Here is a 57,688-nt window from a genome sequence, read left to right on the forward strand (position 1 = left end):
CTGAGGCTGTGGATGGCATTGCGTTCTGCACGACTTAGGTTATGAGGCAAGCGATATTGTTTTTCCACAATTTCTGCCTGTGCACGTCGGCGGAAGCATTCAATGTACAAGCTGTCAGGAACAGTATCCCTGATGATGCCACAGCACAACTGGTTGCTGAGCTCTGTGCCTTTATCCTCAGACACAACTATTTCAAATTTGATGACAATATATATCTCCAGATCAGTGGCACCGCTATGGGCACCCGCATGGCCCCACAATATGCCAATATTTTTATGGCTGACCTGGAACAACGCTTCCTCAGCTCCCGTCCACTCACGCCCCTTCTCTACCTACGCTACATTGATGACATCTTCATCATCTGGACCCATGGGAAAGAGACTCTGGAAAAATTCCACCACGATTTCAACAGCTTCCACCCCACCATCAACCTCAGCCTGGACAAATCTACACGGGAGGTCCACTTCCTAGACACTACGGTGCAAATAATTGATGGACACATTAACACCACCCTATACCGAAAACCTACCGACCGCTATGCCTACCTTCATGCCTCCAGCTTCCATCCCGGGCACACCACAAGATCCATTGTCTACAGCCAAGCACTGAGGTACAACCGCATCTGCTCTAACCCCACAGACAGAGACCAACACCTACAAAATCTCCACCAAGCATTCTCAAAACTACAGTACCCGCACGAGGAAATAAGGAGACAGATCAACAGAGCCAGACGTGTACCCAGAAGCCTCCTACTGCAAGACAAACCCAAGAAAGAAACCAACAGGACTCCACTGGCCATCACATACAGTCCCCAGCTAAAACCCTCCAGCGCATCATCAGGATCTACAACCCATCCTGGAGAATGATCCCACACTTTCACAGGCCTTGGGTGGCAGGCCAGTCCTCGCCCACAGACAACCTGCCAACCTGAAGCATATTCTCACCAGTAACTGCACACCGCACCATAGTAACTCTAGCTCAGGAACCAACCCATGCAACAAACCTCGATGCCAACTCTGCCCACATATCTACACCAGCAACACCATCACAGGACCTAACCAGATCAGCCACACCATCACCGGTTCATTCACCTGCACGTCCACCAATGTAATATATGCCATCATATGCCAGCAATGCCCTCTGCTATGTACATCGGCCAAACTGGACAGTCTCTAAGGAAAAGGATAAATGGACACAAATCAGATATTAGGAATGGCAATATACAAAACCTGTAGGAGAACACTTCAACCTCCCTGGCCACACAATAGCAGATCTTAAGGTGGCCATCCTGCAGCAAAAAAACTTCAGGACCAGACTTCAAAGAGAAACTGCTGAGCTCCAGTTCATCTGCAAATTTGACACCATCAGCTCAGGATTAAACAAAGGCTGTGAATGGCTTGCCAATTACAGAACCAGTTTCTCCTCCCTTGGTTTTCACACCTCAACTGCTAGAACAGGGCCTCATCCTCCCTGATTGAACTAACCTCATTATCTCTAGCTTGCTTCTTGCTTGCATATATAAACCTGCCCCTGGAAATTTCCACCACTTGCATCCGAAGAAGTGGGTATTCACCCACGAAAGCTCATGCTGCAAAACGTCTGTTAGTCTATAAGGTGCCACAGGATTCTTTGTTGCTCTATTAATAGAGAATCTCTGTGTACTAGTGAGGATGAGAGGATGGAAAATGGCAGGGTCTGATCACAAACAGTCAAATAAAAAAGAGTCCCATTCAATTACATCGTGTAATTGCAGACAGCTAAAAGGAGACAAGTTTTTAAAGTGCTTATATACCAGTGCTAGAAATCGAAACAATAAAATGGGTGAACTACAGTGCCTCGTATTAAATGAGGATGTTGATATAATAGGCATCACAGAAACTTGGTGGAATGAGGATAATCAATGGAACACAGTAATACCAGGGTACAAAATATATCGGCAGGACAGAACAGGTTGTGCTGGTGGGGGGGAGTGGCATTATATGTGAAAGAAAGCGTAGAATCAAATGAAGTAAACATCGTAAATGAATCAAACTGTACCATAGAATTTTTGTGGATAGTAATCCCATGCTCTAATAATAAGAATATAGCGGTAGGGGTATATTACCGATGACCTGACCAGGATGGTGATAGTGACTGTGAAATGCTCAAGGAGATTAGAGAGGCTATTAAAATAAAAATCTCAATAATAATAATAATGGGGGATTTCAATATCCCCATATTGACTGGGTACATGTCACCTGAGGATGGGATGTAGTGATAAAGTTTCTTCACAACTAAAATGACTGCTTCTTGCAGCAGCTGGTCCTGGAACACAATAGCAGATCTTAAGGTGGCCATCCTGCAGCAAAAAAACTTCAGGACCAGACTTCAAAGAGAAACTGCTGAGCTTCATTAACGATCTGGAGGATGGTGTGGACTGCACCCTTAGCAAGTTTGCAGATGACACTAAACTGGGAGGAGTGGTTGATACGCTGGAGGGTAGGGATAGGATACAGAGGGACCTAGACAAATTAGAGGATTGGGCCAAAAGAAATATGATGAGGTTTAACAAGGACAAGTGCAGAGTCCTGCACTTAAGACGGAAGAATCCCATGCACTGCTACAGACTAGGGACCGAATGGCTGGGCAGCAGTTCTGCAGAAAAGGACCTAGGGGTTACGGTGGACGAAAAGCTGAATATGAGTCAACAGTGTGCCCTTGTTGCCAAGAAGGCTAATGGCATTTTGGGTTGTATAAGTAGGGGCATTTCCAGCAGATCGAGGGATCATTCCCCTCTACTCAGCACTGGTGAGGCCTCATTTGGAGTACTGTGTCCAGTTTTGGGCCCCACACTACAAGAAGGATGTGGATAAATTGGAGAGAGACCAGCGGAGGGCAACAAAAATGATTAGGGGGCTGGAGCACATGATTTATGAGGAGAGGCTGAGGGAACTGAGATTGTTTAGTCTGCAGAAGAGAAGAATGAGGGGGGATTTGATAGCTGCTTTCAACTACCTGAAGGGGGTTCCAAGAGGATGGATCTAGACTGTTCTCAGTGGTAGAAGATGACAGAACAAGGAGTAATGGTCTCAAGTTGCAGAGGGGGAGGTTTAGGTTGGACATTAGGAAAAACTTTTTCACTAGTAGGCTGGTGAAGCACTGGAATGGGTTACCTAGGGAGGTGGTGGAATGTCCTTCCTTAGAGGTTTTTAAGGTCAGGCTTGACAAAGCCCTGGCTGGGATGATTTAGTTGGGTTTGGTCCTGCTTTGAGCAGGGGGTTGGACTAGATGACCTCCTGAGGTCCCTTCCAACCCTGAGATTCTATGATTCTATGATTCAGCTCATCTGCAAATTTGACACCATCAGCTCAGGATTAAACAAGGACTGTGAATGGCTTGCCAACTACAGAACCAGTTTCTCCTCCCTTGGTTTTCACACCTCAACTGCTAGAAGAGGGCCTCATCCTCCCTGATTGAACTAACCTCATTATCTCTAGCTTGCTTCTTGCTTGCATATATATACCTGCCCCTGGAAATTTCCATTACTTGCATCCGACGAAGTGGGTATTCACCCACGAAAGCTCATGATTCAAAACGTCTGTTAGTCTATAAGGTGCCACAGGATTCTTTGCTGCTTTTACAGATCCAGACTAACACGGCTACCCCTCTGATATCTGGAAAACTGTCTTCCCCCCAAAAAACCTTGCCCTTCCTGGGCAGCCTTGAAAGACTCCTCCACCAATTTCCTGGTGAACACTGATCCAAACCCCTTGGATCTTAAAACAAGGAAGAATTACTCATTCCCTCTCCCTTTTTCCCCCCACCAATCCCTGGTGAGTCCAGATCCAATCCCCTTAGATCTAAAAAACAGGGAAAAAATTAATCAGGTTCTTAAAAAGAAAGCTTTTAATTAAAGAAAAGAAAGGTAAAAGAAAAAAACCTCTGAGAGACAGCATACAAGCTGATCTCACAGACAACAGATTTAAAACACAGGATGTTCCCCTGGGCAAAAACCTTAGTACACACAAGAATACCCAATTTTGATTATTCCCCTAATTCCAAGACAAGTGTAGCCCTGAGGATTAATCTGTTGGTCTGTATAAAATGTCTTTTTGATAAAAGTGTGTAGGCTGCATAGATTAATAGAATTATTTACAATAAGCTGTAATGCAAGATACCTAGAAACTTCTAGGCCAGACATCCTGGCCAAATTCCTCTGTGACGCTGAAAGCAACCTTTAAGACCCTTACTCAGAAAAGTAATAATAGGATACAAACCTACGCAAATTGTCTAGGGACCTTTTGAATGTCTGCTAACCTTTCACCTAAATAGGGTGAAAAGTGGGGTTTTTCTGCCCACAAATTTCACACATACACCGCAGGTGCGTACATATTTGTCATCCATACACAAATAAAAGGTCAGCCTATGAAAACAGGTACCCTCATCTTTCCATGGGGGAAAGACAAATTTGGGCATAGGAGGAAGGATTTCTCCCTATAAAAAGGGTAACAATCCACCATTAAGCAGGCGATACACCCATCTTTCTATCTTTCATCGCCTCACCCTGTCTCCCCCATGAAGGCTGTCAATTACTGATATGTCCTAGTGTTCTGTCCTTTCACAGCTGTAAGTATGAACAAATTCTTATTTCTGCTTTATCTTTTAAAAGCATCTAGTTTATAGAGGTAAACTTATACTCAGTCTTTTTATTATTTCCTTTTAAAATAGTGTGAAACCACACCCAAGTGTCTATTGCACAGAGTAAATTTGTCATAGGTATATTTCATATAGAACTGTGATATTTGTAACTTTGTAATCTCAAACTGCTTTTAACATTTTATATTTACTTATTGCTTCATTGATTTTAAATAAAAAGTCTTAATTGACTATTTCTGTCTCAGTGTAATTTCCTGTCAAATACCCCAATCTCCTTGTATAAATTCTGTGAAGCCTGATTCAAGACGAACTTTATCTTCTGATCACACATATTGGCGAGCCATACCCATATTATTAATATCTATTAATTATTATTAATATTATTAATTAATTAGAAAATTAATTATTAAATAAAACTAAATTAAGTGGATAAGTTCCACTGTCCCTACTAACCCTCCCCAAATCAGGCTACACAAGTTATAAAAGAAAATAAACATAAACCTATTTATTTCCTTCCTTCTTACTCACTACTCTGATAAGAGGCTGATTCCTTGATCTTTTCCACTCCATTTCTCTGGTCAGGTGTCAGCTAGGCTAGGTGAACTTCTTAACCCTTTACAGGTAAAAGAGGCATTAACCCTTAACTATTTGTTTATGACACCCCCCCAGGGATCTGTACTAGGATCATTCCTATTCAACATATTCATACATGATCTGGAAAAAGGAGTAGAGAGTTAGGTGGCAAAATCTGCAGATGATACAAAACTACACAACATCGTTAAGTCCAAACCAGACTGCAAAGAGTTACAAAGGGATCTCACGAAACTGGGTGACTGGGCAACAAAATGGCAGATGAAATTCAGTGTTGATAAATGCAATTTAATGCACATTAGAAAACAATCCCAACTATACATATAAAATGTTGGGGTCTGGTTACCACTCAAAAAAGAGATCTTGGAGTCATCGTGGATAGTTCTCTGAAAACATCCACGTAATGTGCAGCAGCAGTCAAAAAAGCTAACAGAATGTTGTGAATCATTAAGAAATGGATAGATAAGAAGTCAGGAAATAACATATTGCCTCTATATAAATCCATTGTACACCCACATATGGAATACTGCGTGCAGATGTGGTCACCCCATCTAAAATAAAATAAAATATGGAATTGGAAAAGGTTCAAAAAAGGTTCAAAAATAATGACGGGTATGGAGTAGGTTCTGGGTGAGGAGAGATTAAAAAGACAGTCTTTTCAGATGGAAAAAGCTATGATTAAGGTTGAAAATGTTAGAGCGCTATAAAGTCATGACTGGTGTGGAAAAAGTAAATAAGGAAGTGTTATTTACTCTGTCACATAACACAAGAATTAGGGGTCACCCAATTAAATTAATAGGCAGCAGGTTTAAAACAAACAAAAGGAAGTATTTCTTCAGACAACACACAGTCAACCCGTGGAACTCCATCAATGGCTATTAGCCAGGTTGAGCAGGGATGGTGTCCCTAGCCTCTGTTTGCCAGAATCTGGGACTGGGCCACAGGGGATGCATCATTTGTGGATTCCCTGTTCTGTTCATTCCCTCTGGGGCACCTGTCAGAAGAGAGAATACTGGGCTAGATGGACCTTTGGTCTGACAGTAGGGCTGTTCTCATGTTATATATTGTGGCAGAGCTCTGACCTTGCTCCTGTAGGTCCTGCGCTTCTAGGCGGTTTATGCTAGCCTCAGTGGCTCACTGTGACCCTCCACATAGCCCTTCTCTCTCTAGGGCCAGGGTTAAAGTCTACTGAGCCCTTTTCATCATAGGCTGCAAGGAGGTTGGTGAGAGAACTCCCACAGTCTCTGTTCAGCCTCCTGTCCTGACAGGGACCTGACTTCCCCTTCCAGGAGCTGTTCCTGTAGTGGTGGGTTGGGGGGAACCTGGCCCCGCCCTCTACTCCTGGTTCCGGCCCAGGGACCCTAATGGTAGCAGTTGTTGGCAGCCAACCTTTCACTGCCAGAGTTGCTACATTTCCCTGGGCCACTTCCCCACAGCTCTCCTGCTTTTCCCTTCTTCACCCTTACCTTAGGGCTCCTTTAACGATGGTTTGAGGGTGTCTTCAGTAACCAGCCCTTCAGCCGCACTTCCTCTCCTCTGGCTCCCTGGCTCCCCTGCCTGACTGGAGTGAGCCCTTTTTATAGTAACAGCAGGGCCTTAATTAGAGTCAGGTGGTCACAGTAACTGAATGGCCTCACCTGACTCTTTACAGGTTAATTAGAGTCAGGTGTTCTCATTAGCCTGGAGCAGCCCCTGCTCTGTTCAGTCAGGAAACAGAAAACTGTTAGTCCAGTGGCCAGTATATCTGCCTTCTGCTATTCTGCTGTACCCACCTGGCCTGGGTCTATCACAATATGTTCTTATATCCCTCATGACAAATCGCTGACCTGTCCTATTTAGAGTAGCAGCCATGTTAGTCTTATGCTCAAATAAATTTGTTAGTCTCTAAGGTGCCACAAGTACTCCTGTTCTTTTTGAGCTGTCCTATGCAACTTGCTCTAGTGGACAGGGGTTCACACATCCATGCTGATCCTCCTGTACCTCTTTGCACTGTTTGACACTGTTAACAATGAGATACTGCTGTCACACCTCAGGAGCAGGAGGAGTCCAGAGGGATTCACTAAAATGGTCTGAATCTTTCCTGGAGGGATGCACCCAATTAGTGAGGATGGAAAACTGCACCTCCAGCAATAGACCCATCCCTGGTTGATTCCCACAAGGATCAATTCTCTCTATGGGGGTTTTCAACATCTCCATGCAGCCTCTATCAGAACTTCTCCCACAACATGGACTCAAACACCAGCAATGTGCAGGTGGCACCGAGCTCCTCCCTCTCCTTCCCACTTGACCACACCACTATTGCCAAGATGGCCTTGTTCTTGGATGGAACAGCTGGCTAAAGACAGAGGTGATGCTCGTGCGCAGAACTAAATATTTTGAAGAGTTGGCAGCTACGATGCAGCCTTCTTTGGCTGAAGGTTCACACCCACACCCGGACAATTAGGTCCATAGTCTAGAGGGCTCTTGAATGCCGTGCTGACGCTGAGCTCTCTGATAGCAGCGTCTGTGAGCTGTGCTTTCTACCATCTTTGGTTGACTGGGAGACTCCGTCCCACCCTGGTGGATGATGAGCTGGCTTTAGTTACATAGACCTTAGTCACTCCTGTCTAGACTATAGAATGGAATACACCTGGGCAGGATATCTTCAGTGCTTACGAAACTCCAAATGGTACCAAAGGCTGCAGAGTCTCCTCAGCAGCACAGATTACTGCGAGCACATCAGATCTGTTCTCTACGCTCCACACTGGTTTCCCAGAGAATGTCAAGTTCAAGCTCTTGCTCCTTACCTTCAATGTACCCAAAGGCCTTGGGACTGACAGACCCTAAGTTCAAGCAACTGCACTTCTCTGGCACAATGGGACTCTCGACAGCAGGGGTAAAGCTTGTCAGTGCAGGAGACAGAACTTTCTCGGGAGGGTGGGGGGAAGGGAGGAGGGCGGTGCAACTCTGCCCCAGGACCTCAGTGAACTCAGCCACTTCATGAGGAAATGGTTATGGAGTGACGTGATTGCATTCTATCAGCACTTATAAATGGAAACAGACATTTGATAAAGTGGGCTTTTAAAACTAGAAGGTAAAGGTCTAACAAGAGTCAGTGGCTGGGCATTGAACCTAGACAAATTGAAATGAGAGACAAAGTGGAATTTTTCAACACTGAGGATAATTGACCATTGAAACAATTCAGCAAGTATTGTGCTGTGTCTCCATCACTGGCCACGTTTCAATCAAGATGAAATGTTTTTTTCTCAAATATCTGCTCTAGTTCAAACAGGAATTAATCTAGGGCAGTCCTATGGCCTGTGCAATCCAGGAGGTCAGAGCAGGGTCCCTCCTGGCCATATAATCTACACATTTATCTGGAGTCCCCTGCAAGGACAATATTTGTGTGAGCCTCTGTCTGGGTCCTTGTCACACCCTGGGTGCCACATTTTGGGTCTGGGCAGGTTGAAAGGAACACAGGAAATTCAAAGTTCAACGATACCTGCTACTCAATGTTACTGGTAGAAAATGGACCAGACTCCCTGTCATTCGTTGTGTATCCCTACGTCTCTCTACATAACACTCCCAGCGTTCTTCAGGGCACGAACCAACCCGTTGTGTGTCTGCTGCTTTGTAGCTATCATTCCAGGTGCACTGAATTTGGGCTGAACTCCTGCTCTGACCCCACCGGCCTGAGCACTGTTGCAGGTTGGGCTCATTAGCTCCAGCTCAGTTAGGAATTCATTAAAGGATTCACCTTCGTTTTCTCTTCTAAGGTGAAACTTTCACCTTTCAAATGTTTTGCTCTTTTGCGCTACACAATGTGCTTCACATTTCTGTAAAGTGTGTAATAACCTGCTCCCTCTGCCCCACTGGGGCTATGTCTACACTACACACCTCACAGCAGCACAAATGTACTGCTGCAGCTGCTCCCTGCAAGATCTGCTGTGTAGCCACTCTACGCTGACAGGATAGAGCTCCCCGCCATCATAATTAAACCACCCCTACTTTGCGGCAGGAGCTGTGTCGGCTGGAGAGTATCTCCTGCCAACGTGGGGCTGTCCACACCGGCGCTGTTGTTGGTGAAACTTTTGTCGGTCAGGGATGTGTTTTTTATTGACAAAAAGGTTACTGTAGATAAAGCCCAAGTTCCATGCTAATAAAGCCACCCCCTGATCAAGTCCTGACATGTTTAAAAGGATTGCTATTGTCTTCTGGTCTCCTTTCTCACCAAACCCAGCTGCTTGCATAGATATATCTCAAAACTCTGCCTAAATCTCTTCCCGGAGTCTGCTGAACTACCCAAGAATTTCAACTCCTTGGGGGTTTCAGTTGTTCCATCTCCAGAATGGATCCTTTGTTGTTCCCCACAGCCCTGTTATCTCTGCCTTCTCCTCTGGTCTCCTCTCCGGTACCAGGGGTTGTTTGGGAATTCATGAAAAGGAGCCACAGTCTGCACTCAAAGAAGGGAGGTGTGATTAGAACTAAAGCAGAGTCACAAAAGGTAACGGAGAGCCACCCACTCCCAGCTGTGTGTCTGCTGCATCCGCCACCCAAAGGCCTATTCTCGCTAGCCCCAATCTAGTTCCCCCGAACATGTGCTCTTCTCTTGAATGCCCTGGACATACTTCTAACAGTCTGTGACATTATTGACGTTAACTGGGACCATATAAATCATAGTTGCAAGCAAAGTCCTGTAGTGGCACCAAGTCTTGTATAAAGTGGGTGAAAAAAGGTGTCTAAGACAAGGTTATGGTTTGCTGGCTATAATTATGCTGTCTGTGTGCATGTATCATTTTTGTATTTAAAGTTATAAATATTGGCTCTATACTGTCTGTAGTTCAAACTTGTGCTATGCTTCTGGGTGATACCCCAGACAAGTTGGTGTCAGCTCTGCCTAGCCTGCTTGATGGCCCATTAAGGGCCATCAGCTAACAACTGACCCATTGAGAGAAGGCAGATACGCCTTATGACACAGCAAGTTATGCAGGGACCTTCCTATGGAAAGAACTCTAAGGTTTTTCATACCATGTGCTGGAGAGCTTGTCTTTGGGACAAAGAAAGCAGAGACCACATGGCAAGAGACTATAAAAAGCTGTCGCAGCTCTTCCATCTTGTCTTCAATCCTGCTTTTGACCTCTGGCGGGACTTTGCTACAAACTGAAGCTCTAAACAAAGGACTGAAAGACCCATCCCAGCTGGGGATGTTCCAGAAACTTGATTTCAACCTGCAGTTTATTCCATCACTGCTGCAAGTCTGAACCAAGAACTTTGCCATTACTGTATGTAATTGATTCCATTTAACCAATTCTAACTTTCATCTCTATCTTTTTCCTTTTATGAATAAACCTTTAGATTTTAGATTCTAAAGGCTTGGCAACAGCGTGATTTGTGGGTAAGATCTGATTTGTATATTGACCTGGGTCCGGGGCTTGGTCCTTTGGCATCAGGAGAAACTTTTTTTGTTTTACTGGGGTGTTGGTTTTCATAACCATTTGTCCCCATAACAAGTGGCACTGGTGGTGATACTGGGAAACTGCAGTGTCTGAGGGAATTGCTTGTGTGATTTATGGTTAACCAGTGGGGTAAAACCAAAGTCATCTCTGGCTGGCTGGTTTGGTTTGCCTTAGAGGTGGAAAATCCCCAGCCTTGGGGAATTCTGATTTGGGGTCCATAGGAATGGACTTGTCCAACAGGTACATTCCTAGGGGTTAAAGCAAAGAAACAGTGAAAGTATATGGCAATAAAGATTGTCCGCTTTATGTCTTAAGGCAGGCACTGGTCCCTGGGAAGGGAGGTGGAAGGATGCCATATCTTATACTGACATGTGCCAACTTTTCATAAACTCACAGCTGCATCTGTGGGAAGAACGTTCCCTACAGAAGAGACTGACACAATAGGAACAAGGATCCTTTGTTCAATCTGAAACAGTGGATGAAACATAATTATTGTTATTGCTTCAACATCTGGCATTTCTACAGACCAAGCATACCTTAGTAAAGGCATGTTATCTTGTTTACCCCTCTTTCTCTTAGCTAATCACTGTTTGCTAGGCCTCTGGTCTCCTGACCAAACTCTGGACTTTGGGTCTGGAAAAGAGCTGGCACAATCCATATACCAGGTTGTTGTAGAAAATGCACATGGATTTTAACCCGTCAGTGACCAATGTCAAGTGCCCCAGAGGGACTGAACCTAACAGACAATGATCAAGTGATCTCTCTCCTGCCATCCATCTCCACCCTCTGACAAACAGAGGCTAGGGACACAATTCCTTACCCACCCTGGCTAATAGCCATGAATGGACTTAACCTCCATGAATGTATCTGTTTCCTAGAGACTGTAAAAGCAGCAAAGAGTCCTGTGGCACCTTATAAAATAACAGACGTTTTGGAGCATGAGCTTTCGTGGGTGAATACCCACTTTGTCGGATGCATGTAGTGGAAATCTCCAGGGGCAGGTATATATATGCAAGCAAGAAGCCGGCTACAGATAACGAGGTTAGTTCAATCAGGGAGGATCAGAACCTCTTCTAGCAGCTGAGGTGTGAAAACCAAGGGAGGAGAAACTGGTTCTGTAGTTGGCTAGCAATTCACAGTCTTCGTTTAATGCTGAGCTGATGGTGTCAAATTTGCAGATAAACTGAAACTCAGCAGTTTCTCTTTGGAGTCTGGTCCTGAAGTTTTTTTGCTGCAGAGCTCCCTTGTGCCAGGCGCTGCACAGATACAGCGAGAGAGACAGGCGCTGCCCCAGCTGGGATCAGGCCCTGCTGTGCCAGGCGCTGCACAGGTGGGGTTGCCAACGTTCTACTTTCACAAAACCGAACACCCTTGCCCTGCCCCCTGCCCTGCCCCTTCTCCGAGACCCCCGCCCCCTCTCACTCCATCCCCCCTCCCTCCGTCGCTCACTCTCCCCACCCTCGCTCACTCGCTCATTTCACTGGGCTGGCTCTGGAGGTTGGGGTGTGGGAGGGGGTGAGGGCACTGGCTGGGAGTGCCGGCTCTGGGGTGGGGCCAGAAATGAGGAATTCAGGGTGAGGCAGTGGGTTGGGGTGTGGGGGGGTGAGGACTTCAGCTGGGAGTGCAGGCTTTGGGGTGAGAATGGGTATGAGGGGTTTGGGGAGCAGGAGGGGGTCAGGGTGAAGGATCTAGTCAGCACTTACTTCAGACAGCTCCCGAAAGCAGTGGCATGTTCTCCCTCTGACTCCTACCCAGAGGCACGGCCAGGGGGCTCTGCACGCTGCCCTGTCTGCAGACGCCGCCCCCGCAGCTCCCATTGGCTGGGAACCATGTCCAATGGGAGCTGTGAAGCTGGCGCTTGGGGTGGAGGCAGCATGCGGAGCCTCCTGGCTGCCCCTATGCGTAGGAACTGGAAGGGGGACATACCGTTACTTCTGGGTGCTGTGTGAAGCCACGGCAGGCAGGAAACCTGCCTTAGCCCCATTGTGCTGCCAAGTAGACTTTTAATGGCCTGGTCAGCAGTGCTGACTGGAGCCACCATGGTCCCTTTTCAACAAGGCCTTCCTGTCAAAAACTGGACACCTGGCAACAATACTGCCAGCCACTAGACCTGCCCTCCCCCGTGCTGTTGTGTTGGGCCCCAGATCATTCCTGCGGATTGCACACAAAATAGAGGTTTATTAGCCACCTGCAAGACCCAACCCTAACTTTCGTCCACGGCCAGGAGGCGGCTCTCCTATTCGGAGGCGGCACTGTTGAGTGACGGGGACAGCTTCCTCCGCCGGGCCTGCATCCTCTCCCGCAGGGCACACAGGTTCTCTCGACGCAGTTCTGGTGTTCTGTCGTGTACGTGGCGAAGGTGGGCGTGAGCAAGATGCTGGTGGAACCAGCACACCTGGCCTGTGCTCTTGCCAGGACATGACCCTGGCTGCAGAAGCTCAGTTTCCAGCCCGGCCCGGTGCCCACGGCGCTCCAGGTTAGACACTCCGACTGTCTCGGATGAGTCCTCGGTGGCATTTCCTCCCACGCCATTGGCTGGTGTGGCCACCCCATGTGACCTGGCCTTGCCTGGCCTCCTGTGTGTGACCTGCCGATACTGAACTCCCTCTCCCACCAGGGATTCCCCTTCTCTGGACCTTGTTCTTCTGCCGGTGGGCCTCCCTCTGCTGCCGGATCTCCACTCTCTGCTGCGGGGCTGGATCCCCTCACTGTCCGGTCCTCTGGCCCTGCCGCTGCACCGCGGGCCTTCCACCCAGCTCCTGGAGAGACCCCGAGGGCGAGAAGGGCTGAGTCCCCGACCCCTCTGCTCTCTGAGCTTTGTTCTGGAGGACTCCCTGGGAGACGGCTGGTTGGAGCCCAGGGCTGCTGAGCCAGACTGTGAGACTCCTTTGCCTCCTTCTCCCTTGTGACTGCCGGTTGTTCTGGTGTCCCTGGCGGTGGGGCAGGCTGGGGGTGGTGACCATGTGGCAGAAGGTCCCGCTGGCACAGCCGGAGTCCCACTGGGGTCATGCAACTTCCCCTCCCTGCATTTGGTCATTTTCAGGGTCACCTGTTCTTGGTATCCACCATACTCTGCTGAGGGCCCTGTTTCCTCTGGAGAAGGTTCTTCTCTCCTGGTCATGCTGTCCCCTCGCCTGGCTTTGGGGGAGGCTGCCCCAGATCCCTGGGGAGCCCCATTCCCTGGCAGCCCCCTGGTCCGAGTGGCTGTGGCTGGCTCCTTTCTCCCAGCACCGTACATCTCCTCTGCGCTGGAACACAGCTGGCATCTCCTGACCTCTGCCTGCACGTGGACGTTGGCGTTGAAGGTCACGCTCTTGGGGGATGGGGCGAGTTTCTGAGGGGGTGGCGGGGCTCCGTGTGGTGCAGCCATTGACCTGTCGACCTGCCCTCTCTTCTCCACCGATGTTCTGGAGGTGACGCGTTTGAGGAAGCCCAGCATGATTCCCCTGAAGGTGGAGCCCTTCCCCTGGCAGGGGACGGATGGTGACTCAGCTCCTCTCCCTGGAGGTGCACGGGGCGGCTGTTCAGCCCTGGGCGGTGCCTCAGTCAGCACTAGGGCCTCTGTCTGCCTCATGTTGCTTCCAGCCTTGGGGCCTGTCCCCTCCGCCGGCATCTTTTTCATGCCGCGTCGCCCCTCGGTGTCCCTCCTCTCCTTCCACCCCAGGCTGCCTCCCCCCTCCATGTCCCAGGCTGCCATGGCCTCGCTGTCCCAGTCCCCGACCATCTCCTCAGCGCCAGCGGGACCTTCGTACGGGGGGGCGCCAGCTGCACGGCCCAGATCCTGAGACCGCTGGTAGGATGCACCTTGCTCCCTTCTGCAGACATCACCTGACGTCTCCCTGTCCCTCGGGCACACGTGAGTCTCTAGCTGAGTCCTCGCCACGTCTGACTTCCCAGCCCCCTCGGCAGGACAGGGCTGGGGGCTGAGTCCCTCATCACCGGCAATGAAGAGGCCATGGCATGTCTCACAAAGGTACTGGTTTGCCTGGCTCTGGGACTCTCTGATCAGTCTCTGGCCAAAGGAGCCAGCTCTCGGGAATCCCGGCTCTCCTGTGCCCGCGGGGCGGGCTCTTTCTCCCAGGGCTTCCTGACGGGGCCCTCCCAGCTGGCTTCTCCGGCCCCTCCTGCGCTGCAGCCGGATGTTCATTTCCCGCCTGTGTTCCTGGGCAGTGGCTCTCAGCTGCTCAGCTGCCATGTCGGCATAGATGGCCTGGGAGCGTATGACGCAGGGCGGCAGGATGAAGGAGCCCAGGGCCTTCTGTGCCAAGTGGATGTCCAGCCGGTGTGCTGTGGCTCGCGGAGAAGCAAGATGCACCCGTGCCAGCGAGGGCCCCTTGGGCGCTGGGCGAGAGGCTGCGCGAGAGCTTTCTCCCTCAGACCAGTCAGAGGCCCTGGACTCACTGCCCTCCAGAGACGACAGAGAGGAGGCAGGCAGTTCATCTTTTGCCATGCTGGGAGTGCCCTGCCCCTGCCATCTGGGCTCAGCATGCAGAGGGCTTGGAGCTGCCGCGTCTCCTAGGAGAGTTGCTGACCCCCTTGCATGGATACGCTGCGTCTGCCACCCAGGAGAGCTGGCCCCTGGAGAGCGGGCGCTGTCCCACCCCTCTAGCTTGCAGCATGGGCAGTCCAAGCATGTGCAATGGCCCATTTCCAGGTGGCCCACGATTTCCAGAGACAGAGGCTGCTTCCCCCCTGGGCCATGGCGGCTGCGGCTCCGGGCTATTCTCCTGAAGCTGGATTCCAGCTCCTGCAAGATCCTCTTCTCATTCCAAACAGCTGTCTCCACAGACGAGCTCCGGGAGCGCCTGCCAGTCCCCACCATCCGTGGAGCTCCTTCGCCATCGTGGGTCCTCCAATGCCCAGGACTTTCCTCAGAGCTCTGCTCTCTCTGCTGTGGGTAAGACTCATGGGCCACGCGGCGCAAGGCTCGTCCCTGGGACTCCTGGGCCCTGTGGGAAATTCCCAGCACCTTCTTCCTGGGAAAGTCCAGGGTGGATTTCAGCTCTTCCTTGTCCTCCGGGAAGTGGCGTGGGGAGCTGGGGGGCCCTTCCCCATTGCTCGTCTGGGAGGTCTCCTGGCTTCTCCTGCTGCTGCTCCCCAGGGTGTGTTGGGTCACTGCCTCAGGGCAGCTGGCTTTGCCCTCCTTTACCTCCATTTCAAGCCAGTGCTGGGACCGGTGGGTGAGGGGCTCCCCAGGGCATGGCTGGAGCTCTTCCGATTGCCCCGTGGAGAGGGCTGTAGGACCTTGGGGGGGTGTAGGGGAGACATGGAGCAGGGGCTGGGTTTGGCCTCTGGGCTCTGCTCCTGGTGGGGCAGGCGGAAGGAACATCCTTAAGGACTCCAGGATCCTCTTGGGCAGGCCCCATCTCCGCTCCAGGGCCAGTTTCCTGACGTGTGACTCCAGGCGCTCCCTGGTTTCCGTGTGCAGGAAGAGCAGGCTGCCCGTGGTGATGCTTTCGCTGGCTGGGGCCTGGGCCCGCCTCGGGGGGCCCCTCCCAGGCGGTGGGGGTGTGAACGCGCCCAGGGATCTCAGCACCACCCAAGGTAAGCCCCACTCGTGCTGGAGCTTCTTTCTCAGGATGTGGCTCTCCAGATGGTCCCTGACCTTGGCTGTGACCAGAGGCGGCCCCGTGACCAGAGGCAGCTCCTTGTAGCCGTTCCTCTCCTTCTCCTCAGCCCCCATGCGTCCAGCCAGGCCCATCTGCATCCGGACCCTCCCCGCTGCGCTCCCCAGCGGCACAGCTGGAGCCTTCGGCATCATCCTCCGCAGAGACGCCGCCTGCAGCGTGGGCAGCCCCCAGAAATGCACCAGCTGCTTGTGTCTCACGTTCATGTCCAGTGTATTCACAGCCGTGGGCGGCAGGCAGAGCAGGGAGCCGGCCCTGGGCTTGGGGGGCTTCTGGCCTGCGCAGATCAGCCCAGGGAGGCGGATCCTCTCCCCCTCCCTGGCCACTCTCTGGGATCTCTTCACCAGGGCCGGCCTCACCCCCAGCCTGATCTCTAGGCACTTCCTCGCAAGGTGCCGCTGGAGCTCATCCCTCCACTCAGCAGCAAGGCCATGGGTTCTGCTGTCTCCTGCCAAGCGGCTCCCTGCGGGGATGTCTGGCTGGCTGGGCCTCAGCCGTCTTTGCCCGACGCCCCTTTCTCCACCGGCCCCAGGAAGCTGCGGCCCAGCCGGCGGGGCAAAAGCAGCAAACAGCCGCAAGGACTCCTGGATCCTCCGGGGAAGGCCCCACCTCCGCTGCAGCGTCATCTTCCGGAGGTGATGCTCCAGGCGGCCTCTTGTGTCCTCGTCCATGAGTGAAGGCTCCTGCCCCAGGACAAGGACGTGCAGCTCGGCGCGCTGGCGGGCTGCGGTCGGCCCCGGCAGTGGGGGCTCCGGCACAAAGGCTCTGAGCGACCGTTCGATGAGTGCGGGGAAGCCCCATTCATGCTGCAGCCTCTTCTTCCTGACATGCAGCTCCAGGGCCTCTCTGGCCTCCGGGCCCAGGAACAGAGCCTCCCGTGCCCAGAACTCGACTTCCGTCTCACGGGGTGGAACCGGCCCAGGGGGCGCCCTGGGAACCATCCGGCTGAGGGACTGGGTGTAGAGAGTGCCCAGGCCCCACAGGGCTGTGAGATGTTTGTGCTGCACATTCAGCTCGAGGTGGCAGACATCCTCCGGGTGCACGAAGGGCAGCAGGGGGTTCCTGGCTTTGGGGGCCCTGTCCCCAGCAGGGATCAGCTTGGGGAGCGGCAGCCGGGACATGAGATGCAGCCTTTGCCAAGAGCGTCTCACTGCAGCGGGGACGGCCCCCAGCCGGATCTCCAGACATTTCTTTGCCACGTGGATCTGCAGCCGCTCCTGAGCGTCACGTCCCAGGCTGAGCCGCGGGTGGGGAGCAGCAACCACTCTCCTGGCTTTCCCCACGCCCCGCTCCAGGTGCACGGTGCTCTTGTGCCAGGGCAGCAGGAAAGGCCCCTCTGCATCCTTTTCTGTACGGCTGCGAGGCCTGAACTCTGCAGGGGCTGAAGCAGGCTGGAGCAGCCGCACCGACTCCTGGATCCTCCTGGGCAGCCCCCAGCGCCGGTGCATGAGTCTCTTGCAGAGGCTGAGCTCCAGCTCTCGTCGGCTGCCCTCACTGAGGAAGGACAGCTCAGGCTGGAGAATGGCCACGTCCCTGTCGGCCGGCGGAGGGGCCTTGGGCTGGCCGGGGCGGGGGGCAGCCGCCATCAGGCCCCGCATGGATTTCTGGATGATCAGAGGCAGCCCCCACTCGTGCTGCAGCCTCTTCTTCCTCACGTGCAGCTCCAGGGACTCTCTGGCCTCCGGGCCCAGGAACAGAGCCTCCCGTGCCCAGAACTCGACTTCCGCCTCACGGGGTGGAACCGGCCCAGCGGGCGCCCTGGGAACCATCCGGCTGAGGGACTGGGTGTAGAGAGTGCCCAGACCCCACAGGGCTGTGAGATGTTTGTGCTGCACATTCAGCTCAAGGTGGCAGACGTCCTCCGGGTGCACGAAGGGCAGCAGGGGTCTCCTGGCTTTGGGGGCCCTGTCCCCAGCAGGGATCAGCTTGGGGAGGGGCAGCCAGGACACGAGATGCAGCCTTTGCCAAGAGCGTCTCACTGCAGCGGGGACGGCCCCCAGCCGGATCTCCACACATTTCTTTGCCACGTGGATCTGCAGCCGCTCCTGAGCGTCACGTCCCAGGCTGAGCCGCGGGTGGGGAGCAGCGACCACTCTCCTGGCTTTCCCCACACCCCGCTCCAGGTGCACTGTGCTCTTGTGCCAGGGCAGCAGAAAAGGCCCCTCTGCATCCTTTTCTGTACGGCTGCGAGGCCTGAACTCTGCAGGGGCTGAGGCAGGCTGGAGCAGCCGCACCGACTCCTGGATCCTCCTGGGCAGCCCCCAGCGCCGGTGCATGAGTCTCTTGCGGAGGCTGAGCTCCAGCTCTCGTCTGCTGCCCTCACTGAGGAAGGACAGCTCGGGCTGGAGAATGGCCACGTCCCTGTCGGCCGACGGAGGGGCCTTGGGCTGGCCGTGGCCGGGAGGAGCTGCCATCAGGCCCCGCATGGATTTCTGGACGATGAGAGGCAGCCCCCACTCGTGCTGCAGCCTCTTCTTGCTGACATGCAGCTCCAGCTCCTCCCGGGCTCCCGGTGGGAGGAAGGGCAGCTCCTGCTCCGTGAACTCGGTCCCAGCTGCGCGGGAGCAGGCGGGCGGTGGGGCAGGCGAGGGGCCTGCGTGGAACAGCTTGGCCAGGGACTGTCGGTAGAGCGTGGGCAGCCCCCACCTGAAGCTCAGGTGCTTGTGGAGAAGGTTGAGCTCCAGGTGATCCGAGGCCGCCTGCTCCAGGAAGAGCAGCTCCCGGGGCCGCAGCTCCAGGGATCTCTGGCCCGGCCGAATCAGCTGGGGCAAGGGGAGCTTTCCCACCCGGCGGGCGGCTTCTTGTGACTGTTGGGCCCTGCGGGGGATCAGGCCCAGACGGATCTCTATGTTTTTCCTGGTCACATGTCTCTCCAGCAGCTGGTGGCACGTGTCTCGGCTGAGCTGCTGGAGCCATGCAGTTCCCAGGGGCCCGGCTAAGGAGACAGCCACCTCTGTGGCGCCCACGGGTGCCGCCCTGGAGGGTGATTCTCTTGGAGCCCTTCTCGCTGACAGCCCCCTGAGTGGCCGGCTGGCCCTTCTGCCTTGCGTGTCTGGATGTGTCCCCGGAGCTGCGGTTGTGGGGGGCATGAAGCCCCGCAGGGACTCCTGCACCCTCCTGGGGAGCCCCCACCTCCTCTCGGCCACCCTGCGCCGGATGTGGGCTTCCAGCTCCCTCTTGGTGGCCAGAGGGATGGGAGGGGCCCCGCTGCTGACACGGAGCTCCATGGCTGCCGGCCGGTCGCTCCCCTTGGGCCTGGGGCGCGTGGGCGGGGGTGGCATGAAACACCTCAGCGATCGCCGCACCAGGCCCGGCAGGCCCCATTCATGCTGCAGCCGCTTCTTCAGGACATGCCTCTCCAGCAGCTCCCGGCCCTCGGGGGCCACGAAGGGAGTCTCCAGGGGGCAGAACTCGATGGCCACACCCAGGGGCAGCAGGGGGGCGGGTGGCACGGGCGGGCAGGGCACCATCTTGGCCAGGGACTCCGCGTACAGGGTGGGGAGAGCCCAGAGGTACTGGATGTGCTTGTGCCTCACGTTGAGCTCCACGCTGCCCGCCTTGCAGCTGAGCAGGGGGCAGAGCTGGTGGCGGGCCAGGGGGGCCTTGCAGCCTGGGGAGATCAGTTTAGGTAGGAGCAGGTCTCTGTGCCCCAGGGCAGCCATTTTCTGAGAGCTCCTCAGCACGGCGGGCAGCGCGCCTAGTCTGATTTCCAAGCCTTTCCTGGCAATGTGCCCCTGCAGCTCCCGGGTGTCTCTGCAGCAGTGCGAGCCGGGCGTGGATTTGGACGCTGTGGCGGGGCCCTGGGAGGCCTGGGCTGGGGCTCTAGCTCTGAGGCCGGGCGTCTGGGCTGCCCTCGTCACTGGGCCTGGCCCCCTTGGAGCCCATCTCCCAGACGGCAGGGGGCCGAGCTGGGGGTGTGGAGGTGTGGCTGGCATCAGCAGTCTCAGGGACTCCTGGATCCTCCTGGGCAGCCCCCATCTCTTTAGATGCACCATCCTTTGCAGATGCCGCTCCAGCTCAGTCCTGGAGCTGACGTTCAGGAAGGGCAGGGCCAGTGGCATCGTCACCACCCTGCCTGCCCCCGAGGGTTTGTGTGCGATGGGTTTCGGTGCTGGGGGCATGAAGATCTTCAAAGCGCTCTGCAGGGTGCAGGGCAGCCCCAGGGTGTGCTGCAGCCTCTTTACCTGGACGTGCCGCTCGAGACTCGCCCTGACATCACTCTGGAGGAAGGGGGTCTCTGCTTCGGCCAATTCGAGCCTGCCGGGCACACGCAGGGCTCCAGGGCTGACCCGCGCCGGGGGTCTCCCAGCCAGAGACATCGGAGCTTCCCCCGTGGCCCTGGGTGCCGTGCTTTCTTGGTCTCGCTGTCGTTTGGCCTCCCGCCCTGACATCCTGGTCCCGCCTGGGGACTTGGCCAGAAACGGCACCCAATCGGGGCGATGCACCTGCTTCTGGGGAGCGGCCTGAGGGCTCCTTGCTCTGCCTCTGTGCAGGAAACTCCCGACCCAGCCATGTTCCGCTTGGCTTGGAGGGAAGGGCTCGTGCTGGGCAGGAGCGGGGCTGGGGTACTCCTCATGCCTGGAAAGAAATGGCTCATGCTGGCTCGATCCAGTTCTCAGCTCCCAAGCGAGTAGGGGCGGCTCATGCTGTAGAGAAGAGGAGCTCTGGGCCTGCTCTTGCCCGCGAAGGAGAGTCTCATCCCAGAGAGAGGAGCAGAAGAGACATTCGTCCTGCTCCGTGGAGGAGCCTTTGACTTGCTGTGGGCGGGACAGCCTCTCCTCATCCTCCCTCGGCGGGCGGCGCTCCGTTTTCCGGCTGCCTGCCTGGCGCTCGGGAGGGGAGCGGGACTTGCTGGGTGGGAAGGGGCCCTGCGCTGGTGGGAGGACCTGGTCGCCTATAGATGTCCTAGAGCGGCACCACTGCAGCACATCCAGGCCTCTACCGAGCAGGTTTCTCCCTTTGGAGCGGGAGGCGGGAGCAGGAGGTGACCCTGGCCCAGCAGGGACCCACGCGCTGGCCCTGTCGGCGTATACCAGCCGCTCGGCTTGCCGGGCCGCCTCGTCGCACACGGCACAGTCTGAGTTGTCACATAGTAGCTGGCGGATGGAGCGGCGCCTGGCGGCTCGGTGAGCGCGGCGTGGGGGGTCCCACCACAGCCGGTCACGCGGCTGCTTCACCCGCTGCTTCTTTGCACCTAAAACAGAACAGCAGAGAGGGCTTCTGAGGAGAGATGGGGCCTGAACGTAGCGGGGGCCATGGGCACCTGAACCGTGACCCCACCCACCTGTACCGCCCCAACCCCGAATCCCCATTCCTGCACTGCTCCTAACCCCGAGGCCCTGCCCCATGCCAATCCTTCTCCCAGCGCCCCGCCCGCCTGTGACCCATTCCCCCCGAGGCCTCGCCCCCACACCAAGCCCCGCTCCTCCGCCACTGCTTCCCTCCAAGACCCTGCCCCTCGCTTGCTCTTTCTTCTCCGCACACCCTGCCTCCTGTTGCTCGCCCTTACAGCCAGACAAAAGTCAGAGGGCATGGCCCCCCCGGCCCCCTCATTCTAGTGCCCTGGCCCCAGACCACTCTGCGCTGCTGCTCCAGAACCAGGCATGCTGAGCTTGTGAGAGCCCGGAGCCCGATGAAACACTCCGCCAGCACCACGCCGGGCCCCCTCTCAAACACTGCCAGTGCTGTGAACCTGGCCACGGTGAAGTCTCAGCGCCATGAACCCAGCCCGGGCATCGTGCCAGGGCCGTGAATCTGGCCGGTGCACTATCCCAGTACCAGAAACCCGGATGGCACATGGCCCTGGTGCAAATAACCCAGCCGGTGCCCCATCCTGCAGAAATGGGTCTCGCCAGTGTGCAGGATCCCAGGAAATCTCTCTGGCAAATGTCAGGGGCTGGCGGCACCTAGCAGCCTTGGCCTTGCAAGCCCTGGTACGATGCACAGCAACGGAGTGCCAGGGGGCTACACCCCTATCCAAGACAGAGCAGACGGGGTGAAATAAAGACAAGATCTGCTGGGCAGTGGGCAGTGCCTCCTGCTGGCAAAGCTGCCCTGTTCTGGGAAGGGCAGGTAGCTCCCCCCGATGCTCACCATTAGCCTGCGCAAAGCCCTGGAGGACATGGGGACAACCTGCCAGAGGGGACAGACAATCGGGTGTTTGCCTTCATCGCGGCAAAGCCCCCAGACAATGGTTCGTTAGCAGCATGTCAGCTTATCCCGGCTCCAGTCAGCACCTTGGCTCCTGCTCCCATCCCCAGGGGCAGGCCAAGCCTGGGGGGCCTCGTGTGGGACCCCTGGGCCAGGGTGGAGGCTTGGGAGAAGCCCTGGGATTCTGAGCCAGGGAGCCGTCAGGGAGCGTGAGGCAGGGCCTTACCTTCTCCCTCGTCCTCCGTCCCCCTCCGCCGGAGCCTGCTGACCAGAAGAGCCTGCGGGAGCCAAGGAAGCGGCAGAGTTACGTGGTTCCCAGACTGAGGCCGTGCAGTGCCAGCCTCCCGCCCAGCCCAGCCCGGTGCCAGGGGTGCCCACGCTTCCCTCCACCTCCTGCAGCTGGAGAACTCCAGGCTCCTTCAGCCATGCCCCAGGGTCCCCACCCAAGTGTCACTGGAACAATCCTGGGTCCCCCACCCCCTGACATCGGGGCATCGTCACACCAGAGTGGGTGATTTCTGCCCCCAGTGTTATGAGTCAAATAGGGACCAGGCCCTTGGGTGTCGCAATGTGCTCTGGCTTCCTCTTCTCTCCCCGTCTCCCATGGTTCCCACCTGCGAGCCCAGCTCCCCAACTGATCTGGGACCCAAGGCAGGATCCCCAACTGACCACACCCAAAGATCTGTCCTGGATTCCCCCTTTCTCCCCCCACCTCTTGCCTGCCCTCTCCCTGGCCGGCTGGGAGGCCAGGGACCCGGGAAAGCTTGTGGCTTTGGGAGGGAGCTGGGAGGGTTTGTTGGTCAGCTTCCCCCAGCGGAGGGAAATAACTGGCCAGAGCCGGCTTAGTGCCATGGGTGCCGGGAAGCCTGGGACCACGAGGGAGAGCCCTGGCATTTCTAGCACTAGCTGGTGGTCGGGGCAGTAAGGAACAACCAATGAATGGAGCCACGAGCTCTGTCTGTGGCCCTGTCTCTCGCTGCAGATGTGCCCCACCAGCCCAAAGGGGCCTGGTCAGAACAGGGGGCCTCAGGCGCTCCTACCCACCCACCCTCCCTTCCATGGAGCTGTGTCCAGGCAAGCTCTGCTGAGAGCGCAGGACGGCTTGGGGGTGGGGGGAGGGTCCTCCTACCATCCTGCTTCTCCAGGAGAAGCTGTGCTGTGTCGCCATGGCCACCCAGATGACCAGGACCAGAAGGAGGCAGGTGTACAACACCCAGGAGCTGTCAAAGCAGGCACAGAACCAGCTCTGCATGATACCCACTCCCGCGTCAAACATGCTGGGAAGGACGGTCTGGACACGCACTGGGCGTGGAGACACTACACTCCCTGCTACTGCTGTGGCTGGATCTCTCCTGAGGGGCTGTTTGTTCCAGTGACGCATCATAAAGGGCCAGGACCAGGCGGGTCCTGACATCACAAAGGGACTGCAAGCATCAGAGGTGGGCAAGACCCTGGCTCCCTGCAGCCCCTCCCCAGCACCCCATGTAGGTACTTAGAGACTGTACCTTAGAGACTGTATCCTTCTGGAATGGCATTCACCAGCATAACCCCTTGGAGAATGGCATTAAATTGGAGTAACACCACAGTGAATCAGGCAGGCGCTGTGAGGCTGTGGATGGGACTGGTCCCCAGACCGGGTGTCTGTCTGTCAACATCCACCGGCCAATGTCAGAGGACGTGATACTGAGCTAGATGGACCTTTGGTCTGACCCAATATGGCCGTTCTTATGTGCCACCATCTTCCACCCTGGCACTGTTCAATTCAGAGACAGGGAGAGGAGAATTTTCAGAAGAAAAGCTGATAAGCAATTCTCTGCTCAGTATGACTAAGGATATCTCCATTTACTGTACACATTCACACAACATTGCCCATGCTTGCATTTTATCAGGAGATTCGCTACATTTGATGCAAAGCCTCAACTGCTGGAGTCACGTGATTATATGAGACTCTCAGCTTCCATGACAACAATAAATAAGTTTCTGGAATTCATGGTTGTTCAGAAGAGAAAAAATGTGACCCAAGTGCATCCTAAAGATTGAAAACTCAGAAGGTGAATAAACAGAATCCAAATTTATTATTTTTTTTAATCATGGTTTTGGAACCAATCTCTCGATTTTTATGGGACCCGACTCAAGACTTTTGCCCTCTGGAGGGTCATAACACTGAAATTATATAGTACAAACTGTTCTGTTTGCAACGCATTTGTGACCTTTTGATAGCCCTCTTATTTTTCATGTAGAGTTTAAATAAATAAAAGTAAACTGAGTTGTGGAGTTTTATTTTTGATAAATCTGGGAATTAGAGTGACAGCCATTCCTGTGTTATTATTAGAGCTGATCCAAATTTTCAAAAGAAATATTTTTGCTGAATTTGCTGGCTGGTCCAAGACAACACAGCACGTCAGTAGCAGAGCCTAGACCCAGCTCGCTTGACACCACATGTCTGCTGATGCACAGCCTACCTTGTGTAGCATGTGTGTGTGCGTCTGTGAGAGAGCGACAGGCAGACAGTGCACGCAGGTACCCCTTCATGGGCTACAAGTCTGCCTGACACAACCTGCCAGGTGTCGCCGTTGTCTTTGGCAGTACGCTGTACTCTGGTCGGAGCAGGCAATATAAAACTCAGCGTAACATTTCTCGTCAGGTTTAGGTCACAATCGTCCACTTTTTCTGGGTACTAGACCTGCATGTGGGGGCATCATTAAACCGAGGATATTTTTAAGGTACACGCAGGCCCCCATGGGGGTGGGGTGGGGACAGGGCCTTGGGGAGAAGGAGCAATGTGGGGTGGGGAGTTCGGGGAGAAGGGACAGGATGGAGGCACAGCCTCGGGGAGAAGGGGCTGCGTGGGGGCAAGGGAATGGGGAGATGAAGTGGGATGGGGCAGGGCCTTGAGAATACAGGGTTATGTGGGGGCAGGGAATTGGGGAGATGGGGTGGCATGGGGGCAGGGGCTCAGGGAGAAGGAGCAGGGTGGGGGCAGGGCCTCAGGGAAAAGGGGCCGGGTGGGAGCAAGGCCTCGGGGAAAAGAGGCGGGATGGGGGCAGGTACTTGGGGCTTAGGGTGGTGTGGGGACAGGGCCATGGGGAGAAGGGGTTACGTGGGGGCAGGGGCTCGGGGAGAAGGGGTGGGGTGGGGGCAGGGCCTCAGGGAGAAGTGTGCCAGGCTCAGATATAATGACATGGGCCTATATCTTCAAAGGGTGTCTAGGAAACTAAGATTTAGACCTCGGTCCTTGTGCCAATGGGCTGGCAATGTAATTTCCAGCCTGGCACATGGCAGGGGGCAGGGGCAAACAGTGGTGCATAGGAGATGGATAAAGAAGGACCAAGGTTACAGCCAGCTGGTTATTTACTGAGGTCCCCACTTCAGCAAAGTGCCTTGACTTCAGTGGAACTCGAAGAGCTTCAGTTGCTTAGCTGTAGTGAGCCCAGTGTGTGTGGGGGGGGTGGGGGCAGGGATGGGGGGCTGGACTGGAAAAAATGCACCAGCTTCCTTGGGATATCAGGACAGGGCAGGGAAGATACAACCACACGGGGGTCTGTTCTCTAGTACTGTCCAGTGAGAACTGGGGCTCCCATGGGCTCCACTTAAGGGGACCTAAGGAGAATGATTCATGGATTCCAAGTCCAAGTCCATCGTGATCATCTAGTTTGACTCTCTGTAAGCACAGGCCAGAGACCAGCCCCACAATAGTTCCTAGAGCAGAGCTTTTAGAAAAAACAGCCAATCGTGATTCAAAAATTGCCAAGTGATGGAGAATCCACCAACAGCCTGGGTAAATCTCTTAGGCAAGGATTTATTGAAGGAGATACTCTATATCAGGGGTGTCCAAACTACGGCCCGCGGGCCAACTGCGGCCCGCGGGTCAGTTTTTATTGGCCCGCAGCAAATTCTGAAAATATAATTGAATATGGCCCGCACATGGCGCTTGAGCTCAACTCTGTTGCACTTCTCAGTTTCAACACTAGATGGAGCCAGTCACAGAAAAGGTGCTTCTCCACTAAACAAAATTAAGCAAAGAAAAATAGTTACCACGAGTCACCAGAAATGGCAGCACCGAAGAAACACAAGATAGCAAGTGAGTGTAGAACAGGGGTGGGCAAACTATGGCCTGCAGGCCACATCCAACCCGCGGGACCGTCCTGCTGAGCCCCCGAGCTTCTAGCCCGAGACGCCCCGGCCCTCCCACACTGTTCCCCTCGCCCACAGCCTCAGCTCGCTCGCTCCACTGCCGGAGCCGGCACAAGGCTCTGCTGTGAGCTCCTTGGGCAGTGCAGCTGCAGAGCCCGGCCTGACCCAGTGCTCTGAGCTGCGCGGTGGAGGTGGTGGCATGTCCCGGCTCCAGCCGGGTGGCGCGGCTGTAACACTGCCAGCCACTGGTGCTCCAGGCAGCACGGTAAGGAGGCAGGGAGCAGGGTGGGTTGGATAGAGGGCAAGAGAGTCCGGGTGGTGGTCAGGGGCGGGGTGTGGATAGGGGTTGGGGGAACAGGGGTTGAATGGGGCAGGGGTCCCGGGGGTAGTCAGGAAGGAGGGGGTTGGGTGGGGTGGCAGGGGCAGTGAGGGGCAGGGGTTCTGGGGGCAGTCGGGGACAGGGAGAAGGGGTGTGGATGGGGCAGGGGTCCCGGGAGGGCCGTCAGGAATGAGAGGAGGGGTTGGATGGGGCGGCAGGGGCCCAGGGGCAGTCAGGGGACAGGGAGCAGGTGTGTGTGGATGGGGCAGGGGTCCCAGAGGGACCATCAGGGAATGGGGCAGTTGGATGGGGCAGGAGTCCTGGCCGGGGGGGGGGGTGGTAGATAGGAGGTGGGGGCTGGGCCATGACCCCCTCCCCTAACCGGCCCTCCATACAATTTACGAAACCCGATGCGGCCCTCAGGCCAAAAAGTTTGCCCGCCCCTGCTCTATATCCTAGACAAGAGAAGAGGAGAGACGGTGATAAGTGCAGGTAGGACTGAAGAGAACCAGACAAAAGAAAGTCCCATTCAATTACATCCTATGAAGGCAGACATCTAAATATCGACAAAGTCTCTAAGTGCTTGTGTACAAATGCTAGAAGTCTAAATACTAAAATGGGTGAACTTGAATGTCTGGTATTAAATGAGGACATTGATATAACAGGCCTCACGGAAACGTGATGGACTGATGATAATGAATGGGACAGGGGAATACCTGGGCACAAAATGTAGAGGAATGACCGTGTAGGCCATGCTGGTGGGGGAGTGGCACTGTGTGTGAAAGAAAGTGACAGTTAAATATAGTAAAAATCTTAAAGGAATCAAACTGAACCATAGACTATGGATAGAAATTCCATGCTTGGATAAGACTATAGCAGTAGGAATATTACTGACCAGCTGACCAGGATGGCGACAGTGACTGTGAAATGCTCTGGGACATTAGAGAGGTTACAATAACAAAAAATCCCAATACTAATAGGGGATTGCAACTATCCCTGTATTGATTGGATACATGTCACCTCAGGACAGGATGCAGACAGAAAATTTCTAGGCACCACTAATGACTGCTTCCTAGAGCAGCTAGTCTTGGAATCCACCAGGCGATAGGAAATTCTTGATTTAGTCCTAAGTGGAGCACACGGTCTGGTCCAAGAGGTGAATATATCTACAGCACTTGGTAATAGTGACTGTAATGTAATTAAATTTAACATCCTTGTAGGGAGGGAAATACCAACAAAGCTCACCACGGTAACGTTTAACTTCCGAAAGGAGAACTACGTAAGAACGAGGTAGCTTGCTAACAGACGTTGAAAGGAAGAGTAACAAGAGTGACGTGCCTGCAATCATAGAATCATAAAATCTCAGGGTTGGAAGGGACCTCAGGAGGTCATCTAGTCCAACCCCCTGCTCAAAGCAAGACCAAACCCAATTAAATCATCCCAGCCAGGCCTTTGTCAAGCCTGACCTTAAAAACCTCTAAGGAAGGAGATTCCACCACCTCCCTAGGTAACCCATTCCAGTTCTTCACCAGCCTACTAGTGAAAAAGTTTTTCCTAATGTCCAACCTAAACCTCCCTGTGACGAGGCGGTTCTGGCGGGACCCAACTGAGAGTGCCAATTCAGGACCAATTGCTCAAACAGGGCAGTCACAGCCCTAGGATGGGTTTTTTCCACCTCTAAGGCAAACCAAACCAGCCAGACAAAAGGGACTTTGGTTTCACCCCACTGGCTAACCACAAGTCACACAAGCAATTTCCTTAGACACTCCAGTCTCCCAGTATCACCACCAGTGCACTTGTCCTGGGGAGGAATGGTTATGAAAACCAACACCCCAGTAAAAGTAAAAGGTTCTCTGGATCCCAAAGAACCAAGCCCCAGACCCAGGTCAATATACACATCAGATCTTACCCACAAATCACACTGTTGCCAATCCTTTAGAATCTAAAATCTAAAGGTTTATTTACAAAGGGGAAAAGGTAGAGATGAGAGCTAGAATTGGTTAAATGGAATCAATTAAATACAGTAATGGCAAAGTTCTTAGTTCAGGCTTGCAGCAGTGATGGAATAAACTGCAGGTTCAAATCAAGTCTCTGGAACATCCCCCGCTGGGATGGGTCATTCAGTCCTTTGTGCAGAGCTTCAGTTTGTAGCAAAGTCCCTCCAGAGGTAAGAAGCAGGATTGAAGACCAGATGGAGATGAAGCATCAGCCTTATTGTAGGTACAAGTGCTGGCAAGCCACACTGTCTCTGCATTGAACCGTTCATTAGAACAGTATAGTATGCACTTTCTGTTATGCTATCATTAGTCACTAGACAATGGCCCGGTGAAGCCGGTGATGGGAACCAGCCTTAACCAATCAGAATGAAGTAAACAGGTGTATCAATCATATAGTAATAAGTAACCTGTGTGATGTCAATCATGTAATGCTGAGAACCAGTCTGTAAGAAAGAGAATAATAGCAGCGGTCTGGGACTATACCAGGACGCCTCACTGCAACACCGTCTCTGTTTCCCGTTACTACATCTGGTGACCCCGACGTGATCCAGACACAAGACCCCCGACTCATCGGCTGGCATAGCCTTGGTGCACCTCAGCGCAGTGCGCTCCCTCGTGAGTATGGGGGGGGATTTATCTATTGAGCAAAAAGATCATGCAAAGGAGTTATTGAAACTTATCAAACAGGACGGGTGTACTGCAGTATCGTTAAGGCACTTGGAGGAATTGCTCCGAGTGATTGAGTATAAGTGCCCATGGTACTCGAACCGAGGCTCCCTAGATCACTCCGATTGGATAAAGATCGGAGAGGCATTGTTTAGGGAACCTCGAGCCGAGATCCAACATATTCTGTTGTGGCAGCACTATTCAGCTGCGGTGGGGAGATTACGAAAAGAGGCGTCCCCCTCCGCACCTCCCTTGTTCTCGGTGGAGGCACCTCCAGCATATCCCCGAGTGCTCCCACCGGCCCCTTCCTTAGCACCAAAAACTTCTACACCAGTGGTGGACACCCTGGGGCAGAAGTCTCTTCATCAGGGCGCTGTTTGCGCCGCCCTTGCGGCGGCGCGAGCAAGCGGACAAGACCCCTTATTGGAACAATGGGAGGGAGAAGTCCCTTTGGTGTTTCCCCTGTCTTATGACCCTCCCAATGAGGCAGGTGAGGTGGTAGCTCGGCACTCCACCCTCCCATACTCTATTCTTAGGGAACTTAACAAAGCGGTACGTGAGTCTGGGCTGCGTTCCACTTATGTGCAGGGTATGATAGAAGGGATCGCTAATAGTTATACTATGATCCCGGAGGACTGGAAACATCTATTTCGTATGATCCTTTCCCCTGCACAATATGTGGTATGGGATAATGAGTTTAAATTAGCAGCCCTAGCGCTCGGTAACGCGCAGAATACTGCTGAGCAAATATATGGGACGGGAGCTTTTGCCACCATAGAACAACAATCTGTATTGCCCATGGAATCTTTTCACCGCACGGCAATGTGCATTCAAAGAGCCTTTAGGCGCGTTCCAGCCTCTGGCAAGCCCCTTCGATCATTCACAAATGTTAAACAACAAGCTACGGAACCTTATCATCATTTCGTTGATCGCCTCAAGGAGGCTGTTCAACGCCAAATTGACAATCCAGATGCTCAGACGGAACTCCTTTTACGCTTAGCGTATGAGCAGTCCAATGCTGACTGTCGGAAAATTCTCCAAACTATCATTCACCGCCCTAATTACACACTCGCTGACATGTTGCAGGCATGTGCCGAAGTAGGCACTCAGACCCACGCTATGGCACTGTTGGCGGGAGCAATCCGTCAAGGTAACAAACCTACAGGTAACTGCTTTAACTGCCAGCGACCTGGACACTTCAAAAAGGAGTGCAGGGCCCCAGGAGGTGGTGCTCATAAGGGCGGAACTAACACCACCGGGGGCCGTCCTTCTAAAAAGTGCCCAAAATGTAATAAAGGATATCATTGGGCTAATCAATGTCGCTCCTCAACCCCAGATAATTCGGGAAACTTTCGACCGGGCCCCCCTCCAGCCCCGGTTTAAAGGAGGGAGCTTTGCCTGCCACAGCTGCTCGACCAGCCACAAAAGGCAGTGCTGGTTTGGATCTTATTAATGCAGTAGATATGCAATCCCCTCTCCCTGGTGACGTACTCCTCATGCCTACGCAGCTTTCTGGTCCGCTTCCCCCAGACACATTTGGGTTAATTTTGCCTCGCTCATCTGCCAGCAGTCAGTCTATTATGATTGTGCCCGGAGTTATCGATTCTGATTACACCGGCATTATCTATGTTCAAATTTGGAGTCACCTTCCCCTCAAATTAAAGGCGGGGGACTCTTGGGCTCAACTGCTAATCTTACCTTACACAGCGCCGGCCGGACCCAGCCAAGCGAGTCGTGCCGGCGGATTTGTTTCTACTCGCGTTAATCTGGAGCAAGGTCTCCTTTTTCATCCACAGATTGCTGCAGTATTACAACACATTCGAACCCACAAGCCGACCCGTAAGTATACCATCAACGGTAAGGAGCTCTATGGGTTGCTAGACACTGGAGCGGATGTTTCAGTAGTTGCACAAAAGCATTGGGACCCTTCCTGGCCTTCCGAAGTTTCCCCCTCTGTTTGGGGAGTGGGAGGCCCACAATCTTCTCGACAGAGCACCAATTGGCTCTCAGTATGGGATAGTGAGGACGGGCGAGAGGTTGCAAAAATTCGTCCGTGCATTTTGCCAATTGACATTAATCTCTGGGGGCGAGACCTATTGTCTCAGCTGGGAGCCTCCCTAGTTGTGCCATGACACGTCAATGCTCTTCACACACTGCCCTCCCCCTGGAATGGAAAACCCACGTCCCAGTGTGGGTTGAACAATGGCCACTCCCTCAGGAAAAATTAATAGCCCTTAAAGAATTAGTTCAGGAACAGTTAACCGAGGGACATATTGAGCCTACTACTAGCCCATATAATACTCCGATCTTTGTTATTAAGAAAAAATCTGGACGCTGGAGATTATTACATGATCTTCGAGCTATAAACAAAATTATGGAACCTATGGGAGCCCTTCAATGTGGGACCCCGAATCCGAATGTTATACCACATGATTATCAGTTAGCAGTAATCGATCTTAAGGATTGTTTTTTCTCTATTCCTCTCCTCCCCCGTGATCGAAAGTACTTTGCCTTTACTATCCCTGTTTTAAATAATAGTCAGCCAACAGAACGCTACCATTGGAAGGTTCTTCCCCAGGGTATGCTAAACAGCCCCACCCTCTGTCAGTATTATGTGAATCAGTCTCTCTTACCCTTTCGCAAACGGTACCCTATGCTTAAGGTTTACCATTATATGGATGATATCCTCATAGCAGGGCCAGAACTCCCTCCCTCGTGGAAAACTGACCTGCAAAATATGCTCCAGGAATATGGCCTTCAGATAGCCCCAGAAAAGGTACAATGTATAGAGCCCTTCCTTTATCTGGGACATAAGATGATGGCCGCTTATTCCATTCCGATTATCCCGCAAATTGCCTTGAAAACCAACATTAATTACGTCACCCTTCAGCAAGTCCTCGGCATTATTAATTGGGTACGTCCCTATTATCGCCTTGATACCAACATGTTAAGTCCATTATTTGATGCTCTTCGGCAGGGGCGTCACCCCTCCGATATCATTTCTCTCACAAAAACACAATTAGATGCCATTGAGCAGGTAAATCAATCTCTCGCAAAGGTTTGGGTGGATCGTGCCGTGGATAACGAGCCTCCACGTCTCGCTTGTCTTCAAGGGGTGACCCAACCTTGTGCCGCCCTCTTTCAAGCACCCAAGGCTGGGACGGTACTAATCCTTGAATGGCTTTATCTCGCCCACACCCCAGCAAATACCCTTACTCCCCTTCCCTCCATGCTTGCCTCCCTTATCACCAAGGGACGCCAGCGAGCATGGGTCCTTTTAGGCATTGATCCTGTTGAAATAGTACTTCCGATCCCCTTGCATTTATGGCAAACTCTTTGTGAAACTAACCCCGAGGTTCAGTGTGCATGCTCAGCCTTTACTGGGGTCTTCTCCTGTCACACTTTGAAGGACCCCCGTTTCAGCATGACGCAGCGATTACCCCTTAACTTTTGCTATTTACTCTCCCCAACCCCGCTGCCAGATGTGCTTACAGTATTTACGGACGGAAGTCCACACCGTGGGGTTCTCTCTTGGCGTGACCCATCTACTACCCACTGGTGTTCTCTGTTTACCCTACCCCAAAGCTCCGCCCAGCGTGCTGAGCTGGCTGCAGTAATTTTAGCCTTTAATCGTTTTTCTATGCAACCGTTTAATATTATTACTGATAGTTTATATGTAGCCAATGTTGTTTCAAATATTAGTGGTAGCTATGTATCACCAGCGCTAGATAAAAATTTGCTAGCTTTGTTTTTAGCATTGCAACATCTCATTCATTCCCGTACCGATCAGTTTTTTATTGCTCATATTCGAAGCCACCAACCTTTCCCTGGCATGTTGACAGAAGGCAATGCCCAGGCGGATGCCCAACTCAGGGCATTCCCTTGTACTCCTATAGAAAGTCATGCTCTACATCATCAAAATGCCAAGGCATTGGCTAAGCAATTTCAGATCCCTCTTTCTGATGCTCGAGGTATTGTTCAACAATGTCCTCAATGCACCCTTAACCCACAGGGTCCTCCCATAGGGGTAAATCCCCGTGGTCTCGGAGCCAATCAACTTTGGCAAATGGATGTTACCCTTTTTCCCCCCTTCTCCCCTTGGAAATACCTGCATGTTGTCATCGACACATTTTCAGGCTACACTTGGGTAACAGCCCAAAAAGGGGAGGCTACCAAACATGTTTGCAATCACTTGATTCGCAGTTTTGCGGTAATGGGCAGCCCCGCTGAGTTAAAAACCGACAATGGCTCTGCTTATTGTTCCTCCGCCATGGCTGCATTTTGTGCCCGGTGGGGCATTCTCCACAAATTCGGCATTCCTTATAATTCCCGGGGTCAGGCCATTGTTGAGCGGGCTAACCGTACCCTGAAGGAGGCCCTTACTAAACAAAAACAAAAAGGAGGAGTGCCCCTATCCTTGCCAGATAAGGAAGAATGGCTGGCTCGTGTCTTGTTTACTCTGAATCATTTGAATTTAACTTTGTTTAATAATCAGTTTTTATCTAGAGCCCAGCGCCATTATAGACAGACCGAGCCCCTTCCGGCGCCGAAGGTGATATATCGCAAGTTGCCAGGACCAGAGTGGAGCCTGCCTGTGCCACTCATCACCTGGGGCCGGGGCTACGCAGCAGTGTCAACTGAAACCGGCCCTGTATGGGTTCCCGCTCGCTTTGTGAAGCCGTGGAGAGATGGCCTGGCATCAGGGGCTAAAGAATCCCATTCCGGACTTCAGTCTAACCCTGACGGATAGGGTGGACAAGATTGACAAGGCCCGAAAGCGTGGCACACCTAACACTGCCATAACTTGGGGGCAGGTCAAAGCTTTATCACGGCAGGCTGAACATGTATTAGAGCGGCTATAGATTATTTACTTATGCTGCATCATTATGGATGTGAAAAGGTTAATGATATGTGTTGCTTTAATATTTCTGATCATCATCATTCAGTTGAAAATCAACTCAAGATAATTAAAAATTTAACAGATCAAATCAGATACAATCCAGACCCCTTCTCGGGATGGTGGGATTGGCTCTCCTCATGGCTTCCTAACATTGGGTGGTTACATCAGCTTGTCACCTTTGGGGGACTCACTGTATTCTTACTTGTGCTATTTTGCTGCGGCATTCAGTGCGTCCCCTCATTAGTTTCTCTCTTCATTAAGGGCTGTCCGTGGACTAACCCAGGGCCCCCTCGTAAGTATTAGTCATGTTAACAAAACAAAAAAGGGTGAGATGTAGGTACAAGTGCTGGCAAGCCACACTGTCTCTGCATTGAACCGTTCATTAGAACAGTATAGTATGCACTTTCTGTTATGCTATCATTAGTCACTAGACAATGGCCCGGTGAAGCCGGTGATGGGAACCAGCCTTAACCAATCAGAATGAAGTAAACAGGTGTATCAATCATATAGTAATAAGTAACCTGTGTGATGTCAATCATGTAATGCTGAGAACCAGTCTGTAAGAAAGAGAATAAAAGCAGCGGTCTGGGACTATACCAGGACGCCTCACTGCAACACCGTCTCTGTTTCCCGTTACTACACCTTATATAGGCTTTTCCAGGTGTAAGAATCTCTTTGTTCTCACTGTGGAAAATCACAGCAAAATGGAGTCTGCAGTCACATGGACAAGTCTCTGCATACCTTGCTGAGTCACAAGGCGTGTCTGCCTTCTCTCCATGGGTCAATTGTGTAGCTGATGGTCCTTAATGGGCCATCAAACAGGCTAGGCAGAGCTAACACCAGCTTGTCTGGGAGGCTTCCCCCAGAAGCACAGCACAAACTTGAAATACAGACAGCATAGAGCCAACATTCATAACTTCAACTAAAAATTATACAGACATACAGACAGCATAATTATAACCAGCAACCCATAATCTGGTCTTAGACACTTTAGATGACCCCCTATATCTAAGATTTGGTGCCACTGCAGGACCTTGGTTGCAACCCATGTTCTATATGGTCCCAATTTATATCAATAACGTCACAGGAGGTCAACAAGCATGTGGACCAAGGAGATCCAGTAGATATAGTGTACTTAGATCTTCAGAAAGCCTTTGACAAGGTCCCTCACCAAAGGCTCTTAGGGAAAGTAAGCTGCTATGGGATAAGAGGGAAGGTGCTCTCATTGACTGGTAACTCGTTTAAAAATAGAAAACAAAGTGTAGGTAAAAATTGACAGTTTTCAGAATGGAGAGAAGTAAATAGTGATGTCTCCCAGGGGTCTGTTCTGGGACCAGTCCTAGTCAACATATTCATAAATGTTACCAGATCACCTTCATAAAGCAGCAGACCCACACCATCCCTGATCATTCTTTTTTGTCTGACATATTGGTAGAACCCCTTCTTGTTGTCTCTAACATTTCTTACCAGCTGTAACTCAGTCTTTGCCTTGGCCTTTCTGATTTTGTCCCTACATGCTCATGCTATTCCCATATATAATTCCTTGGTGACATGCCCCCTCTTTCATTTCCTGTGTGTATCTCTTTTGGTTTTGAGATAGCTAAAAAGCTCCTTGTGTAGCCACATTGGCCTCCTGTGGCTCTTATCTTTCCTCTGCACTGGAATAGCTTAATGTTGAGTGGCAAATAGCGGGGAGTTCCATCCTTTGCTTTGAGGTAGGAGGTCTTGAGATATTTGATCCTCTCCCTGCACTGGACACCATGCCCAATGGATCCCCAGCTCTACCAGCCGGAGCTCCTGCTAAAGCCGTGGATCTTGTTGTCCTCACATCACATGTAGACCAGAATCCTGGTGTGTTCTTCTGGCCAGCTAGCAGTGTGCTGGGTGGTGAGCATCTTCTCTGCTTTTTCCACATGCCAGGCATAGCTATATTTGTAAAATCATGCAGTATATGGGAAATGAAGGGTTAAATACCAAGGGGCTGTATTTGAACCAAGAAGTTGTTTCCGGTTCATGGGAGGTAGAAGGGCTGGAATGCACAGGCCCAAGAAATTGTGGGATAGCATTGTCAGGCAATCTGAACATGAACCTGACAACAAAAGCTTTAGCTACAGCCTCACTGCAAAGTCACCTGGTCATGTGCTACAGGAGAAAGCAGGCTCATACCCATAACCCTGGGTGAGCCATTAAACCCATATTCTGAAGAGGGGCAGGTGCATGTCAGCAAGCATTGCGTGTGGAAGTCTGGGGAGTTGGGCTTAAACACGTGTCACAGTCCATGTCCACACTGCAGTGCCGACATACCCTAAATGGTTTGCGCCTTTTCCCCACATAGTCAGCTTGATGCACACCTGAAACTGCATTTCAGATGTGCTGGATGACACTTCAAGTCTGTTCTCCCTTATCTTGTGCTCCTTATTGAAAGGAATGCGGTACTTCACTTAAATCACAGGTTAGAGTCATCTCCCTATTGGCCCCTCCTTCCCAGGGTGTCCCTTATTCCAAACCCACACTCCTCTCATGTTCCTGCACAGCTCATTTTCTCTCCCCTGATTATTACTGTAATTCGATGGCACCAAAAACTCTTTTTGCACTAACAGAATTCCTCCCTGCACTTTCATTCTTTTGGCTTCCTCTCCAAGGCTACCTTTTGGCCTTGGCAGGGCTGAGGGACATGGTCAGATGCTTCCTGGTGACACTGTTATTCACCCTCAAGGCTGGAGACACATCCAGAAGTCACTGCTCCCACAGAGAGAAGCACTGGGTCTCAGGTAATAGTTCCTGAGTCCTTTGGAGGGTGTAGTTAGTCGTTGGCTATGTTTTATTTCTGTGTGCTGTCCCAGCTCTGCACAGATAGCCATCAAAGCAGACCTCGACCAAACTGCACAATAAGACCACAAGACTTGGTTTGTAGTGAAGGTACCCAGCCAGGTTTGTTGTTGATGAAGCACCAAGCTAATGCTCCAGCTCAGTGGTTACAGGTACACTGACACATGAATGCCTGTGACAATGGACCAGCTCAGTGAACAGTGAGACTTTCCGTTCCCCCGCCAGGCCAGCCAAAGACACTCCCTCTGAGACCCCTCTTTATACACTGACACAAACAAGTTATGTATTGCCCCTCTGACGTGGTGTGTCCTAGCATCATCCTTGGGGAGTGTGTTTGTACCATACTTGTACCATATCAGGGTGTTCTGGTACCACCTCTCTGGAATGTTTACATGAGTGTCCTGTGCCTAGCACTTCTTAGGAATGTGTGTGTTTTTGCAATACCAGCTCTATTCTTGCCAGGTTATAATATGGCTGTTCCCCAACCCCAGAGGTTAGGCGAGGGTAAGGCAGCCCCCCACTGAGCAGCCAGCCGGCAGACTCACTTTTTCTATATGATTGAATCTTAAACCTGAAATAATCACGTGCATTGGGGTGAGGGCAACATTTTCCCTGGAGTGAACCTAATTTAATGCTAACAGGTGGCCCCTCTCCCCTCATCTCCACAGGCCAACCAGAGCCACCAACACTGTTTCTGTCTCGCTGGTGCTGGGGAGGAGGCTGCTGGGGCCCAGGCAGGTGTGTTCCAGGGGAGCTGCTGCAATCCTTCCACCCCGGACTTTCCCGCCTCAGGAATTGTCCCTTTTAAAATAATAAACTCAGAAGCTGGCCAGCTCCCTCTGCTCTCCTCAGCTAGGCCTGGAAATGCCGCACCCCACAGGATCACTGCAGTCTCTGTCTATTGCCACGGGCGAGCTGGGATCGGGGGGTGGGGGGCTGGTTCTGAAGCTACAGCCCTTCATGAAACCTGGCCCCTTCACAGGGCTGGGGGCAAACCCCACCATCTCGCCAGTGCACTGCTCCGGTTTCTCTTGCACCAGCAGTGGCCACAGGGCATGAAAAAACTGGCAGCCTGCGGCACCTGTGAAACTACTCATCCATTTGCAGAGCAGTGTATCCGCGCAATGGCTGCCGGGCAGGGGGGGTGCTAGCCCCACAGAGCAATGGCTGCCGGGCGGTGTGGGGGGGGTATCCCCACAGAGCAATGGCTGCCCGGCGGAGGAGGGTGCTAGCCCCACAGAGCAATGGCTGCCGGGCGAGGGGGTGGAGAGAGGGCTAGCCCCACAGAGCAATGGCTGCCGGGCGGGTGGTGCTACCCCCACAGAGCAATGGCTGCCGGGCGGGGGGTGCTACCCCCACAGAGCAATGGCTGCCGGGCGGAGGGTGCTAGCCCCACAGAGCAATGGCTGCCGGGCGGGGGGTGCTAGCCCCACAGAGCAATGGCTGCCGGACGGGGGAGGGGTGCAGAGGGCTACCCCCACAGAGCAATGGCTGCCGGGCGGGGGGTGCTAGCCCCACAGAGCAATGGCTGCTGGGCGGAGGGGGGGGGACTACCCCCACAGAGCAATGGCTGCCGGGCGGGGGGTGCTGCCCCCACAGAGCAATGGCTGCCGGGCGGAGGGGGGGTGCTATCCCCACAGAGCAATGGCTGCCGGGGGTGCTATCCCCACAGAGCAATGGCTGCCGGGCGGGTGGTTCTACCCCCACAGAGCAATGGCTGCCGGGGGTGCTACCCCCACAAAGCAATGGCTGCTAAGGGGTGGCTCGCGCACACTCCCGGGGGAGGATGAGAACTCGACGCCGCTGTCTGAGTTAGCCCCGCCCCACCGCTCAGGCCCCGCCCGCTGCTGGGACGGAGCGGACGCCTCCCACGCTCCCTGTGCGTAGTGAGGTCACTTCCGGCGCAGCGGCGGATAAGCCGCCCTGCGCTGGCGTTACGGCCTCTTTTCCCTCGCGCAGTGCAAGATGGCGGACGTGCAGGTCAGGGCTCCGCGCCGCGGGCGGGAAGCGGCTCCTGCGGGGGGGGGCGTGTGGGGCAGCCCCGTGTGACACACCCCCCCCTGCACGCCGGGGCCTGGCCGGGCGAGCGGGGCCTAGGGGCGGCCCGGGGGAGGGACACGTAGTAGGCGCCGGGCCGAGCTACCGGGCCGCGTGCGGGGCCGAGAACTCCCCACGCGCCGGCCGGGGGGTGCGGGGCCCTGCGCGCGGGGCCGTGGAGCCGGGGCCCCTCCCCGGGAGGCTCGTCGGCCTGGCGCTGTGACACGCAGGGACTCGGGCTGGTTTCACTGCCCCCCCGCCCCCCGCGCTTGGGGGTTTTCATCCCTGGCCCCAGGGAGTTAACCCAGCGGGCCCCAGGTACAGGGTCCCCGTGTCTCAGAGCCGGTCCGCACTGGCCGTGCCACAGCTCCAGCGTGTCCCCTGGGGAGGTGCATTATCCGCACCTCCGCGCCACAGTGAGGAGCTCCAACCCCCCCGGCGCGAAGGCGGCCGGCTCCAGCTGGCGGCCTTGGGTGCATTATTTGGGTGATTTTCTTCATTTTAACTTGGCTTTTTTTGGTCTTTCCCAAACAGACTGAGAGGGCTTATCAGAAACAGCCCACCATCTTCCAGAACAAGAAGCGGGTGCTTCTGGGAGAGGGAGGCAAAGAGAAACTCTCCCGTTACTACAAGAACATTGGCCTGGGCTTCAAGACCCCCAAAGAGGTATAATTTTGTGTGTGAACAAAAGTGAACCAAGCCACAGCTGGTCCTAGCTCTGGCTTGCTAGTCTTTTGGGGTGACTCATGAATTTGCCCTTCATATGGGGAAGAGGGTGGGGGAAGAGGTTGAAGCTTTAAGGAAAACTCATTACGCTTTTTAATATCTTCATGAAAAGATTAGTATAGAAATGGTATTAAGTTTGGGCTGGAAAAATAAAATCCAATAGGATAGAGAGAAGTTCAGCCCCAGACTGTCAATGGCCAGAATATTTCTGTCAAAATAGCAGGTTAATAGCCAGTGGATAACCCAGGAGGTTATGAAAAGCAATTTCTGCAAACGTCAGGGTGGTTCTTTTCCTTGCTGACATGTGATGTTTTTTCTCACGATGGTCTTCTGAGTCTCACAGGTGAAGGGGCTTTGATGACAGGTGCCGAGTGGCCTTGCTGATGTCAGTTCATACAGACAGGAATAAAGGAGGTGATGTGCCTCATGCTTACAGTACCAGTCCTGTCGTAGCACCCAAATTAACCTTCTGGGGTGCAACAAGTTTTCATTGATGGTAGATTTCTGCAGCACTCGCTAACTTTTTAGCTCCAAAGCGCTGATGTCAACTTTCTCTGTTTTCAGGCCATTGAGGGCACTTACATTGACAAGAAATGCCCGTTCACTGGTAATGTCTCTATTCGTGGTCGTATCCTGTCAGGTAAGGACTAAGAAACACTTCTGTTCTGTGAGTAGAATTGTTACTTTGGATAAATTTCAAAACCTTTTGGTTATGTGAACACTCTGCAGGGAATGGCATTTGGAGGCCTGTGTGAGTAGAGCTGTTTAGGATGTGGATCTATCAGTTAAACAAAATGTAGGCATATGAGCTTATTAATGAAAAACGGGGTTGTTTGGAACTTGCATAGACTAGAGCAGGCTGCAGATGTCCTTGAGTCTGAGCCTGCTGGAACTAGAGACCCCAGCATATTGGGTTATTCTTCAAGGCGGTAGCCATTTTTTGCCTTTAATGTGCAGCCCACTCTTTAGGATCTCAGATCCCAAGACACTAAATGCCTCCTTCAGGTTTGTACGCTTACTGCCAGAAATTAATTGCTGTCTCCCCTTTTCACTGCTCCTATGGTCCTGAGCTGCAAATGATGTTATTCTCACGATGGTCTTCCAAGTCTCATGGTGAAGGGACTCTGACGACACTGCCAAATGGCTTTGCTGATGCCTGGCAAAAGGACCCAGGAGACAGTGGCGGTACCCTTGTAGAGAGAGTTGCTACCTCTTATCTTAGGAGAAGCTCTTTACACTGAAATAGAACTGTTTTGGCTGACCTAGATAGTGAGGAGAACATCAACTTCAGGGGCCATGCTGCTATTGAAAAATGCATGCAGAGGCTACAGCAGGGGTCCCCAACATGATGCCCGTGGGCGCTGGCATCTAAATGCACCCGTGTCCTGGCCAGTGGTCGAGCATCCGCCGAATTTTGGTGGCCGCTGACAAGTGGCGTCATCGAGAGGCATCACCACTGAAATGCTGCAGTAATTTGGCGGCATTTTGACAGATGCTCAACTGCCGCCACAGTCCTTCATCTGGCGCCTGCTAGATGAGAAGGTTGGGGACCACTGGGCTACAGACTCGATAATGTCCAAATTATCTGATGCCATCCTTTGATGGTTAAATACTGAGTAATCCATTTCTAATATACAGTGGATTATGGAGCTTAACCAATCCTTAATGAGTATTAGAAATAACTAATTAGCTGCCATCTTCCAAATGTAATACAGGGTAGGACAGAGAGAAATGTAGCGCCTCTGTTAATGCGTGAAGGAGGATGGGCAAAGCAGGGGGCATGTAATCAATAGCTCCAAGTATAGGGTCCTATTGAAAATTCCAGGAAAAGGTCAGAGACAAGTCTCCAGTCTGTACAATCAAGGTTGATGGTTTAGGCATGTAAGTGCACTGTACTGTATTGGATTTATTTTTATTTTACTATAAACCATTGGTAAGAGTTATATGATAGCATGATAGGAAAACTTACCATATAACCCTGAAGGTCCCCAGCCTCAGTCTATGTTGCCTGAGTCTTACTCTCCAGACTGGAGCTTCTTTTGGGAAGTCTCTGGTCTCATCTATACTAGGAGGTTTTTTCCATTGTACTTGTACTGGTGTATCTAAACTTGCAAAGACCTTCAAGTGTGGATGCAATTATACCAGTTCTCTGAACCAGCAAAAGTGTACTGGCATAAGCACAGTTAGACTGGTATGTGTCTGCACTAGGGCTGATAACAGCAAAGCTGTGCTGGTTTTAAATTTTAAAAAAGAAAAATACCTTGACCAGCATAACTAGACTGGAATAACTTTGTAGACCAGGCATCAGTAAAATATTAACTTCTGCTTAAACACCACAACTAAGTGCTTGGTGTTCTTTTCCCCCTCTACCCTCCCGTATTCCCGCAGGTGTGGTTACCAAGATGAAGATGCAGCGTACCATCGTCATCCGCAGGGATTACTTACACTATATCCGCAAGTACAACCGTTTTGAGAAACGCCACAAGAATATGTCTGTACATCTCTCCCCCTGCTTCAGGTGAGCACAGGAGTAGTACTGAGGGTGCACTGTCTAGCAGTGATTTGAAGGGAAGAGCGCAGCACCACTAATCTGAGCACTGATGACCCTCTACATAGGTCATTACATAGTCTGTCTGTACTGTTCACTAACCCACCCTGGAGACTTCAGGCCCCAGAATGCAATGATGGGCACAAGACGATGAGTCAGGGTATTTGTATTAATCCATTCTGATAAACAGCTTGCCCATGGTCAGTCTCTATCTTCTACCAGCGTTTTCCTATGTGCAAAATGGGAATCGCTTACCTGTCTTGCTAGCGTGGTGGTACGGTTAAAGCATGCACGTGCTTTGAAGTTGAGAATAAATGCTCAGTCTCAACCCAAACAGAAAGCTGTTCAGATCAAAGGGAAGCAGGAGATACCCAGAATTGTAGCTGGTGACTGCACTTCTATCTAGAAAGGTAAATGAAGTGAGTCAACACTAAAACTATATGGGCTGTGCTCTGACCTAGAGCCTGTTTGGTGGTGGTGATGTCTAAACTCACGATGGTCTGCAGAGCCCCCTGTGGTGAAGGGGGACTGCTGAAAATGCCAGTCTGGCAATGCTGAACCATAAAACATGTTCTGGTCTGGCAGCCCCCAGTCTCCAATGCTTCTCTGTGCAGGTACTTTCTGGAAAACTGTCAAACCTGTATGTGTAGGGATGTTTATAAAGTGAGCTGTCTGCATGTGGCATGGTCACATTGGTAAATGTCAAAGATCTTACAAGTTTTCCTGGGAGGAAGCCTTCTTGCAGTACTTAGGACAGGGGACTTGGTGTAAAAACTGAGTCCCCATTCTTAGTGCTGTCTGACTTTTATTCTGTGATCTTGAGTAAGTCACTTCATCTCTGTTCCTTACTTGCTTACCTCCCTGGAGGTTGTAAAGCTTCATAAGTATTTATAAAGCTCTAAGATCCTTGGAAGAAAGGTATTTGATCAGAATATAGGGAACCTTTCAAATGACATGTGAAGATAAATGTACTGAGAGTAGGGAGTGCGGGTCCTGTAGCTTGAACAACACTCTGATCCTCTTGTCTCTGGGAGGTCCTGGATTAGCATTTCAGTCCAAATTCAGGTGACTGAGAACCAAGCAAGAAGCTTTTTCCAAGTACTTAGGTAAGGATTGCAAGGGGAACACCTGGTCTTTGCCTGGGCTATGTGTCCTCAAGCACTTGCTTTTATTCCTGATTAATATTCCCCTGTGGAAACTGTGTACTCTCTCTTACATATTGACACTTGCTTCACACATGTCAAAACCAAAGGCTAGAAAGACCTGGTTTGGTGGTGGATGGTGGACCTCTCACTTACTGAAAGCAAATGCCACCTCTTTGGCACTTAAATAACAGCAGAAGGGGCCTTTAATACTTCAGGTTCATGAGACCTGTTTCTCAGTGTTGTCTTGTTCAGTTGCGTTTAGTCTCTTCAGTGCTGTGCTGGCACACATCCATACTGCAGGAACAAATTTCTGGTGGCAAAGAATCTGCTGTTTAGCTATCTAAAAGCAGCTATGCTTTTTTCCAGGGATGTCCAGATTGGGGATATTGTGACTGTGGGGGAATGCCGTCCCCTCAGCAAGACAGTCCGATTCAACGTCCTCAAGGTCACAAAGGCTGCTGGCACCAAGAAGCAGTTCCAGAAGTTTTAAAAGCGACAAATGGATGATCAGGATGAATAAAACCTTTGTAAAAACGTGTTCAGTTTGTGATCTGAAATGAGCAGGGATGGCATGCTAAGGGGCATGAGACTGCAGGACTCTAGAAAAGGATAGTGGCCTTGCTCCAGGTCCTAGGGTAGCTCCAGGAGTGCTGCATGGGCACATGTTAATTCTAAATGTGCAAAAAGGTGGGGAGGAGGGCTTTGTACACAGAAGGTCTGAATGGTTTTGGCTTCCCTGTAGGACTCCTATTTCCACATAGAAATCTTTGCTTGCTCCATGGTACCAGCCAGCGGAACAATGCAGTGAGGTTTCAGTGAGAGCTGGAGTGTTGGATTTTTAGTGAATCCCTTCTCCCAAGTGGTTCTGTTTGAATGAAATAAGTATCAACTGTCTTTGAAAAAGGAAGTGAATACACTTTTAATCAGGCTTCACTTCTCCCTGTCCTAGCCCTGCTACTTTAAGACTTTTATAGTCTGCTGTGAAAGTCTGAACAAGACTAAAATTTCTTATATCCAAAACGGGTTTTCTTTTTTAAAAAGGATGAGTGTGCTTTAGGTACAGTAAAACCTCAGAGTTAAACGCTTTGGGAATGGTGGTGGTTTGTAACTGAAATGTTTGTAACTCTGAAAATTTTATGGTTCTTTCAAAAGTTTACAACTGAACATTGACTTAATACAGCTCTGAAACTTTACTATGCAGAAGAAAAATTCTTCTTGTAACCATCTTAATTTAAATGAAACGAGCACAAACAGTTCCTTGCTGTGTCAAATTTTTTTAAAACTTGATTTTTTGTAGTAGTTTACATGTAACCACTGTACTGTATTTTGTCTTTGCTGGAGTCTGACTGCTTCTGGTTCTAAATGAAGTGGTGTTTAACTGAGGTTCTACTGTACATTGATGCTGAAAGCTCACTTCTCTGGTTCCTACATATCCCTGCCAAAAAAAATGGAATGTTGCTAGCCAATGGTTGTAGATTAAAATTGCATCCTTCAGTGAAAGGCAAGAGTGGACTCGTATTGCTTTGCACTAGGGTTAGTCATTGCTCCTCTTGTTCTCTCTAGCCCATGGGTTGGCAAACTTTTGGCCTGAGGCCTACAGTGGTGTTCTGAAACTGTATGGTGGGCTGGGTAGGGAAGGCTGTGCCTCCCCAAGCAGCCTGGCTCCCTCCTGCTTGGTGTCCCCTCTAGCTTCCTGCCCCCCTGACAGGTCCCTCCCACAACTATCCAACTGCTCCCTGTGCCCTCACTGCCCCTTGGGATGCCCTGCCTCTTATCCATCTCTCCCACTGCACCATGCTGCTGAGAGCACCAGGACTGGCAGCTGTGCCATCCTCTCAGAGTGTGCAACACAGTCTAGAGCACCAGGGCAGGTGGATGGCTTGCTGTTGCCCCACAGGAGCTCACAGCCTTCTGCCCAGAGAGCTGTTGGGCTGTGGGGGTGGGAGGTTAGCCTCCGTGGCCAGGTGCTCAAGGGCTGGGCAGGATGGTGGGTTCGAGAAGGAATGCCTATGGTTTAGGGGTTGGGAGACCCTACCTCCAGTCCCCCTGCTCCAATTGTTATCTGTCCATGGAGCAGCTTCAGCAAGAGACAAGTGAGCCCTACATCAAACATCCAATGGCTCAGTGGGGCAGGAGCCCTTTCCATCAAGCTAAGGGAGGCAATTAAACCTGGTTCTCCCACATCCTAGCTGAATGCTCTGACTGGGCTGAAAGTTGCAAGTTGGGCACCATACTCACTTCCTCATCACCATGCCCTGTGGAGGGATGCAGGTATAAAACTCATTTCCTTAAAAGGTGGCTTAGGTGTCAGCCACCAGGTTCCCCTTGGTGGCTTGCAAAACAGGAGCATCCCTGGACTACATAAGGAGCCCAACTTGGCTTTGGGGCTCTGGTGTTCCTGTGGTTTTGCTAGGTGGTGTGATGCTCAGTGTGGCAGTGCCGGTGAGGCTCCCATGCTAGGAGCAGGTCTACGCTACAGCCAGAATCTGGCTCTCAGATCAAGCCACTGATGGTCAATTTAACGGGTCTAGTAAAGGCCCACCAAATTGACTGTAGATTGCTCTCCAGTCGACCTCCGTACTCTACCCCGCAGGAGAAGAGTAAGGTAAGTCGATGTGAGATTTTTCTCCCATTGACTCCTCACAGTGTAGACCCTGCAGTAATGTGACCTAAGGTACATAATGTAGCTGGAGTTGCATAGCATAGGTCGGGTAGGCACCCTATGGCACGTGTGCCGAAGGTGGCACACAAGCTGATTTTCAGTGGCACTCACAGTTCCCGGGTCCTGGCCACCGGTCCGGGGGGCTCTGCATTTTAATTTAATTTTAAATGAAGCTTCTTAAACATTTAAAAACCTTCTTTACATACAACAATAGTTTAGTTATATATTATAGACTTATAGAAAGAGACCACCTAAAAACGTTGAATTGTATTACTGGCACGTGAAACCTTAAATTAGAGTGAATAAATGAAGATGTGGTGCACCACTTCTGAAAGATTGCTGACCCCGGTGTAGGTTTACTTACTGCTGTAGTGCAGACATAGCCCAACTGTCCCATTTTTCTTCCTCGGGTGGCCAGAAGCTCCACAGCATCCAGGACGCATAATTACAAAGAGTTTGCTACTGAGCCTTTCAAGAGGGGATTGTTGCTTCACCAAGTGAAGCTGAAAGTGGTGTGGGCTGCATGGCTAACAGTGCCAAGCTGGGTTGGAGAGCTCGAGGGTGGGGTCCACAGGTAAAGAGCCTGTGCTGTGGCCCCTTTCTAGCCTTTGTCTGGGTGTGACATGCCCACTGGTGTTAAAGTTTTTTAACAGGTACTTGCTGCCTGTTTAAGGCAGGCCTGGGCCCCTGCCTCACACTTTTCTTGGCTCAGCACATAACTAAGGCATTTGGAGGTTTGTAGTTTTCCAGGGGGGCTATGGGAATTGTGTGCCATGCTAAGGCATGCTGGGAAAGAGCCCAGTAATATAAGCTGCCTCTCATAAAAGGTAGAGAAAGAGGTTTTGGGCTTCTGTCACAGGCAGAGCACTGGGTCAGACACCCTGAGGGTGGCGGGGTGTAAACTGTGGGCAGAGAGAAGGGAAAGATTGCACAGACTGCTGTATTACTTTAGAACAGTGATTCCCAAACTTAACAATCTGTGATGCCCTTTCACTAAAACATTAAGTCTTGTGACCCCCCTCCTAAAAATGAATATTTCCAGGGATTTTCTTCTTTACCTGAGTATAAATTATAAAGGCAGCAATCTTGGAAATATAAAATTTGTTTTTGTGATATGCTTATTACACACTATTCATTATTTATCATTATAGTATTTTATTACATTATGAACATGGCAACACTCTTCCAAGATCTCACTTTCGTAGCTTGTATCACTTTGATTAAGTCTGTTATAAGACAAGGCTCCTGTGTTTCATCAAGGAGTATCAGATGTGAAGCAGCAGGAAGATATTTAAGAAGCCAACTCAAAGAATTCCTCCTACACAAGCATTCAGGTCTTGAGCAGTCCAGGCGAACAGCGCACATTACAACAAAGCTTAAACTTGTTCATAATTGTAAAAACAATACTAGCTGCCAATTTAATTTAAAAAACAGCAAAAAAAATCCACTTCCCTTTCCATTGCTTATGAATCTTGAAGTTTAAATCTCCTCAGTGTGATAGATATGCTTGCATTGATCTGCTTAGCTCTTGAAAGTCCAGGGGCTCTGGGCTGCTATCTTGTGCTGCCTACAGTCCCTAGGGACAGCTCTGTCTGCCATTAGGGATTTTTTTTTCCTGAGAACCCCCTATAACAATTGACGAACCCCAGTTTGGGAACTACTACTTTAGAGGGACTATATGGGCCTGTCATAAGTAGTTAGTTAAGGGTTAAGTTCTACCTGTAAAGGGTTAACACAGACCTGGTGAAACACCTGACCAAAGGACCAATCAGGGAAGAGAATTTGAAAATCCCAGAGAGCGGGAACTTGGGTCTCTGTGTTCTTTGTTCTGTGTTCTTAGCCGTCTGGGCAAAAAAAAAAAAAAAAAAAAAACAATCTCTATGAATCCAAGATAGACACTCATAGGGTCTAATCTTATTAATCCCTGGAGAAATTTCTCCCTTTTCCTCAGTACAAACAATACAGGCAAAATTACGAATAATCAATACAAACACACAGAATTGCAGACACAGGATTCTTATATGAAATTACCCAGTACTTCTAATACTCACTAGCTTGAATAGAAGAAATTAGTTCAGAAAGATGAGCAGGCTTGATTAAGCGTCTGGGCTGGTGTAGTTCCACACTGACCCTGGGCAAAACAATGGGATGGCTGATATGGGACTCAGATAACAAAGATATAAAGGATGGTAATGTAGCTAATGCCTGTCAATGTGGGTTTATGAAAATGAATCTTAGAATCATAGAATATCAGGGCTGGAAGGGACCTCAGGAGGTCATCTACTCCAACCCCCTGCTCAAAGCAGGACCAATTCCCAACTAAATCATCCCAGCCAGGGCTTTGTCAAGCTGGGCATTAAAAACCTCTAAGGAAGGAGATTCCACCACCTCCCTAGGTAACCCATTCCAGTGCTTCACCACCCTCCTAGTGAAAAAGTTTTTCTTAATATCCAACCTAAACCTCCCCCACTGCAACTTGAGACCATTACTCTTGTCAAACTAGATTTTTTTTTAATGAGATTAACTGTTTGGTTGATAAAGGTAATAGTGTTGATGTAATATACTTAGGCCTCTGTAAGGCAGTTGACTTGGTGCTGCATGACATTTTGATAAAAAAAATTGAAACAGTACAAAATCAACATGGCATACATTCAATTAATTCAAAACTGGCTAATGCATAGGTCTCAAAATGTAATGGGAAATCGTGTAGGTATTTTTTCTAGTGGGGTCCAGCAAGGATCAGTTCTTAGTCCTATGCTATTTAACACTTTTATCAATGAGCTGGAAGCAAACATAAAATCATCCCTGATAAAGTTTGCAGAAAATGCAAAAAATGGGGAAGAGGTAAATGAAGAGGCCAATGAAACAGCCCTGCAAGCCTGAGTTGGCTGGCACGGTCCAGCTGTGTGTGTCTAGTTGCTGGGTAGACATATCCAAAAGCTCCATTGATATGGGGCCCAAGTCCCAGACAACTAGGCACCATTCACACCTGTCTCTCAGCCTTCCCTGAAGACAAACAATCCTATTCCATCCCCTCGGTAACCATGCAGCACATAGGGGAAACTGAGGCACATATAGGATTCATAAAAAGTATTACAGAAAATTCCCACTTTGTCACAAACGCGAGTGAATTCAGAGTGATGAAAGTGGGGAGAGGATATCAGAGCAGGAGCAGTTATGCTTGGGGGGTGGGGCATCAGGCTGTCTCCCTTTGAATGCAGAACCAGGTGCCTCCTGCTGTGATGTGTTTTGCCCTTGGAGCAGGTGGGGTGGATTCATGCTGAGCCACTGCTTCATAGATTCATAGAGTGGCCAGAAGAGACCATTTCTCCGCTAGATTACAGAGCCCTCGGGATTTTCTCCCCAGGAAGGACTTCACACACTGTAATCAAGTCACCTCTCAGTCTCCTGTTTGATTAGCTAAACAGACTGAGCTCTTTAAGTCTCTCGCTATATAGGCATGTCTCCAGCCCTCAAATAATTGTTGTGGCTCTTTTCTTCCCCTCTCCAATTCATCACCCTCTCTGTAAAATACAGACACCAGAACTGGATGCAGTATCCATCACCGAAGTCCCCTACAGATGTAAAAATCACGTCCCTGCTCCTACTCACTTCTGCGATTTATACATCCAAAGGCCACATTAGCCCTTTGTTCCACAGCATCGCACTGGGAGCTCACGTCGAGTTGCTTGGCCATGCTGTCGTAAGTCCTTTTCAGTCACTGCTTTCCAGGATACAGTCTCTCATGCTGTGTCTATGGCCCTGCGGCTCTTTCTGGGTCACGGTGGGAATCAGAGGCAATGGCTTCTCCCCTGGAGTCCCAGACAGGTTCACTCTCTGCAGCGCTGGGAGAACTCAGGGCTGCCCCGCCTCATAGCCGGAATCTGGGCCCCTCCTGGCTGGCGCAAACTATCGGGGAGCCATCAGAGGTTATTGCTTTACAGATGCTGAGACAAAGCCCCCGGGAGGGGACACCATGTGTACAGGAATCTCTGCCTGGGGGGACTGGCTGGGTGGCCTTCGGAGGCGGGAGCCCCAGTCCGGCCTATGTTTGGAAGTACCTGTGTCCTGCAGGATCACCCTGAGCACCCGCTCCCGGATCTCCTTGGTCCTCACCCCATATACGATGGGGTTCAAAATGGGTGGGAACAGGAGGTAGAGGTTGGCCAGGATGATGTGGATAGGGGGAGCCACGCGGTGGCCAAAGCGGTGTGTGAAGAAGGAGAAGAGGGCCGGGATGTAGGAGATCAGGATGACACAGATGTGGGAGCTGCAGGTACCAAAGGCCTTGAGCCGGGCCTCCCGGGACGAGAGGCGCAGAACGGCCCGGACAATCAGGAAATAGGAAAGACCGATAAACAGCAGGTCCCCACCTATGACTAGCAACGCCGCGCTGAGGCCGTAGGCATGATTAATGCTGGTGTCTCCACAGGCCAGCTTCACCACAGCCATGTGCTCGCAGTAGGTGTGTGGGATGACGTTGGTCCGGCAGAAGGACAGCCTCTTAATCAGAAAGGGGCAGGGGCTCATGAGCAGCGTCCCCCTGGCTACGGCCGCCACGCCCAGCTTGGCAACGAGGCGGCCGGTGAAGACGGAGCTGTAGCGCAAGGGAGCGCAGATGGCCACGTAGCGATCGAGGGCCATGGCCAGCAGCACAGCCGACTCCATCATGGAGAGGGAGTGAATGAAGAACATCTGGGCCAGGCAGGCCCCGGCGTTGATCTCCCTGGCCTGAAACCAGAAGATGCAGAGCAATTTCGGCAGGGTGCAGGTGGAGGCTCCCAGGTCGATGGCTGCCAGCATGCAGAGGAAATAGCACATGGGTCGGTGCAGGGCTGGCTCTGTGGCAATGATGAGGAGAATAGTGCAGTTCCCGACGATGATCACCACGTACATCGTGCACACGGGCACCGAGATCCAGACGTGAGCTTCTTCCAGCCCGGGGATGCCCAGCAGCAGGAATGTGGCCGGGTTCGAAGGCGTCAGGTTGGCAGTAGCCATGACTGGCCCCTGGTTCTCCAGCTGTGTTCACTGGAGCTCACGCTGCCTGTGAATAAGGACACAATAAAATCAGGGAGGGGAGACCGAGCCAAGAGAGAGGCTGGTTCTGTATGGACGCTGCCCAGTGCTGCTCTCGGCACCCTGTGCACTTGGCATTGCTGTCCCTGGAGGAAGCAAGAATAAAGGCAGAGGAGTCTGAGCCCAGCAGCACCAGGTCTCCTAGGTTCTATGGTCTCAGTGAGGTTCATCATAGCAAGGGTGATGCTGGAGGAACCCAGCAGCTAGACCTGCTCTTAGCCTCATTCCCGTGCAGGGCCCCTTCCCCTGTGTCGCTCTGCAGTGCGTGTGAACCACGCTGCATGAATATCCATAACATAAGCCTGTCCCTCTCCTGGCAGGGGGGGCCTGGGCTGGTGCTGTCTTCGCTGGCATCAGGCTTCCTAGCTGAGACCTGCTGGGTTCAGTGCTCAGGCATGTGTGCAGTCAGGCTCATACATACCTCACCTGGCCTCCCTGGGTTCTGCCCCTTCTCAGCTTCTCCTTCCCCTCCCTGGTTATTCTGCTCTTTATTCAATTCGCCCCCGCTTGCTGATATAGGCTCTCCCTTTCTCCTCATACCTGTGCTGAGCTCACTTGAGCCAGCCAGCTATGTCTTCCCTGCTTCTGCCCAAGGAAGAAGTTCCTGCCATTAAACTCAGAATTGAGTGGGAAGCAGAAATGAACAGTGGAATGTAACACAGACTTCAGGCTGAAGAATGTGTATACAAACCCACTTATACAGCTCATGATCCATAAAGGATAAGAGCATGAGAAACATAAGCACGGCCACACTGGGTCAGACCAAAGGTCCATCTAGTCCAGTATCCTGTCTTCTGACAGTGGCCAATGGTAGGTGCCCCAGAGAGAATGAACAGAACAGGTCATCATCAAGTGATCCAGCCCGTGTCGCCCATTCCCAACTACTGGCAAACAGAGGCTAGGGACATCATCTCTGCACATCCTGGCTAATAGCTATTGATGGACCTGTCCTTCATGAACTTAGCTAGTTCTTTTTTGAACCCTGTTATAGTCTTGGCCTTCACAACATCCTCTGGCAAAGAGTACCACAGATTGACCATGTGTTGTGTGAAGAAATATTTCCTTTTGTTTGTTTTAAACCTGTTGCAGTGCCTATTAATTTAAATTGGTGACATCTAGTTATTCTGTTCTGAGGAGTAACTATCACTTCCTTCCTTACTTTCGCCACACCAGTCATGATTTTATAGACCTCTATCATATCGCCCCGTAGACGTATCTTTTCCAAGCTGAAAGGTCCCAGTCTTTTTAACCTCTCCTCATATGGAAGCTGTTCCATTCTCAGCACATTCTAAGTTCTCCAGCTGGAGACAGCACAGATATCACTGCAGCATATTGCATGTTTGGGCTTATTTTTAATGATATGTGTGATGGTTCCTCTGGAACAGTGGTTCACAACCTGAACTGGTAGCTAACAAAAAGTTATGTGGAGGGATGGATGGAGACAGTTGGCGGTTGGCAGCTGATAGCTAATGAGTTAGAGAGGGAGGAAAGGTCACGGTTCCTCTATATGGGTCTGGCATGACTGTGCCTGGGATATTGAGTTCAGAAGCAATTTGAGGGAGCTGAAGACAGAATGAAAGGGCTAATTCTGTTCATCTTAGTGAAGTGCTGATGGAAGGAGGATGTGATCACAGTCTGTAACTGGTCATATAGAATAAGCCCCATGCAGGGAGAGGAATTACTTAGGGTGGTAACACCTGCTGAGATCTTGCTCTAGAACTGCGGTGTCACTGACCAGACTATGTGGCATGGGATGACTCTATTCTTTTCTATATAGAACATGGCAGGGAAGGGATGAGACATGTGAGACAAGGCGAATAAGGATTACATGGGGAATTACAGACCAGTCAGCTTAACTTCAGTACCAGGAAAGATACTGGAGCAATTAATCAAGCAATCAATTTGCAAACATCTAGAAGATAATAAGGTGATAAGTAACAGTCAACATGGATTTGTCAAGAACAAATCATGTCAAACCAACCTGATAGCTTTCTTTGACAGGATAACAAGCCTTGTAAGTGGAGGGAAGTGGTAGATGTGGTATATCTTGACTTTAGTAAGCAGGGCCGGCTCCAGACCCCAGCGCGCCAAGCGCGCGCTTGGGGTGGCGTGCCGCGGGAGGGCGGCAGGCGGCTCCGGTGGACCTCCCGCAGACATGCCTGCGGACGGTCCGCTGGTCCCGCGGCTTCGGTGGAGCATCCGCAGGCATGCCTGCAGGAGGTCCACCGGAACCGCGGGACCAGCGGACCCTCCGCAGGCACGTCTGCAGGAGGTCCACCGGAGCCGCGGGACCGGCGACCGCCAGAGCGCCCCCCGCGGCGTGCTGCCCTGCTTGGGGCGGCGCAATTCCTAGAGCCGCCCCTATTAGTAAGGTTTTTGATACTGTCTCCCATGACCTTCTCTTAAACAAACTAGGGAAATAAAACCTAAATGGAGCTACTATGAGGTGGGTGCAGAACTGGTTGGAAAACCATTCCCACAGAGTAGCTATCAGTGGTTCACAGTCAAGCTGTGCATATCCAGTGGGGTCCCGCAGGGTTTGGTTCCAATTCCGGTTCAGTCCAATATCTTCATCAATGATTTAGATAATGTCTTAGAGAGAACACTAAGAGATGATACCAAGCTGCGAGGGGTTGCAAGTGCTTTGGAGGATAGGATCAAAACTCAAAATGATCTGGACAAATTGGAGAAGTGGTCTGAAGTAAATAGGATGAAATCCAATAAGGACAAATGCAAAGTACTCCACTTAGGAAGGAACAATCAGTTGCACACATACAAAATGGGAAATGACCGCCTAGGAAAGAGTCCTGCAGAAAGGAATCTGGGAGTCATAGTGGATCACAAGCTAAATATGAGTCAATAGTGTAACCCTGTTGCAAAAAAAGCAACATCATTCCGGGATGTATTAGCAGGAGTGTTGTAAGCAAGACACAAGAAGTAATTCTTCCACTCTATGCTGCACTGATTAGGCCTCAACTTGTATATTGTGTTCAGTTCTGGGTGTCACATTTCAGGAAATATCTGGACAAATTGGAGAAAGTCCAGAGAAGAGCAAGAAAAATTATTAAAGGTCTAGAAAGCATGACCTATGAGGGAAGATTGAAGGAATTGGATTTGGTTAGTCTGGAGAAGAGACGACTGAGGGGGGACATGATAACAGTTTTCAAGTACATAAAAGGTTGTTACAAGGAGGAGGGAGTAAAATTGTTCTCCTTAACCTCTGGGAATAGGACAAGAAGCAATGGGCTTAAACTGCAGGAAGGGCAGTTTAGGTTGAACTTTAGGAAAACATTCCTAACTGTCAGGGTGGTTAAGCGCTGGAATAAATTGCCTAGAGAAGTTGTGGAATCTCCATCATTGGAGATTTTTAAAAGCAGGTTAGCCATATACCTGCCAGGGACAGTCTAGATAATACTTAATCCTGCCATGAATGCAGGGGACTGGAGTAGATGACCTCTCGAGTTCCCTTCCACTTCTACGATTCTATGATGCTATGTGCTGTGTGCATCATGGGGCTCCATGTTAATATCCTAGGGTAACATTCCTGGGAGCAGGTACGGTCCTGCCCAAACCCCCCAGCTCTGCTGGGGCTCTCAGCTGGCAGCTTTTACAGCTGCACCCGCAAAGGGCCTCAAATTCAGAGTGCAATTTCCTGAAAGGACCTGGAGAGGGGTGCGTATGATGTATCTGGGCACCAGGAAAGAGGCTGCCGAGGTAACACAGCCTGTTCTCAGCTGCATGTTCCCTCCCTGTATCCAGTGCCAAGAAAAAGGAGAACCCTCACCAAAGCAAGTCCTCACCCCCCGCCCCGGCTTCCGCCCCCTGACACACACAGTCTCCTCTGTGGGGGCTAATTCCCTGGGTGTCGACCCAGGTGGATTTTCTGTCCCCATTAATTGGCTGAATTCTGTCCTTAATTATACCATGTCACCCACTGACTCCAAAGGGGTCACACAGTGGAAGTAAGACAATAGTCTGGCCTGGTGCATTGTTACATCTCCATTTACACACTGGGCAGAGCTGCGGCTGACTGGTGTGCATCTGTCTGAGGGATGCGTCTGTCAGGGGATGTCGCTCTGGTCCATATAACTGACCTTCCTTTCCCCATCCCCTGCAGTAGCACAGGAAAAGCCTAACCCCAGCTTGAGCTGCAGGACACCCAGAATGCCACTGATGGAGATGGTGCAAATAACAAGGAGGGAGGGGGGTTATTTACAGGGTACAAGGCTGGTGCCTGGGAGGAATAGGGTGAAATTAGGGAAGAGAACATGTAGGCTGAAGTTCAGGAGAACTTGATGCAAGTGGGATCAATCGAGCTGTGGGATTATATCCCAGGAGAAGTGGTGGGATCCATATAACACAGGGCAGTTTAAACTAGGCTGGTCAATGCACTAAGATATGTAATATAGACCAGTCCGGCACTTGCCTCGGGAGGTGGGCCTGAATGGATCTTTTCTGTCTCTCTTATGATCGGGAAATTGCCCTCTCTGGACACTGCATCAGAGACACAGTTAATCCACAGCATTAGTGGATTAAATACTAGCCGAGTAACCAAGTACAAAGGACTCACCATGCTCCGAGGCAGCAGCAGGGAAGGAAAGGTATTTGTGAGGTGGCAGGAGCCTTTCTCATAGAGGAAACCATCTGGACAAATCTCCCCTTTACAGGGATATTTATAACTGCCGTGTGAAATCCCTATGGAACATCCTCACCAGCTGAGGTCTCCCCAGTGCTCAGTGCTTCCTCTTGAGATTGGCTCCGGGCTTGGGGAATTATGGGGAACTCTGTCTCTAGGTACATGCTCGGGACCCCAGTGTCTCAGCAGAACTCATGGGACACACACGCCTGCACTGCAGAGCTAGCGCAGATTTACAAAGGTAGGGAAATCTAATGGCTGGAGGTTAAAGCTAGACAAAATCAAGACAGAATAAGGTGGACTTTTTTAAGAGTGAGGATAGTTAACCATTGGAATCTGTAATTTGAAGTCGTGAAAAACATGCTTGATAATGAAAGACTCAAATCAATCCTTGTATAAATAAACAAGGGAATCTCAAGTAGGAGTAAGGAGGTTATTCTACCTCTTTTATTTGGCACAGGTACTATTACTACTTGTAATATTGGTTCCCGTTCTGGTGTCCACAATTGAAGTAAGATGTTGATAAGTTGGAGAAGATTCAAAGAACCACTAGAATTTTAATCATTGGAAAATCTGCCTTATAGTGAGAGACTCCAAGAGCCCAATCTTTTTAGATTAACAAAGAGAAAGTTAAGAGGTGATTTGATCACAGTCTGTAAGTATCTACATGCAGAGAAAGAACACGTATGCACTCACACATCCCACCCTATGGCTCCAGGCAAGGAAAGGCTAAATATCTTCTTGCTACATAGGGGACACTGTGCTGTACAAATCCTGGAGGGGAAAGAAAGATACTGCTGTAAGAGAAGAACACAGTGAATGATGCTTATCACCTGCCCATTAATTAATGAGTTGGCCAATTCATATGGGCAGTACAGCCCTCTACTGGCAGAAGTTGGAATGACTGTACTGTGTGCCAAAGGCACTATACAGCTAATAGCTAACAATAACAGTGATTCTCCATTATTTACTATGGGGTAGGCACTCACCACACCCACACAAGAAAACAATCCCCACCATAGCTAGTGGCGTTCTGTTACTTTCTTTGTTGGGCCTGTCCTGTAGTAGGTGACTTCTGGGTACCCTTCTGGCTCTGTCAATCTGTTTCTTCACTTCACCAGGTGGGTATTGTAGTTTTAAGAACACTTGATAGAGATCCTGAAGGTGTTTGTCTCTGTCTTTTTCTCACTAACTGTCACCTACAGCCCTCAACTAAAATCTCTCCAGTGCATTATCAAAGATCTACAACCTCTCCTGAAGGATGATCCATCACTCTCACAGATCTTGGGAGACAGGCCAGTCCTCGCTTACAGACAGCCTCCCAACCTGAAGCAAATACTCACCAGCAACTACACACCACACAACAAAAACACTAACCCAGGAACCAAACCCTGCAACAAACCCTGGTGCCAACTCTGTCCGCATATCTATTCAAAGGACAGCATTATAGGAACTAACCACATCAGCCACACCGTCAGGGGCTTGTTCAGCTGCACATCTACCAATGTGATATATGCCATCATGTGCCAGCAATGCCCCTCTGCCATGTACATTGGCCAAACCGAACAGTCT

At 51.4% G+C, this 57,688-nt stretch overlaps 2 protein-coding genes, 1 long non-coding RNA gene and 3 other non-coding genes across 6 annotated transcripts; 5 read left to right on the plus strand and 1 right to left on the minus strand.

Annotated features, from left to right (window-relative positions):
- The first annotated feature begins 29,382 nt into the window (after positions 1-29,382).
- On the plus strand, positions 29,383-34,589 carry LOC120397871. Its single transcript, XR_005594058.1, has 3 exons — positions 29,383-29,503; positions 31,351-31,393; positions 34,050-34,589. It is a non-coding gene; the product is annotated as an uncharacterized LOC120397871 (long non-coding RNA).
- A 4,532-nt stretch (positions 34,590-39,121) lies between these two features.
- RPS11 (ribosomal protein S11) lies at positions 39,122-44,277 on the plus strand. The gene is made up of 5 exons (XM_039520716.1): positions 39,122-39,263; positions 39,855-39,986; positions 40,611-40,686; positions 42,435-42,564; positions 44,106-44,277. The coding sequence occupies exons 1-5, from the start codon at positions 39,249-39,251 to the stop codon at positions 44,227-44,229; spliced, it is 477 nt and encodes a 158-aa protein (XP_039376650.1). The 5' UTR covers positions 39,122-39,248; the 3' UTR covers positions 44,230-44,277.
- LOC120396188 lies at positions 40,346-40,439 on the plus strand. The gene has a single exon (XR_005593047.1). It is a non-coding gene; the product is annotated as a small nucleolar RNA SNORD35 (small nucleolar RNA).
- LOC120396187 lies at positions 41,118-41,208 on the plus strand. The gene has a single exon (XR_005593046.1). It is a non-coding gene; the product is annotated as a small nucleolar RNA SNORD35 (small nucleolar RNA).
- LOC120396186 lies at positions 43,067-43,161 on the plus strand. Its single transcript, XR_005593045.1, has one exon. It is a non-coding gene; the product is annotated as a small nucleolar RNA SNORD35 (small nucleolar RNA).
- A 6,054-nt stretch (positions 44,278-50,331) lies between the features above and the next one.
- On the minus strand, positions 50,332-51,402 carry LOC120398908 (putative olfactory receptor 52P1). Its single transcript, XM_039526692.1, has one exon. The coding sequence runs from the start codon at positions 51,400-51,402 to the stop codon at positions 50,332-50,334; it is 1,071 nt and encodes a 356-aa protein (XP_039382626.1).
- Positions 51,403-57,688: the final 6,286 nt, after the last annotated feature.

The sequence above is a fragment of the Mauremys reevesii genome, linkage group 1 (assembly GCF_016161935.1).
Source record: "Mauremys reevesii isolate NIE-2019 linkage group 1, ASM1616193v1, whole genome shotgun sequence".
Lineage (NCBI taxonomy): Eukaryota > Metazoa > Chordata > Testudines > Geoemydidae > Mauremys > Mauremys reevesii.

Coding starts and splice junctions, on each gene's coding strand:
- LOC120398908 (XM_039526692.1), bottom strand. CDS start 51,402: ATGGCTACTGCCAACCTGACGCCTTCGAACCCGGCCACATTCCTGCTG.
- RPS11 (XM_039520716.1), top strand. Junction 40,687..42,434: donor TCGTGGTCGTATCCTGTCAG/GTAAGGACTAAG, acceptor GTATTCCCGCAG/GTGTGGTTACCAAGATGAAG. Junction 42,565..44,105: donor CATCTCTCCCCCTGCTTCAG/GTGAGCACAGGA, acceptor GCTTTTTTCCAG/GGATGTCCAGATTGGGGATA.